Source organism: Podarcis melisellensis (genome assembly GCF_964234715.1).
Source record: "Podarcis melisellensis genome assembly, chromosome: 3".
Lineage (NCBI taxonomy): Eukaryota > Metazoa > Chordata > Lepidosauria > Squamata > Lacertidae > Podarcis > Podarcis melisellensis.
In genome coordinates, this window is record NC_138530.1 from 103,704,135 (window position 1) to 103,776,223 (window position 72,089).

General features: G+C 42.3%; 1 long non-coding RNA gene across 2 annotated transcripts; it reads right to left on the bottom strand.

Annotated features, from left to right (window-relative positions):
* Positions 1-10,753: 10,753 nt before the first annotated feature.
* On the bottom strand, positions 10,754-45,218 carry LOC309367354. Of its 2 annotated transcripts, none has more exons than XR_014167074.1 (5): positions 45,006-45,218; positions 41,399-41,527; positions 38,120-38,336; positions 30,076-30,168; positions 10,754-13,120 (listed from the first exon to the last, which is right to left on the bottom strand). It is a non-coding gene; the product is annotated as an uncharacterized lncRNA (long non-coding RNA). The 2 variants fall into 2 exon arrangements; XR_014167075.1 differs by lacking the exon at positions 10,754-13,120 and adding an exon at positions 23,626-24,216.
* Between the last annotated feature and the right edge of the window lie 26,871 nt (positions 45,219-72,089).

Consider the following 72,089-nt stretch of genomic DNA (forward strand, 5'->3'; position numbering starts at 1 on the left):
CGTTCGACTTCCAAGGCACTACTGTACAACTGAACTCTATCAGAAGCTTGTGTACCTTAAGGGTCTATGTGGTCCTTCAGGTATCCTGCACCCAAATTGTTAAGGGTCTTGAAAATTAATAGAAGGACCTTGAATGGCTGTTAAAACTAATGGGCTCACTTAATTGCAAGATTGGAGGATGAATGGCGGCTAACAGATTGAGGTTGAATCCTGACAAGACAGAAGTACTGTTTTTGGGGAACAGGAGGCAGGTAGGCGTGGAGGACTCCTTGGTCCTGAATGGGGTAACTGTGCCCCTGAAGGACCAGGTGCACAGCCTGGGTGTCATTTTGGACTCACAGCTGTCCATGGAAGCACAGGTCAATTCTGTGTCTAGGGCAGCTGTTTATCAGCTCCGCCTGGTATGCAGACTGAGACCCTACCTGCCCGCGGACTGTCTTGCCAGAGTGGTGCATGCTCTGCTTATCTCCCACTTGGACTACTGCAATGCACTCTATGTGGGGCTACCTTTGAAGGTGACTACAAGTAATCCAGAATGAGGTAGCTAGACGGGTGACTGAGAGTGGCTGCCCAGACCATATAACACCAGTTCTGAAAGACCTACATTGGCTCCCAGTGCATTTCCAAGCACAATTCAAAGTGTTGGTGCTAACCTTTAAAGCCCTAAATGGCCTCGGCCCAGTATACCTGAAGGAGCGTCTCCACCCCCATCGTTCAGCCCAGACACTGATGTCCAGCTCCGAGGGCCTTCTGGCAGCTCCCTCACTGTGAGAAGTGAGGTTACAGGGAACCAGACAGAGGGCCTTCTCGGTAGTGGCACCCGCCCTGTGGAACGCCCTCCCATCAGATGTCAAGGAAAACAACTATCTGACTTTTAGAAGACATCTGAAGGCAGCCCTGTTTAGGGAAGTTTTTAATATTTGATGTTTTATTGTGTTTTTAATATTCTGTTGGGAGCCACCCAGAGTGGCTGGGGAGACCCGGCCAGATGGGCAGGGTAAAAGTAATTATCATTATCATTATCATTATCATTATTATTTTCTAACCCACAGACTATCTAATGTGATGAAAACATATTAGTGTTGAAAACAGGGACATATACATCACTGTAGGAGAAGCTAAATTAATAAACTGAGAACTGAACATATTAATACTGTTTTTTTAAAGTTACCATTGAACTATTAAACATGAATGCAATATGAGGCATAATAATATGCTAGCATGAAATGAGTGTCTATATACACAAAGCAAATTTATATGCATGATTGAAAAAATACTTAATTCTACTAACGTTGAGTGGTGTGTTTTTTTCTAGCAGAAAGAAAAGAAGTATTTAGATAAAGCACTGCTTAGAAATTTCTATCAAGTTATATTATATCTTCACTGTCATCAAAAAGTGGGTTGGGGGGGAGAATGGGAAATATTAGTTTCCAGTGAGTCTCTGTTGAAATTTTTAAATAAAAAACTCTGATATATCTTAATATTTATGATTCTAATAAACTACCACAATATTAAAATGCTAGATAAAAACCTGGATGTCAAAGGCTGCAATTTGTTGTCAAGACAAAACAATTTTGAATAATAACCCATGACTGAAATCTAAGATCACATCTCTTATTTAATAAGTGATCCCCTTGGTGATATATTCCGGATATTAAAGTCAGTTTAACTCACTGGGACCAGCTGTTTCAAATTGACACACAACAACCTGCCAAGTGATAGCAGAAAATAACTGTTTGTGTTCTGATTTTCAGCTTTAGTTGACTGTCTCAAACTGATCCCATTTTGGATAATATGGAATTAATGAATAAGCGAGGCAAATGGCAAAAATGCAGGTTATGGTGCATTTACCATGCTATCTCCGAAAATATGTGGAACGCTATGATTTATACAGGAATTAGGTTGCCTTCGTACAAGCTTCCAAATCTGCACAGCCAGGGGACAGCCAGGGAACTAGAAAAAGAGTGAAACGTGATACACTTTTAAGTTTTGTTGCATAGACTGCGTAGATTACATGTTTCAAACCATAAATGGTGTTGAGTGCATTGCAAGGAGTTATACAGTACCTTTAATAATAATAAGTTTAATAAATTTATTGTGGCATCGGCTTTCTTTTTTTCACTTTTTTGATAAAAAAATTATTCAAAATTATAACAAGACATATTATCCAAAAACGTATAATCCTTGTTCCCCCCCCCCATTTTCCCCCTCCCACACAAACTCCCACCCACCCCACCCCACCCGACTTCCCTCAGTTCCAGTCTTTGGTTTCTCTAAGAATGCTGTTTTCTGCATGTTACAAAGTTGTATAGATCCTCAAACTATGTAGCTGATTATTATCAATAAAAAGTTTGTGAATGTTTATTCAAAACCTGCCAAGGAGTCCAGTTCACTTTGTTGCATCTTCAGATACTTTGTAAAGGGTTCCCCTTCATCCTTAAAGTCACAGTTATCCTTGTCCCATAGCTTATATGTCAGTTTTGCCAGTTCTGCATAGTCCATCAATTTTTCTTGCCATGATTCTTTAGTTGGGGTTTCTTCAGTCTTCCATCCTTGTGCTACCAGAACTCTCGTGGCCGTTGTCGCATACATGAAGATGTTTTTCAACTTTTTTGGCAGGTCTTTCCCTACAATCCCCAACAAAAATGCCTCGGGGGTTTTAACAAATGTTAAATGGAATATTTTCTTCAATTCGTTGTAAATCATTTCCCAAAATTTTTTAATTACCTTATAGTCCCACCACATATGATAAAATGTCCCCTCCTTTTCCTTACACTTCCAACATATATTTGAACTAGTTTTGTACATTTTCCCTAACTGCACTGGTGTTGTGTACCATCTGTACATCATCTTCAGGTAATTCTGCTTCAATAGGGAACAATCTGTAAATTTTAAGGCCGTTTTCCATAATTTAACTCAATCTTCCATCATAATGTTGTGCCCTACATCTTGTGCCCATTTAATCATAACTGATTTTACCTCTTCATCTTTCGTTTCCCATTCTATTTTTTTCCAAAGATTTTTATTGAAGTTTCAGAGATTTATATAGGAAACAAAACAAAACAAAAACACAAACAGACAAATATAACAAAAAACAAGTACAATTTCAATCCCTTATTTTCTTATAACTTACTTCCCCGACTTCCTCATACCTCCCCTTTCTGTATTCCAATTTCTAATTTGTTAATTCAGCAAATCCTTTCCCTTGTTTTTCCTTAATTTTTTAACCTTTCTTTTCATTTTACTTATCCATTACCGCTGGAAACCACGTAATTTCTAAACCAACGTCATTCTAATATTCATTAATTTTACAATGTTTCTTGAGATAGTCCTTAAATTTCTCGTTTCCCATTCTAATAGTATGCTGTATGCGGCCTTCAGTAGTTTCACTTTCCCTTCAATCACTTCCATTTGAAACCTAGATCTAGTATAACTAAATCCTTTCTTGCTGTCTTCTTTATGTGTGGCATTGGCTTTCTTAGGCTGGAATCCACTCCATCGGATGCAAGCACCTGAGCTGAAGACACTAGTTCCTCTTGTGCATGTTCCTTTGGAAATTAAACTGCATGTAAATTAATTAGATCCTTAGAATCATAGAGTTGGAAAAGATCCCAAGGATCATTTAGTCCAACCCCCTGCAATGCAGGAATCTCAATCAATGTGATGATGAAGAAGATTATGGTGACGAGGATGACGACGTTCGTATTTTAAAGAGGAAAACATTCGGCACATAATTCCTTTAGGAAAAGGCAGTCCTGGAAATGTCAATGATCCATTGCAATAGCATTGCTTCGTTCAAAATAGAGAAATATGGACTTTGGGGTGAAGTTACACAGGACCAGTGATCCCCCCCCCCCAAAAAAGGTGAAATTGTTACACTAAGTCTCCAGGGGATGCCAGGAAACAGGGAATTATGTCCACATGTATAAATATGTACAATTTTTCTGGCAAAGGGTGTTTAAGGAAATAACAGAAATCACTGGGTTAAAGCTGGCCAAAAGTCCAGAGGTAGCATTGTTAACAATTTACAATGGGGTGGAAGGTTCGCAAGCTATGAAGGACAAATTTATTGACAGCTGCACAAATTATGATAGCTAGGAAGTGGAAGGGACAGGCAGAATACAAAATGGAAGAATGGTATGAAGAGGTGCAGGATATAGCCATTAATGATAAATTAGCATGTGCCATTAAGGTAAGATGGGGAATATGCATGAGAAATGATTTTGAGGAGATCTATAGGGTGTAGAATTTGTACTGGTTAAACAGAAAGGGGTCAAACCATTGTAAGAAGTGTTGAAATTTTAGGAGGCTGGATAGTTACAATGGAATGGTCTCAGTGGTGTGGTGCACATTTTTATTCTTATTTATGTATGATTATTACTTTGTTAAATAAATAAATAAATAAATAAAGTCTCCAGGTGACTTGGGGCAGATCTGAACAAATGCCCGTTTGACAACAGCCACATTCACCACCAGTGGAGGTGCTAAAAAATACGGCAAGCTGTTTCCTTAGCTAGTTTGGGGGTTGCCCCTGGTTATGGTACAGGTCAAATAAATGAGCCCCCACCTCCCTCGTTCTCACACCAATGCGCACATGTGCAACGGTGGAGGCCTGGCGGGAAAGCTGAAAGCTCACCATTGCTTTATATATTTGATGGCTGCTTTGGAATTTGTTATGATGGCGTGGGGTTTTATGCTTCCTTTATGATCCATGATTTGGGTTAGGAAGATATGCAATGAATTAAGCAGGGTTGTTGTTGTTGTTTAGTCGTGTCCGACTCTTCGTGACCCCATGGACCAGAGCACACCAGGCACTCCTGTCTTCCACTGGCTCCTGCAGTTTGATCAAACACATGCTGGCATGCTGGTAGCTTCAAGAACACTGTCCAACTTCGAGAACACTGTCCAACCATCTCGCCCTCTGTCGTCCCCTTCTCCTTGTGCCCTCCATCTTTCCCAGCATCAGGGTCTTTTCCAGGGAGTCTTCTCTTCTCATGAGGTGGCCAAAGTATTGGAGCTTCAGCTTCACGATCTGTCCTTCCAGTGAGCACTCAGGGCTGATTTCCTTAAGAATGGAGAGATTTTATCTTCTTGCAGTCCATGGGAGTCTCAAGAGTCTCCTCCAGCACCATAATTCAAAAGCATAAATTCTTTGGCGATCAGCCTTCAGGGTAGAAGTGCTAAAAATGAGGCGTTTTAATAACCAAGAACTTACCTTGATTCCCGCTCCTAGATAGAGAGAAGGTGATTAGGGTTATCCAGGTAGAAGATTATAAGTCGGGAAATTTATACCATGGATGGTGAACCTTTGCCCTTCCAGATGTTTTTGGACTAAAACTCACATCTTCCCCAACCATTGGGCATGGTATCAGGGACCAATGGGAATCAAACTACCACAGCATCTTGACAGCTACACATTCCGCGTCCCCCCTTGTTGCCTCTTGCTGTTGTTCTTTGGCAGTACCAAAGATAAGGTAAAGGCTCGTTGAAATTTGCCAGGCACCCTTATTTTTACAGTCATATAAGGTTTTTTTTCTATCCTTTATCCTGTTTGGTCACCGTGAAAGCAAGCTCCATTTTGTATTATTATTCCTTTGCAGCAGTGTGGCCCACTTGCTTTCGAGTACAACGTTTATGTAAATGAAATTGTTTTAAGGCAAACATTCTGGGCTGTCGCTAGCTAATTTCTCTTTTAATATACACATATGAAACACAATGGAAGGCAATGGAACAGTGCCAATTTACACCAGTTAGGTATTTTGGCCGAGAAGTCACGAAAGAAAATGAGATCCCTCGTTTTTATTACACAGTATAACCTTGGTTTATATCTAAGTGACACCTCATTTCCTTTTGGCAGCTTATTTAATTTGGCAATTGTTTACTTGGGGAATAAACACACACACATGCATATATATATATATATATATATATATATATATATATATATATATATATATATATTCAACCCTTCACAAAGTCAAAGAGGACAATGCACAGCCTTCCCCTTAGATTCCTACAGAAGCATTTACACGAGGTCGGAGCCAGCAAACACCTTAGAATATATTTGCTCAACGCTCATCTCAGTTTGGCTGAGATCACTTTAGTTATGTACACTTCCTTTAGCTTTTCTGCAGCCAAAATGCCACATCCAGAGGCACTGAGAAAATCCAGCTATGTTTTAATAACTTTTATGGCCACCGTTCATTCGGCCGGGGGGGGGGGCGGAATCAGCTATGTTTCAATAAGTTTTATGGCACCATGTATTCTTGTCTAAATAGACAATTCTGTTTGTCATCAGAGTGGGTGGTGCGATTGAGTGGACAACAAAAGGAGCCCACCTCAAATTCAATTAGTTTTTCTGTGTTGTTTTCCCATCGCGCTTCAAAGTCCAGCCCTAAGTTTCATTGCAATTCTGGAAACTGTGTGAGAAAATGATATTTCAGCAGTATTTTAGCTGGACACCACTGGATCTAATTTATGTTTCTGGAAGGGTATGAAACAGCCAAAAATCAGCCTTGCAGGAGAATTCCCTACAGTCTTCTCAGAGGTCACTGTCAAACCACCTCCTCTTATGAGTAGTTGGTTTTCCCAGAAATCTTTTCCTGAAAAACAAATTGAAATTTCTCCTTATCTCATTTTGATTAAGACTGCTCCTCAGGGATTAGGTTTGGATAGATTTTTTTGAAATATGACTAGTGCTGCACTGAATGTTCACCTAGAAAAATCGGCGGGGGGAGGGGGGGAAATCACTTCTAAAAAAATCAAGCCTATACATATCTTGCTTGCATGCTACTCCCTGCTTGTTCCCATTGGCTTATTTCCTCTAACTGTAGCTTCATTTTTTAAAATAAAAGACTTCTTGCTGTACAGTGGTACCTCGGGTTAAGTACTTAATTCGTTCCGGAGGTCTGTACTTAACCTGAAACTGTTCTTAACCTGAAGCACCACTTTAGCTAATGGGGCCTCCTGCTGCCGCCGCGCCGCCAGAGCACGATTTCTGTTCTCATCCTGAAGCAAAGTTCTTAAGCTGAGGTACTATTTCTGGGTTAGCGTATGTAACCTGAAACGTATATAACCTGAGGTATCACTGTAATCTCAATCAATCTGGGATCAGGCAGGCAACTGGATGATGTCATTTCATTCTGTAACCAGGTAGAATCAGCAATACCACAAATCGATACAATACGATAATCTTTATTGTCATTGTCCCATGCAGAACAACGAAATTGAAAATCCACATCAGACATTCAGAAACCAACAAGCCTGCTATCCCAGCCTGGTTAGCCCCCTAAAAACTCTGATACCCCATAATTAAATACAATATAGTCCCATAGAGACTACCTTACACTGCATTTAAAACCAAAATCACATTTAAATAGAAACTGTTTCTCAAGGGGCTAGTCCAGAGTGAGGGGAAAAACGAATGCTTCCTAATGAAGAGATCTGCCAACCAAGACCTGGTCTAGGCTGCACCTACAAAAGTATAGTAATAGTACCAGTCTATTCTGCCTTGGTCAGACCACAGCTGGAATACTGTGTCCAATTCTGGGCACCACAATTTAAGAAGAATACTGAAAAGCTGAGACATGCTCAGAGGAGATGGTCAAGGGTCTGGAACCAAGCCTTATGAGAAAAGGTTGAAGGAGCTGGGTATGTTTAGCCTGGAAAAGAAGTGACTGAGAGGAGATATGAAAGCCATCTTCAAATGTCTTAAGGACTGTCACATGGAAGATGGCACAAGCTTGTTTTCTCCTGCTCTGGAGGGTAGGATTCAAACCAATGGTTTCAAGTTACAAGAAAAGAGATTCCAACTAAGCACCAGGGAAAACTTTCAGATACTAAGAGCTGTTTGACAGTGGAATGGTCTCCTTGGGAGGTGTGGTTTCTCTTTCCTCGGAGGTTTTTAAGCAGAGGTTGGAGGGCCACCTGTCATGGATGCTTTAGCCGAGATTCCTGCATTGCAGAGGGTTGGACTAGAAGACTCTGGGAGTTCCTTTCCAATCTACAATTCTATGAGCTCCCCAACTCAAAATGTTTTAAGCCACCACCCATTCGAATCAAATATAACTGAAAGACAGTTTGTTCACTAATACTGATTTTTCCTAAAATAGGCAGCCTCAAAAGAGTACAGTGGTACCTCGGGCTAAGAACTTACCGTATTTTTTGCTCTATGACTCACCTTTTCCCTACTAAAAAGTAAGGGGAAATGTGTGTGCATCTTATGGAGCGAATGCAGGCTGCGCAGCTATCCCAGAAGCCAGAACAGCAAGAGGGATTGCTGCTTTCACTGTGCAGCGATCCCTATTGCTGTTCTGGCTTCTGAGATTCAGGGAAAAAAAATCTTGTTTTCCTCCTCCAAAAACTAGGTGCGTCTTGTGGTCTGGTGCGTCTTATAGAGTGAAAAATACGGTAATTCGTTCTGGAGGTCCGTTCTTAACCTGAAACTGTTCTTAACCTGAGGTACCACTTTAGTTACTGAGGCCTCCCGCTGCTGCCACGCCGCCGGAGCACGATTTCTGTTCTCATCCTGAAGCAAAGTTCTTAACCTGAGGTACGGTTTCTGGGTTAGCGGAGTCTGTAACCTGAAGCGTCTGTAACCCGAGGCACCACTGTATTGCCTGCCTTCGAGAAAGGATCCATTTGTGCTGTAAAATGAAGTCGTGTCCTAGAAGATGTCAGTCACAAGTTCCTTAGCAGACAAATTAATAAGGAAAAGGTTTGTTTATGGTAGGGTGGATTGAAAATCACTGGCTTACACCATAATCTTCACCTTTTCTTTTCACGTCAGCTCACACCTTCTGCCTGGGGTATAGGTAAAGGCAGGTGTCAACATTTGTTGCTGCTTTGATAAAATCAAAACCATTAGCGGTTGACAGATGGCCATTCTACTCTGATTAGGTTCTGATGAAAGGTTTTTATTAACAGTTATCTGTTGAGGTGTCAAGAGTTGTAAAGGCAGTTTTCTGGGATGACAGGTGTGGCCAGCATGTTGCTATTGCACAGTAAAGGCTGAGCAGAATGCACAAAGTATATGACAATTATATAATATTATTATAAATATTTATTGAATTTATATACCGCTCTCAAGGCGGTTCACATAATAAAATCAAGATATAAAACAACAAAATATCTAATAAAAATAAAAGCAACCCAACAGCCCTTCCACATATACACACAGAATTTTTTTTAAAAGGGATGTAAACAGATCAACCAAAGGCTTGGTTAAAAAGGAACATTTTTGCCTGGTGCCTAAAGGTGTATAATGAAGGCGTCAGGCAAACTTCCCTGGGGAGAAAATTCCACAAACGGGGAGCCACTGCAGAGAAGGCCTGTTAAAATGTGAGAAATGGGACTCACAGTCCTCTCCTGATCTACATCCCTAAACTGGTTTGGGCATTCATGACTCAAAGCTCAAGATAAATTCACTTTCCTAGGCATATTATTATGGGTATCCTGTGAAGAGAGTGCTTGAATACTATAGCCAGAATAGCACCCTCTGGATATTATTAGACAATTCTCATCATATCATTGAAAGAGGTGGGTTTGCTTAGTGTGGAAAAGGGATGTTTAAAAGGGAAACATCAAATACCACATACTAATATTACTATAGAAGAAATATCAGCCTGCTGAAGGGTTTTGTACATTGGCTGTCCTTTGAAAGATGGGCCCTGGGAGGCAGGAAGGGGAGGAAGACAATGCAAGATATCACCCTCTCCAGAGGACATGCTTAATGCTCCCATAGCGAGTTATCAAGCGACTCTTGTGTCACTAGCCTAAAAAGAACGCCCTTTTTACAAGGTGTGATATCTTATTAGTTTTCCTTTTCCTAAAGTGTAAGCAGAATCCACAGTCACTTCCCTTCACTGTTACAAAACAGTGGGTGGAGTCATAAAGATGCCCAGAAGGGCTGGCTGAAGCATTTAAATTATTCCTGATCTAAATCTTTTAAATGTTCCCTAGACTGTCATGGAGCATTATCAGCACAGAACACAGAGGCTGATGAGAAAGTCTACTTACATCTCCATCCACTTTCTCTCTCACTCGCTGAATGATCAAACCAAAGCAGATCACTATGCCAGAGGACCAAGGACTCAGCAGAGGGAGGTGTCACAATGAAGGGCGTGTCACAAGGACCTCCGCAACCTAGCAACCACCAGCACTCAACTGACACTAACTGACACTACTAAGTTTCCTTAAATGGCTTTTAATCCATGTTCAGCTTTTTACAAATATGTAAAGTGAAATCTATCCCTTTATATTCAAGCTTCCATTGTTCCTGCACCTACTGAGCATTAGCTATCTAATCTACCTCTCTGCCTCTCTGTTGCAACTGCCACACACCAAAAGGCTATGGAAAGGGTCCTGTGTCTTCAACAATTCACAAAGTGATTCGTTGTAACTCAACAGCAGCCCTCTCCTTCTTTTCAGTGTCATCCTATATTGCTGAACAGTGGAAAACCAGAAATCACCCCTCACGTGTTTATTCAATCTATTCCTCTCCTTCAATAGCAGGTCCCAAGGCAAGTTACAACCATCTAAAATTATTGTTGTTGTTAATTAAATTTGTATACCACCCTATACCCACAGGTTTCAGGGCAATTCACAGGATAAGATCACAATATAAAAATACAAAATACATAATAAAAACAAAAACAGCCCAATAACACCCCCACCAACACAAAAAGGCATTAGATGTCAACAGGGCGAGTCTTGAAAACACAACTCTCTGGTGTCAAAGGCCAGGTACCAGACCCCATAAGTGCCCCCATTTCCCAGGGACAGTCCCAGATTTACAGAAGCTGTCCCAGTTTCTGATGTGATCCTGGAATGTCCTGCTTTTCCTTAGGACCTCCCTATTTTAAATGTTCCCATAGACTGTCATGGACCAATACCAGCACAGAATGCAGATGCCGATGAGAAAGTCTACTTACATCTCCTTCCACTTTCTCTCTCACTCACTGAATGATGAAACCAAAGGAGATGGCTATGCCTCTAGAGCCCTAGTGACCAAGGAGCCAGCAGAGGGAGGTGTCACAATGAAGGGCGTGTCACAAGGACCTCCGCAACCTAGCAACCACCAGCACTCAACTGACCCTACTCTCAACTGACCCTACTAGGTTTCCTTATATGGCTTTTAATCCATGTTCAGCCCCAACACATTTTAAAAGGGCATCGGATGTCAATCAGATCGACCAAAGGCCTGGTTAAAAAGGAACCTTTTTTCCTGGCACCTAAAAGTGTGTAATGAAGGCGCCAGGCAAACTTCCCTGGGGAGAGCTTTTCACAGATGGGGAGTCACTGCAGAGAAGGCCTGTTCTCGCGTTGCCACCCTGCAGGCTCTCGAGGAGGAGGCACATGAAGAAGGGCCTCAGAAGATGATCTCAGGGTCCAGGTAGGTTCATATGGAGAGAGGCAGTCATTGAGGTATTGCCACCCTGAGCTCTTTAAGGCCTTGTAGGTCAAAACCAGCACTTTGAATTGGGCCCAGAAACTAATTGGTAGCCAGTCCAGTCGGACCAGGATCGGTGTAATATGCTCAAACTGTCTTGCTCCAGTGAGCAACCTGGCCGCTGAATTCTGCACCAGCTGACATTTCCGAACCATCTTCAGAGGCAGCCCTATGTATAACGCATTGCAGTGATCTAAGTTTGAGCTTACGAGAGCATAGACAACAGTAGTTAGGCTATCCCTGTTCAGATAGGGGCGTAGCTGATGGGAGGCACTCTGAGCCACTGAGGCCACCCAAACCTTGAGCAACAGCAAAGGATCCAGGAGTACCCCCAAGCTACAAACCTGCTCCTTCAGGGACAGTGTAACCCCATCAAAAGCAGGTGACCTCCCACCCATCCGGTCTAGGGAACCATCCACTAACAGTGCCTCAGTCTTATCTGGATTGAACTTCAGTCTGTTGGCTCTCATCCAGTCCATTACCGAGGCAAGACACTGGTCCAGGACATTATCATCATCATCATACCCATATCCATCTGGCTGGGTTTCTCCAGCCACTCTGGGCAGCTTCCAGCACATATTAAAACATAAATAAAAACTTTCTGATACATTCTCATCACAGGGTTAAAAGAGGGTTAAAAGAGGGATGGGAAGTTGCATTTTTTTTCCCTTGAGGGAAAGCCAAAGCAGAATATAATACATGAGATCAAACAAAAGTGGGCGGGAATAAGTCATGATTAGAGGAGAGCGAAATACAAGCGGGCATAGCCACATGTTGTGCCCATATTTTGTCAAGACATCAAGGAACTCTGCAAGCAGAGAGGGCTTTGTTTGAAGTGACTTGCTCGCTTACAATTGGGTCACGACTGGCAAGAGAAAGAAGCTTCTCTTGGCCTAATATATAATTGTCATTACAAATTCAATCTCTGCGGCCAATAAAAAGGGACAAATGGGAAAAGCATGCGAGTACTTACTACTTCTGCATCTTATTGAGCTTTTAATTTAAAAAAGCCTGGAGGACTCCAAGGCCAGTCTCCTGGAATCTATTCTCTTTTTAGAAAGAAAGAAAGAAAGAAAACACACACACACACACACACACACACACAACAAAAAAAGTGTAAAGCTCTTTTTTTAAAAATGCTGTCTCTTGCTTACTTAGGTCTCACTTTCATATTTTGTCAATCAGCTTAGTTTTCTCCCTGCCCTAGGGAGACCACTTTAAGTCTGTCATAATCACTGTATCCACCTAGCCAAATTAATTACTGTTTTGCCGTGAAGAATAAGGGCTTCGCCACCTTTTGACAAACTTGAGGCAGACATTACAGGGAGGAGTTGAAAACATCTCCAGGCAGGCTGACCTACATATCTATCCTCCCCTTCCCGACATTTTCTCATTTTACAATTTGTATCCAAACATCCAAATCACACAAAATAAGACTTGGATTAAGAAAACAGTGCAACATTTTCAAAGTGATCCCCTACCACCTGCAAATCTTTCAAAAACACGTTGATGCCTCTTCTCCTTTAAGTCCACATTTCTCCAGCAAATATTTTCTTGAAGGAGCAGAGTCTCATCTTCCTCTTCGTCTTCAACTCTTCTTTATTCATTGCCAGTCTACGATTTTCCCCTATATCTCTATAGCTTGTTTGACTAATACAGATTTTAAGCTCTCTGCATAGGAAATAAATAATTTTTGATGCTAAATAAATCATAAGCTACAGTTCCACTACCATTAGGAAATGTTTGTGACCTCTCCTTCACCAGAGCATGAAAAACTATCATCTATCTATCTATCTATCATCTATCTATCTATCTGAATTCACAGGTTTTTCTGAATTGCATGTGTAATTTATTATCTTTTATTTAGCCAGATAGGCAACACGCAGATAGTTGCTCCCGTCTGACTTTTCTTGCCCATTTATCCTGGTTTTAAAGTTGGTAGTTCAAACAACTACAAGTCAATATCTATGAAATGATTCTGTTCAGCCTGGTGTGTATGTCTATCCCTTCTTTCTTTTTTTAGTAAAATGAAAATATAACCACTTTTAAAATACACCTTCCTTAATCTGCATTCTGCAAGGAACTATAACATATACAGTAGTACCTCGGGTTAAGTACCTAATTTGTTCCGGAGGTCCATTCTTAACCTGAAACTGTTCTTAAACTGAAGCACCACTTTAGCTAATGGGGCCTCCTGCTGCCGTTGCGCCGCCGGAGCATGATTTCTGTTCTCATCCAGAAGCAAAATTCTTAACCCGAAGTACTATTTCTGGGTTAGCGGAGTCTGTAACCTGAAGCGTATGTAACCTGAAGCGTATGTAACCCGAGGTACCACTGTATACAAGAGTCAAAACATTTTCAAGCCAAACACACACCAGTTTCTCATGTTTCAGTGTGATTATTCATAAGTAGATGGTTGCATTGCGAGGGCTTGGAATAGACGACCCATTAGATCCCTTCCGGCTCTACAAATTGGTGATTCTACAAATTTGTCCACTTCAGTTTTTTCTTGTTGTTTTTTTTCATTTTTTCCAATCATAATTTCAGTTCTCCACTTTGCCATATCACTTTGTGATTTGGTCCTAATAAAATTCACTAGCATTTCAGAGCAAAATTTTCCTGTTGTGTACATTCTGTATGCAATTTTTGCCTAATAAAACAATTTCCTGAATTTCCGTACGTTATCTTCACAAATATATGGATTCTTGTGCCCACTCTGCATGCATTTTTGTACACATTACTTGACTGGAGAACTGCAAAGCAAAATCTGGGCAAAAGTGCGTTGTTTCAAAAGCTTCAGGCTAAGTAGCTTCACCTTTAAATGCAAACGGAATTGAATTTCTGCTCACAAATCGGTGTGTTTCAGCTCACTGAATGGCATCTAGCCACATTTACTCAAGGTCTTCTATGCATATCAATGGAAATTACAAAGTTGCTAAAGTTTAGTTTTGCAGACTCGCTGCCTGCAGAAAGACCGAGTGTATGGCCTGTAATTATAAGAGATGGAGGCTGTGAAATCCCAGGTCATTTGTAAACTGATCATTCCCCAACCGCTCCTCCTTGTGCTTTTAAGTGTTTTGAGCCTGGTAAATTGAAACCTGAAGAAACACAGAACTATGATCTCCAGGACCTCTACAGCAAACCTGGACTTTGGCTGATTTGTGCTAGGAAGTAACTGCTTACTTACCCCATAATTAACACCACAAAGCTGATTCTCTGAAGATAAAGTGTGGGAGGTCAGACGTGGGCTCGAGAAGAAAAGCATTTCACTCAAACAGCCCCATTTGAGACTCCAAAAGCTCAAATCAGATCTTTAGTCAATGCTGCCTCTCAAACATAAAATATCTGCCTCATTTTGTATTCTTAAATATGTTATTTAATGCTTTTCATGCACGCACACAGCTCTAGCTCACATCACACTTAGCGAACAAGTTCAAAAGAGAGAATCAGAGCTGGGGCCTGAGATCAAGTAAATTTATGTCTTGGCTAAAGCATGCACAACCTCTCCCTGCCCTAAAGCACAGGGAGATTTACAGCAAAATCCTGGGCCTATCTACTCAGAAGTAAATTGTATAGCTCCGTCGGTAGAGCATGAGACTCTTAAACCCAGGGTCATAGGTTTCAGCTCTACATTGGGTGACAGAGTCCTACATTGCAGGGCATTGGATTAGATGATGATTCGTTGATTCTATGAAAACCCAATGACTTCAGTGGGACTTGCTTCCAGATCACTGAGCATAAGATTGCATCCTGAAAGTTGCCTTGAAAGGTCTATGTCCAGTGAAGAACTGGCCACAGTTATATCAATAAAGGTAAAGGGACCCCTGACCATTAGGTCTGGTCGTGGCCGACTCTGGGGTTGCAGCGCTCATCTCGCTTTATTAGCCAAGGAAGTCGGCGTACAGCTTCAGGGTCATGTGGCTAGCATGACTAAGCTGCTTCTGGCGAACCAGAGCAGCGCACGGAAACGCCGTTTACCTTCCCACTGGAGCAGTACCTATTTATCTACTTGCACTTTGACATGCTTTTGAACTGCTATGTTGGCAGGATCTGGGAACAAGCAATGGGAACTCCCCCAACCTTCTGATCGGCAAGCCCTAGTCTCTGTGGTTTAACCCACAGTGCCACCCACGTCCCTATTTATACCAATAGAAATACATAAATTTGTCCTTTTGAAAACTAGTGTTGTCCATGAGAGTACTTTAAAAAAACAACAACCATTCCTCTCTGAGAACTTGGGACTCCAAATCTGATGAAAATTTAGGAAGAATTTAAGCTTTCTCTTTCAATAAAAGGTGACCCTCTGTAATCTAGATGTTGGGTTCCAACTCCCTTCAGCGCTAAGCCAACATGGCCAATGGTCAGGGATGAGGGAAGCTGAAATCCAAAAACATCTGGAAGACCAAAGGTTCCCCAACTCTGATGGTGAAGCAAGATTTGCAATACTGTACTGAATGCCCATTTTTAGTTGAGTTGGCGTAGAAATGCTACAGAAGTATTTGTTACAGTCTTGAGTCACTTCCTGATACTTAAGTGGGGGGGGGGGAGTACCTTAAAGAGGTGAGTAGGGAAAAGTTCAGAACTGCAAAAGAAGGATTCTTAACATACCTTAAGTATCTTGCCAAAAACATTTCTGGATTATTCTCAAAAACCATATATCATCATTCTTTTTGAGGACTATTCAACCAGATGGAACTTGCTTCAGATCAAAGCCGCTGACTTCAATTATATGTCAATGAGATGACCGATTGCTATATTATCTTTACAGCGTGGTTGCCATTTCCATATGGTCATAGCTAAGTTACGCTTCCAATGTTTGAAACAAAGAATCACGGGATGTAGGGAAACATGGTCATTTTGCAGGCCAGAACCACGACTTCCTGGGGCTGGCTGCAGTGGCAATGTAAACTACCACATGATCTGCCTGTTTATGTGTGTGATGTAGTTACCGTATTTTTCACTCTATAGGACTCAGCGGACCATAGGACGCACCTTTAGAGGGGGAGATCAAGGGGGGGAATCTCCCCCTCTCTGCTCAGCACCCCTTCAGCGAAGCGGCAGGAGAAACAGAGCCCCTTCCATCCATTTCTCCTCCCGCTTGGCTGAAGGGGTGCTGCACAGCTCTCCCTCTCTGATGAAGCCAGGAGAGTCTTGCAAAAGGAACCCGAAGCCTTCAGAGCGCAGTGGGAACTCGCGCTGCGCTCTGCAGGCTTCAGGTGGCTATCCCTGAAGCCTGGAGAGAGAGAAGGGTCGGTGCGCACCAACCCCTCTCGCTCTCCTGGCTTCAGTGAAAGCAACGCAAAGCCTCTGTAGCACGGAGGGAGCGCTCCCTCTGCACTTCAGAGGCTTCGCATTGCTATTGCTGAAGCCAAGGAGCCAGCATTCGCTCCATAGGATGCACACACATTTCCCCTTAATTTCCCTCTATAGGGTGCGTCCTATAGAGTGAAAAATACGGTAACAGCCTGGAGTTGCTTTGCCACAAAAGTCGCAGAGTGGCTTTGGACATGTCACTCGTGCTCAGACCTGTCTTGACTTGCAGAGTTGTTATGAGAATAAATTCTTGGGAAAGAGTGAGATACAAATACAATCAGTACGGATTAAATGCTTCCTGTTTACAATGTCACCTTATGTCAGGGAGCTGACGGGGAGAACAGGTCATTCACAGAGCAGAGAAAGACAGTGACCAGCCATCTGACTTACAGTTAGTTTCTTTTTTAAGGAAGCAGATCAGAGGACCTATGGATACTTCTCAGGGTTGCTCCTGTCTCGATGAAGCACTTGCCTGGACTTCCCCCCTTCATTCTCTAACCCTCTGTGTCAGGCCCCTCCCTCTGTCTATGGAGAGCCCCAAGGGACCCTCTCTGTTTCTGCCTGGCTCTCTGCTCGGTGACATGCAGTAGATGCCCTATTTTGGGAGTTGGGGGCGGCTTTTAGGCTGTCAGCAGAGAAGCTGTCCGGGTGGTTCTGTGGTGGAGCTGTCAAGTCTGATTCCTGTGGGCTGGGGCACTTGCCTGTTTCATCTTCTTCATCCTCCTCCAAGCTCCCAGCCTCTTTTTTTTTTTTATAAATATTTATTAAGGTTTTTACAGAAAAGAAAAAAAAATCCAATAACAATAAACAGTATTACTTTGTTTAACAAAATTTCATATCATCTTTGAGCTTCCTCACGCCTCCCACTCCCATTTGCATCATTAATGAATTTTGTCCAGCAAATTATCATCTTATTTCCAAATTTTGTAACCGCTTATTTAGTTACAATAAAATAGTTCTCCTGCAAGTTTGTTTTTCTTAATCTCTCTTGTCATCAATTCCTGATCTATTTTAGTGATGGCCAATTATTTATAACTAAGCATCTTTCTTAACATTCCAATAAATCATAATATTTTTGTAAGTAAGTCTTAAATTTCTTCCAATCTTCTTCCATCCTTTCTTCTCCCAAGTCTCGGATTCTGCCAGTCATCTCCGCCAGTTGCATATAGTCCATCAGTTGCATCTGCCATTCTTCCAGTGTGGGTAGATCTTGAGTTTTCCAATTCTTAGCGAGTAGTATCCTTGCTGCTGTTGTCGCATACATAAAGAATGTTCTATCTTTCTTTAGCACCTTCTGGTCGACAATGCCCAGAAGAAAGGCCTCTGGTTTCTTGGTGAAGGTATACTTAAATACCTTTTTCAACTCATTATATATCATTTCCCAGAAGGCCTTCACCTTAGGGCAAGTCCACCAGAGGTGGTAGAATGTTCCTTCATTTTCCTTACATTTCTAGCATTTGTTATCTGACGAATGGTATATTTTAGCAAGTTTAACTGGGGTCATGTACCATCTGTATATCATTTTCATTACATTTTCTTTCAAAGCATTACATGCAGTAAAGTTCAGCCCAGTGGTCCACAACCTTTCCCAATCCTCAAACATAATATTATGCCCAATATCCTGTGCCCATTTTATCATAGCCGACTTAACCATTTCGTCTTGTGTATTCCATTTCAACAGCAAGTTATACATTCTTGAAAGTACCTTGGTCTTAGGTTCTAGCAGTTCTGTTTCCAACTTCGATTTCTCCACCTGGAATCCTAACTTTTTGTCACTTTTAAAAATTTCCTTAATCTGAGCGTAGTGTAACCAGTCTCGCACTTTGTCCTTCATTTTCTCCATACTCTGCAATTTCCAATTATCTCCGTCTTTTTCTAACAGTTCCCAATATTTTGGCCAGTAGGCTTCCATATTGGTTCCTTTTCGGGCCTTAGCTTCCAAAGGTGAAAGCCACCTTGGTGTTTTATTTTCCAGTAAGTCTTTATATTTTGTCCAGACATTAAACACTACTTTTCTGACAATATGGTTCTTAAAGGCCTTATTGATCTTAACTTTATCATACCACAAATATGCATGCCAACCAAAAGCATTGTTGTAACCTTCGAGATCTAGCACATCAGTGTCCTCAAGAAGTAGCCAATCCTTTAGCCAGCAGAAAGCTGCGGCTTCATAGTACAACCTTAAGTCTGGCAGGGCAAAGCCCCCTCTTTCCTTTGCATCTGTTAATATCTTAAACTTGATTCTGGGCTTTTTGCCCTGCCAGACAAATTTAGAAATATCTCTCTGCCACCTCCGGAAACACTCTGTTTTGTCCACAATTTGCAATGTTTGAAACAAAAACAACATCTTTGGCAGCACATTCATCTTAATTGCAGCGATTCGGCCTAACAAAGAAAGCTTCAGCTTTGCCCAACTTTCCAAGTCTCTCTTAATTTCCGACCAACATTTTTCATAATTATCTTTAAATAGACTCAGATTTTTGGCTGTTATATTAACCCCTAGGTATTTTACCCTTTTCACCAGTGATAATTCTGTTTCTCTCTGAAACCGTTCTGACTCTGTATCTGTCATGTTTTTCCCTAACACCTTCGTTTTTTGTTTATTTAACTTAAATCCTGCCACCTGACCAAAATCATGTATCAATTGTAATACTCTTTTCGTACTAGATTCTGGCTCCTGCAATGTCAAAACTAGGTCATCTGCGAAAGCTTTTAGTTTATATTGTTTCGCTCCGACCTGGATCCCCTGCACCAGACGGTCCCCTCTAATCAAATTCAGGAGCACCTCCAGAACTGAGATAAATAACAGAGGGGAAATCGGGCAGCCTTGTCGTGTTCCTTTTTCAATTTTAAATTCTTCTGTTACCACATTGTTAACTATCAATTTAGCTTTTTGTTCTGAATATATTGCGTCAATCCCATTTTCAAAACCCCGCCCCACTCCCATTTCTTTTAGATTTCCCTTCATAAATTTCCAAGAGATGTTGTCAAAGGCCTTCTCCGCGTCTATAAATATCAGTACTGCTTTAGTGTTTATATCTGTTTGCAAAAGTTCCAAAATGTCAATAATGTTCCTTGTGTTTGCAAACATGTGTCTACCTGGGAGAAAGCCGGCCTGGTCTTTATGAATTACTTCATTTAAAACTCTTTTAAGTCTGCCTGCTAAAACATCAGCAAATATTTTGTAATCCACATTTAGAAGGGAGATGGGGCGGTAGTTCTTAAGTTGTGTTTTTTCAGTTTCTGATTTTGGTATCAACGTGATAAAAGCTTCCTTCCACGATTCCGGCGCCTTCTTTCCCTCCAGAATTTCATTGCTGACCTCCATCAAAGGTTGAATCAAATAGTCACTCATTGTCTTATAATACTTGGAGGTCAGACCATCTGGTCCTGGAGATTTGCCCAGCTTCATGTTCTGAATGGCATGTTCAATTTCTTGTCGTGTTATTTGACTGTTCAGGAGTGATCTATTTTCTTGTGTGAGTTTTTTAAGACTGTTTTTCTTCAAAAATTGTTCAATCTCAACCTCGTTTTGCGGCCCTTGAGTATATAGTTTCTTAAAATATTTCTGGAAAGATTTCCTGATTTCCACAGGGTTCTGAATATTGCTTCCTTCAATTTCTAAATTTGTTACTGTATTCAACTTTTGTCTCTTCTTCAACTGCCAGGCCAGCAGTTTCCCACATTTATTTGCCGATTCAAACGTTTTTTGTTTCATTGACTTAATCTTCCATTCTATTTCCTGATTTATCAGTTTAGAATATTGCGCCTGATGGAGTTTAATTTCTCTCAGAATCGGCTGCGACTTCGGGTTTCCTCTTAGCTTCTTTTCTAATTCTTTTATTTTTTCCAAAATCTTGTCTTTCTTTTCATTTTGTTTCCTTTTCTTGATAACATTCTGTTGTATTAAGAACCCTCTCATCACAGCTTTACTTGCGTCCCAAATTGTTCTTTTTTCCACCGTTGTGTTCAAATTTATTTCAAAATAGTCTTTCAAAACTTTTTGGGCCTTTTTAACAATCTCCTGATCTCTGAATAAGTTGTCATTCATCTTCCATCGAAAGGAGCCGGTTGGTAATAATGTCAAATCCATTTTCAAAGCGTTATGGTCGGAGCAGGTCTTTGGGCAGATTTCCACTTTTCTGACCTTAGGTGCCAGACATCTAGTAATCCATATATGGTCGATTCTTGTCCAAGTCAGATGGGCTTCAGAGAAGAATGTTCCTTCCTTTTCCAAGGGGTTTCTCGTTCTCCAAATGTCAATCCAATCCATGTTGTCTGTCATTTCAAAAAAGGTCTTTGGTAGTCTGCCATCTTTGGTAACTTTTTGGCTTTGCGACTTATCCGTGTTAGTTGATACAATCCCGTTCATATCTCCCATCATGATGATGTTGTCAAAGTCCAGATATTCCAGCATGCTCTCATGCAACTTCTTATAAAATTCCGATTTCCCTTCATTTGGTGCATAAATTCCTAATAGTAAATTTTTTTCTCCTTGATGCTGTATTTCAACTGCCAAAATTCTGCCTTGTTCATCTTTAAATAATAATTTGGGTGAAAGGCTCTCCTTTGCATATATCACCACCCCTCTCTTCTTTACTCTGTCTGAAGATATAAATTCCTGGCCAAGTCTTTTATTTACCAAAATTTTTCTGTGGAGCCTAGTCACATGTGTTTCTTGCAAGCAAATAATGTCCAATTGTTCCTTTTTTAATATATGGAAAATTTTCTTCCTTTTCTCGGGAATGTTGCAGCCATTTATGTTCCAGCTCAGAAGTTGCAGAGACATCCTGTAAAAATCTGGTTATTTTTCAGGGGGTGGAACTTTGTCAACCAAGGGTGCCGGTTCCTTTGGTGCTCCAGGCTCCGGCAATGATCCAAGTCCTTTATGAAGGTCTTCTCCGTACTGGTTCAGAAACTTATCTCTGTCTTCCAATGTTCTGATTTTGATCTTCCTTCCTCTAAAAGTAAACGATAGTCCTTGAGGGAAGTCCCACCTAAAGATGATTGAGTTACTCCTCAGTAGTTTTGCTAGTTCCGAGTATTCAGATCTCAAGTCCAGCAGCTGTCTAGGAATATCCTTATAAATTTCAATTCTTTTACCCAGAATGTCCAGTGGGTTTTTGTAATGTAGGCCCAGAATCTTATCCCTTTCCTCCTTTGATCTCAGTGTTATCAAGCAGTCTCTGGGTTTGTCTTTTCTTATCAATCTTCCCAGCCTGAAAGCTGATATAATTTTAAAGTCTTTTTCCTCAAGTTTCCACTGCACAGAAATTATTTTAGTCAGGAACTCAGCCAGTTTGTCTTCTTCTACTTCAGATACAGATCTTATCCTTAAATTGGTCTCCCTGTTCTTCAATTCAATCATCGAAAGATAGGTCTGGTGTTCACCCACTTGTTTGTTGAGTGGTCTTACCTCTTTTTCCAACTGTCCAAGTCTTTGGCTCGTGTCTTCAACCAATTTCCTGTTTTCCCCTGAAGCCTCCTCCAATTTTGCAATCGATTGAGTGTTCTGTGCCACTTGCCCAGTTATTCTATTTAGGCATTCTGTGTTCTGATCTATTTTCGCAGTTTGCTCATCGGCCTTTTTGTCCAAAGATTCCACTCTCTTGTCCAAAGATTCCAATTTTTCATAGATTTTTTCTAAAATGGAGGAAGCTGATCCTGAGGCCATATCCTCCAGTTGTAAATCCTCTGTCTCTCCTCCCCCTGCCTGTGGCAAGGAGGCAACTTCTTCCTCAGAATGTAAAATAGGCACAGACGATCTACGTTGCTGTAAAGTTGAGGCTAAAGTTGTTTGTCTCGTTCTTGGTCTTTGTTCTTTTTCCTTAGTCTCCTTTTTCTTTGCGCCACTCATTCCAAACTTATCTAGTAGTCAAGGTCAAACTGACTGTTCCCATGAGAAAGAGACAGCCCAGGTGCAGCACTCAGCCAGCAGGCCAAGAAATGGAAAGTAAAATAAAATCACTGCCGTTAAGTCCAAAAACCTCTAGGGGGAGCCTAAAATGTCTTCTCAGGAAGGATTACTCAAGAATAAAAGTTAAAGTCCAAAAACCTTCCAATATTAAGTTTTTAGCAGAGTTGGTAATATATAATCACAATGTCTCAAAACAGTGCTTGCTGGTACTTCAATTGATGTTATAACGTAACAAAGTTCATACCTCTCAGATTTTCCCAGTTTATGTATCAAACTGCTTGGGTCTGCAAACTGATTGCTACTGTTGTCAGGCAGTTCCAGCCCTGGTTTCTCTCTTTAAAATTGTAACTTCAGCAGAAAGAGATTTCAAAGTCCATGCTAACATATAAGTCCAGTGCATAAACTCCTTTTCTATCTTTAAATACAGCTCAGTAAATGCTCAGATCCAGTCAATAGAAAACAAGGTTACTCACAGCCTCCACTCCTCCAGCTCTTTGCGTTCAAGTTCAATGGCGGCAGAAGACGGACTTCCTTTTTCTTTTTCGTCCTCCGCTTTCAGCCAAATTCGACTACTTTAGTCTCAAATTGGTCTCCAATTGATTGAAAGTCTCTATTACTCACGGGTTGCTGAGTTTTGAAAGCCAAATCCAGGAAGAAAGGTCGGCGCTCACCGGCAACGGCTTCGCGGCTTCTCTCCGCCGATCGCGGAACGACCCTCAGCGCCGCTGCCTCCTTCACGATCCGGAGCCCCTTACGGGGTTCCTTCAACGTTTCGGGGGCAGCTTCTGGCGCCCGCCGGGTCCCAAGGCTGCAGGCTTCTGCCGCCTGCAGTTTTCCGGTATGGGTCTCCGCTTCGCCGTAGCGGACGACCCGATCTCGAACGGAGTTCCCTTCCCGGTTAGGAAAGGGCAGCCATTACCCTTCGCGCCGCCTCCGGAAGTCAAGCTCCCAGCCTCCAGCACTTCCCAGCTCTCCCCCTCCTCTGGGTTGTGACCAGGTTCCCACCAGCAGGATCCAGGATCCAAATCATCTCTCTCTGTGCTTTCCCTGGGGGGCTCTTGGTCAGGTGACTGTTAGTTTCTGTTTGCCACTGTGCAGTGCTTTGGAGTCACAAGACTCTGTTTACATTCCAGGGATTCCAGATTGTTGGAAGTCTCACGGAAGACAAGAGACAGATGTGATGTTACTGGTTTCCTGTTCCTTTGTTTTTTCAGTTGCTCTCTGCTCTCACAGAAAGAGGATGCGTATTTCTTTTCTGTCTGTGTAGTAAGAAATAAAGCATAGCGATGTAGCCATAAATCTCATCACTTCCGCGTGCTGCTTTGATTCTATGCTGAATGGGAATGTGCCTGAGCCTCATCAAAGGCTCAGGTCATTAATCATGTTGGTGGGCGATTCTGGAAGATGAGCTTTATTAGCTTGGTCGAACGGAGATTCCGACAGTGACTTCTACCGCTCCTTTCAATCCAGCCAGTATCTGATACCCTAGATGAGAACCATTTGGTGTTGCCCACACTGCAAAGTCTATTCCATCAGGCTGTGAATGCATAAAGACAGGATGATTGTTGTATTGGAGGAAATATGAATTAAAATTGTTTATTAAATGGATTGATAAAGGAAGATCAACTCTATTTGATTAACTGGGGAACTAGATAAAAGTCTAAGCAGGAACTGAACATGCACAGTAGGTAGAAATAGGAATTGATAGAAAAATATTAAAAAATAAGAAAAAGTACAGTGGTACCTTGGGTTGCATACGCTTTAGGTTACATATGCTTCAGGTTACAGACTCCGCCAACCCAGAAATAGTACCTTGGATTAAGAACTTTGCTTCAGGATGAGAATAGAAATCGCGTGGTGGCAGCGGGAGGCCCCATTAGCTAAAGTGGTGCTTCAGGCTAAGAACAGTTTCAGGTTAAGAACGGACCTCCAGAATGAATTAAGTACTTAACCCGAGGTACCTCTGTATTTTACTGTGAACAGCAAAGAAGCAAGAGAAAAGAAGCATCTTGTAAGGGGGCAGAGGGTCAACTTTTAAATTTGTGTTAAATTTGAATAAATTTGTTGTTAATTTGTTTTTAAGAATTGAAAATTAATTTAAAATAATTGGCAAAAAATATACATTTTTCCCGCAATAGATGTCTGATGTCTGATTTCTTATTTTAACTTTTTTGAGTGGCTTTATGTACAACTCTTGTGAACCGCTTTGATATTTTCTTGATGTACAGATATTTTTACAAATAATTTTTAAAAGGTTACGTAAGGATCAGATCTGCTTGGTTTGTGGAGCGAAGTGCCCGTTTCCTGGCTCAAGCAGCATTCTGAAGCTAAAAGAAATCTATCCCCATTAAAAGACCAACTGCAGAAAGAGAGTCAGAGGGGAGGGTGTGTGGTTAAAAAATGTTTTTATAAATGTTTGAAGTGTTAATACCAAGAATGGCGAGACCTTACTAGTTCAGCCTGTTGGGATATTAAAAGAGTAAAGAGAGGAAATTAAAAAATGGAAAACTTAATCTGAGTATTGCCATGCAGGCTGTTTGTTCAGTCAAAACCAATTTGGACAAAGCTCTGGCACCCTACCATGCCTTCAGCCATAAATCCTGTACTGGGAGGATAAACAATTAAGGGTTTTGCACCCCAAGCTGCATGATTCCATGGCAGAATCCAGGACAGAGGAGGGGAATGGATTTGAAGGGGGTTTTTCAATGGTGGTTTTGCACCTGCATCTCCAGCTTTCGCCTGAAATAAGCCATACAAAAGCAGCTACACCCTTGTGCAAATTAATTGAAACAAAGTATGTTTTCTATCCTACTTGTAATCCATTACTCAAAACAAACACAAAAAGTCAGTTGATCATTATGCTGTCGGAGGCCTGCAGCCAACAGAAGGAACGATGCGCTCGCCACAATATACTGAGGTTCTACGAAAGAGAGTGATTCCAGAGCTGGAAAAGAGGTATCCTGACTGTACTGGGATATTGCAGCAGGACCTAGCCCCCTGTCACACATCGAAAGTGGTAAAGAAATTCATGACAGAGCAGCAAACACAGGTACTTGATTGGCCAGGGAATTCCCCAAAAGTAAATCCCATTGAGAATTTGTAGGCTATATGCAAAAGTCGCCTCCGTGCTGTAGACTGTACGACTATGGAGAAGCTCATTCAGGCACTGATTCGTGGGGTACAGGGATCCGAAAATCAACAGTGACTGTTCGAAACTAGTAGACTCCATGCCATACCATGTTCAAATGCTGCTTAAAAATAGTGGAGGTCATATCCGTTACTAATGTTTGTAACATGAGTTTTGTACATTTCTTCTTCTTTGGGGATCACTCATAGCTGAGTAAGATTGTCTTCCATAAACACAGTTTTAACAATGAGTCCGTAAGTGACTGTGGAAGCCAATTCTGGATCCACACATCCTTCCATAGTGGGGACATTAGTTTCTGGGCGGGAGTTGATCACGGTGTGGATTTGCCAAGCGTGCCTTCCTCTTAGCACGTTTCTCCCTTGCATCCTGAGTTCGAGTGTCTTCAGGGCCCATGACACCTTTGGTAAAGGTTGTTCTCCAACTGGAGCACTCGCAGGCCAGTGTTTCCCAGTTGTCAGTGTTTATACTACATTTTTTTAGATTTGCCTTGAGACAGTCTTTAAACCTCTTTTGCTGACTACCAGCATTACGCTTTCCATTTTTAAGTTTGGAATAGAGTAGTTGCTTTGGAAGACGATCATCAGGCATCTGCACAACATGACCAGTCCAACAAAGTTGACGTTGAAGAAACACTGCTGATCTTTGCTTCTTCTAATACACTGATATTAGTTTGCCTATCTTCCAAATGATTTGTAAGATTTTTCGGAGACACCGTTGATGGAATATTTCAAGGAGTTGGAGATGGCGTTTATAAGTGGTCCATGTTTCACAAGCATATGGTAAGGTTGGTAGTACAATAGCTTGGTAAACAAGCATTTTGCTTTCCCTGTGAATGTCCCAGTCCTCAAACACTCTGCACTTCAATCGGGAGAAAGCCGCACTCACAGAGCTCATGCGATGCTGGATTTCGGCATCAATGTTGGCCCTTATGGAAAGATAACTGCCTAGGTAGGAGAAGTTATTGACAGTTTCCAACGTTAAACCATATGAGTTTGGTTTGTGGCACTGCAGAGGGGTTATTTTGTACTTGTTGGTGCAGCACTTTGGTTTTTTTGGATGTTGAGTGATAGGCCAAGCTTTTTGTAAGCTTCTGCAAAGATATTTAGGATGGTTAGGAGTTCACTATGTTGTCATCAGCATACTGAAGCTCTATGACGGAAGTTACGGTAACCTTACTCTTTGCTTTCAGCCTGCTTAGATTGAAGAGCTTTCCATCTGTTCGATATATGATTTCTACTCCAGTGGGGGGTTTCCCTTCAACAAAGTGTAGGATCATGGCGACGAAAATAATGAATAGAGTTAGGGCAAGAACAGAACCCTGTTTAACACATGATCCCACTGTGAATGGTTCACTTTGAGAACCATTCTTATCTGCGATTGTTGCTGTCATATTATCATGGAGGAGCCAAATGATGTTTACAAATTTATCTGGGCAGCCAATTTTCAGAAGGACAGTCCACAGGGCATTATGATTTACAGTATCGAAAGCCTTAGTCAGGTCAATAAACGCAATATACAGGGGTTGGTTTTGCTCTCTGCATTTTTCTTGAAGCTGTCAAGCAGTGAAAATCATGTCCACTGTCCCCCTAGAAGGCCAAAAACCATTTTGGGATTCAGGAACAGTCACCTCAGATGGTGTTACAAGACAGTTTGCTAAGATCCTTGCAAGAATTTTGCCGGCCGCAGCTAATAGAGAGATGCCTCGATAGTTTCCACAATCAGTTTTGTCACCTTTTTTAAAGAGATTGATAATTTTGGCATCCCTAAAGTCTGCTGGGATTTCTTCTCTTTCCCAGATTTTTTCAATGAGCTTGTGAAGTTGTTGTGTAAGTTTAATTCTGCCCACTTTGAAGATTTCGACAGGTATCCCATCAGGTCCACTGGCTTTGTTGTTTTTCATTTGGTTAATAGCTGTACACAACTCTCCCAGATTTGGAGATACTGCAAGCTCATCTCTAACTTGTTTTTGCGGAATTTGTGAGAGGACCTCAGCAGCTATAGGGGAGTTGCGATTAAGGAGGTGTTGGTAATGTTCTTTCCAGCTCAGTGCAATAGCTTCTTTATCTTTTAGAACTGTGGTACCATCTGCTGAGCATTGGGGGCATATGCGATTATTTATTGGCCCATATATGGTCTTTGTGGCTTTAAAGAAACTCTGTGCATCAAGATTGTTGGCTAAGTGCTGGATCTCTTGAGCTTTTTTTATCCACCAGGTGTTTTTTAGTTCTCTGGTTCTTCTTTGAACCTCAGCCTTAGCATTGGCATAGGTTATTTTCTTAGTGGCCCAGTTTCTATCTCTTTGAAAGGCCTTCCTTTTCTTGTCAATCATGCATTCAATCTCACTGTCATTCTCATCAAACCAGCCCTGGTGTTTCTTGGTTTGGTATCCAATAGTTTGTTCACACGCTGCAATAATGGATGTTTTTAGCTTGGTCCAGTGTTCCTCGATGTTATCAGGGAATTCTGGAAGCAGATGGTCCTTAAGAATCCTTAAGCCAGTGTTTCCCAACCGGTGTTCCGCGGCACAGTAGTGTGCCGCGAGATGTTGCCTGGTGTGCCGCTCCGGCGGCTCCTCTGCGGCGGCTACAGCGGCAACCTCGGGCGGCTCCTGAGGCGGCGAAGGCGGCCCAGCGGCCGGAGGCGAAGACGGTTGCGGCTGCTCCCGACGCTCACCAGCGGCCTCCTCTTCCTCGCCGCTGCTGCTTCGCGGCTTCTCCTCCTCCGCCTCCTCCTTCTCCTCGCCGCCGCCTTTTTCGGGCTCCGGCTCCTTCTTCCCCTCAGGCTCCTCCGCCGGAAGGCCCGTCCGGCAGCTCGGCCTCCGAGTCGCCGCTGCTGCTGCCGCCGCCGCCTCTTTCTCCTCCGCTACCGCCGCCGGGCTCTCCTCCTCCTCCTCCGGGCCCCTCGTCCTGGGCGGGCAGAGCGGCGGGGGTCTCGGCGGCCGCCGGGCTCTCCTGGGTCTCCTGCATGGGGGGCTACGCGGCCTTCCCGCTCGCCTCACGCGCGGCGCACGAACAGGCAAGGCGGCGCGCTGGGCCGAAAAGGGGGAGGGAGGGGGCACAGAGCGCGCAGGCGCGCGCGCAGGGGAGGCGCCCTCTTGCCGGGCTATGTGCGCGAGAGCGGACCCGGTGGCGAGTCTCGCGAGAGGGGCAGGGACCAACTCGGCAGACGAGAGGGGGAAGGAACGGATTCCAAAACCGGTGTCTTGCCGCGTTGTATATGTTAATTTCCTATGTTAATGGGCTAGGACAGGGTTTGCGATCGGTTAACGCCCAGTTATGCTTTCCCCCTAGGAATTAGGCGTTTCGGTCTTGAGGTACGCTCGCTTCACACCCCACTTGGAGGTTCCCCGGCAAGGGGGAGGGGAAAAAATTGAAAGTTACACTTTCGTGCGTCCCTCCCGGCGTGACGCTGCGCGCTGACGTCACGGGGCTGTAATGGTGGTGTGCCTCGAGATTTTTTTCATCAAACAAGTGTGCCTTTGCCAAAAAAAGGTTGGGAAACACTGCCTTAAGCAATCCCACTTAATGGGATCTTGAAGGGCTTGAGTGTTCATTTTGTGCCTTGGTTTCCTTCCTTGAAGCCTGCATTGAGGTATAATCTTGATAGCCATTGTGGAGCGTATTAGTCAGTGATCTGTCCAGCAGTTGTCAGCGCTCATCGTAGCTCTGGTAAGGAGCACATCACGGCAATCTTTAGCACGGACAATAACATAGTCTATGAGGTGCCAGTGGTTTGACCGAGGATGCCTCCATGAAGTTTCAAATTAATTTAACCCTCGAAAGAGGGTGTTGGTAATAACAAGGTTGTGTGCTGTACATATTGTCAAAAGTAAGATTCCATTTTGGTTGCTGTTGCCAACTCCTTCTTTCCCAATAGTCCCAGGTCACAGATCGAAATGTTGCCCAACTCTTGCATTAAAATCACCCAGGATGATAATTTTATCTTCCTTAGGCATCTCTGATAGGACAGTATCCAGCTGTATATGTACATGTATATATGAGTATTGTACAATAAATTACATGGTTTGTTTCAATTAATTGGCACAAGGGTGTATGCCTTTGCTTTCTTCTCTTGTTTTGGGAATCCAAAGGATGTGTTTGTTTTCTTAAGGTGACCTGTACTAAAAGGAATAAATGAAAAGCAAATGCCCAACATAGTCCTGCATGCGGTATGTTCTGAATGTCGGGCAAAGATGTTACAATCAGATTTACACAGACAATAAAATGCAGAGAATGAAAGAAGAGATACCTTAATGAATCTTCTTGTCAACACTTCATTGAGGACTGACCGTCAACTGGGCTTCCAGCTCTCAAGGTGAACACTGATGGCTAAATCATGGCTCTAGAGCTAGAAAATGAATTCTATTCAGTTCGCATTGAAAGTTGAACCAACCAGCTTTGCACTTTCTGAAACAATCTATGAACTGAAGTTTGCACTTGCTCGAATATTGTAATGCAGTTCCCCAGACAAGTAATATATATATAAACACATAAGCTATCACAAAGTGTTCACAGATATGTACATATTAGTGAAAATACATATTTATAAATGCTTTATATGAAAGGAAATTGCTTTCCAAAAAAAGGTGTCTATTAGCAGAAATTAACGCTGGTGAATTTTCACAAGGGCCTTTAAGAAAACAAACTGGTATAGAAATGTGGAGGTCAAAACTTAAGATTGAAAAAAACGAGAAACTGAAGGAAAGCAAAATGGTTGGTTTCATTCATCCATCAGTAATGGGCTCAAAAAGAAAACTGTATCAAGAAGCTCATAGGTGACTTGCAAGAAAATGTGATGGAACGCAGATCCTCTTTTCCTTCTCATCGTCCGCTGAATTCTTGTGGTAACACAAGCAATAACTTTTCTACTGCATCCCTCCTGGAAGCAGCAAAAAACAAACAAAACAGAAGTATACAATATGATTTGATGAATACTATCTCCGCAGATAACAGTTCCCTGTATTTCACCAAGACGACAGTCTTTGAGATGGGGGGTGGAGATATCGCAATGCAATCAGTGGATCAGAACTGTTTTTTTGTTTTTTACTTGTAGGAGTTTTACCCCACTCTTTAGCTGGAAAGGCTGCCAGAGCAGTTTACAAAGACCGCTGATAGGGCAGTTCCTGCTCTTAGGTTTACAACAGGGAACTGCCCATGCCTCTTCCTGTATTGCTGCAATTTCCTGTTGCATGCTGAGAAAGGGGCTCAGCAAGAATGAGATTGGTGAGCAAGCCGTCAGTGTCTTCGCTTGCCAGCCAGTTCCCAATTCTGAAATTCTGTGGAGCCCTAGCACCTTCTCTGCCTCTTCCCTACACTCTCAGCATGGTGGCAGTCCTGTGCGGACCCCACTGCATGTGGGGAATCAGCATGACAAGAGCAAGGAGACTGTGGCTCCTACTCTGCTTCAGATCTTGTGGAGGGTGTTGTGGTAGGAGTGTAGGGTGAGGTGGGGTTGTATTTGGGAGCAATTTGGCTGAAGAGTGTGTGGACTAGAGAAAGCTGTAGCCAAAGGAGAGTGTTTTGCAGTGATTTAAGGGGCATGGCAAGTCGCATTAGAACCCTGGATCAGATGTTCTCCATCCCTGATATAATGAATGGCTAGAGGTTCCCTATTAACCCAACACGTTAGGTTAAAGCTGAGTATACACTTCTCTGCACCAGGAGCAATAGGAACACATTATAGCCTGATGCCGTGCATATATTTACTCAAAAAGTAAGTCCCATCCCATGGATTTGAACAGGAATTCCAGGTAAGGGTGAAACTGGGAGCTAATCACACTGAACTCAGACACCATCATCATCATCATATATTATTTATACCCCACCCATCTGGTTTCCCCAGCCAATCTGGGCGGCTCCCAACAGAATATTAAAAACACAATCAAACATCAAATATTAAAAACTTCCCTAAACAGGGCTACCTTCAGATGTCTTCTAAAAGTCAGATAGTTGTTTATCTCCTTGACATCTGATGGGAGGGCATTCCACAGGGATCATATTCCTCTGTCACTACCAAGAAGGCCCTCTGTCTGATTCCCTGTAACCAGTGGCGTAGCGTGGGTTGTCAGCGCCCGGGGCAAGGCAAGTAATTTGCGCCCCCTAACCCGTGGATTTGCGCCCCCTAACCCTAACCCCCAGATGTTGTGCCCGGTGCGGCTGGCCCCCCCTGCACCCCCCACGCTACGCCACTGATTTAAATATACCTTTGTTAAGAAACCGGAGGCCTTCCTCTTGGGCATTGTCGGCAAGAAAGTGTTAAAAAAGGACAGAAGTTTCTTTATGTATGCGACAACAGCAGCAAGAATACTTATTGCAAAGTATTGGAAGACACAAGACTTGCCCACACTGGAAGAGTGGCAGACGCAATTGATGGACTATATGGAATTGGCTGAAATGACTGGCAGAATCTGAGACTTGGGAGAAGAAACAATGGAAGAGGACTGGAAGAAGTTTAAGGACTATTTACAAAAACATTATAAGTTGTATGAATGTTAAGTATTTGCACGATTTAGAAAATATCAGTTCCAGCAAATAGACTTTGTAAAATAGAAAATTAAGTTATAAGTAAGAAAAGGTCGAAATTTAAGGCAACACTACGTTTAATTTTAAGGTATGAGCAATTGATAAAAATTGTTTTAAATTTAGAAGTATAATATTTGGAAAGTACAAAATAAGGTATGAAACAAGGTAATAATTTGGTGACATTCTTATTATAAATAATGCAGGGTAAGGAGATGTGAGGAAGTCCAATCAGTTATATAAGAAAAGTTGTACTGAATGGTTGGTTATATTTTTCTCTTTTTTCTTTTTTATTTCTTTCTTTCTATATGGCTCTTTGGTATTTTGGTTCTGGCTTTTTGGTGTAGGGATCTTGTATTATGTATTTGAAAATTTAATAAAATATTTATAAAAAAATAAATGAATATTTTTATGGGTGTGGACAATGAGGAGCGTTTCTTATGCTTAATATCTGCAACACATTGAGTGCTCGTCCAGAAAAGTTGAGACTCACCCTCCAGTGCTATGCTCATGAGGCGCTTTCCTTCTCGTTGCTTAGGACTTCGTAGCAGCGGGGGAACCGCCAAAAAAGCCCCTTCGGGCGCACGGTAGGAGCGAGCCGCCCGCTTTCCCGCCCTCGCCGGCCTCCTGGGGCGCACGCAGCGCTCGCGCCCTCCGCAGCCTGCCCAAACGCGCGCCAATGCCGGGCGATGCGCCCCCTCCGGGAAGCGCGACGTAGGCGCCGCTCCTGCACCCGACGGCCTTTTCTGCAGGGCTTCTAGCTGCAAGCGAGTGTGCGCGCAGAAGGCGGCGCCTGGGCTGGGGAGCGCGCAGCCTCGTCCTTTCCTTCGCAGCCAGCACTGTGAGAGAGAGAGTGAGCCACCAGGACCAGGTAGGGGCAGAGAGCTCCGAGTGCGCCCCCAAAAATGTTGCGCCCGGTGCGGCTGGCACCCCTTGCACCCCCCACGCTACGCCACTGCCTGTAACCTCACTTTTTGCAGCAAGGGAACTGCCAGAAGGCCCTCAGAGCTGGACCTCAGTGTCAGAGCTGGACATGCACAGGATTGCTCAGTAAATGTATCATATCATCAGAGGAATGTGATCCATTTCTTCTTTCAGCATCATAGAGGTCTTGCTAATAAATTAACACCGACTGATGGCTTGTTGAATTTCAAGTGTCATACACATATCGCAAGCTCCAAAACTATTGCTGAGCCAATAGCAGACACCTCTGGTTATCAGAAAGCTCCCTGTTTTAGTAACTATGTTAACTTGAACTGGAGTTGACCTCGTCTAAAAAATAAGCCTGACATTACTTGGGTGTAATCTCGCAGGTGGCATTGGAACAACAGTACAGTGAGTCCTTTGAGTATGTGAAGGTTCGTTCTGCTTAACAACCTCTCATTATGCATACACAATGTGCCTTAAAATAGACATAAAACCAGCAAAAGAATATATTTAGACAGGCAGGAAACATTTTCCAAAAGTAGGAAATATAATAATAATAATAATAATAATAATAATAATAATAATAATAATAATATCAATCATATCAACCACGGAGGAAAAGGCACATGGTGTGAGTCTTTTTAGAAACAGACAGGCTCCAAACCAAGGAAAGATGAAAAGTAAATCTGTTTTTGGAAATGCACCGAGTTAGATAACCTGTCAGATCAAATCAGCCTTTAAACTCCACATCTCTGTGATTACGAGAGAATACAGAGGGCAGCATCTTTTTAAGGACAGCTAAAATAAGAGTGCAGATTGGATCTGTTACTCGATTTGAACCTTTCTGTTAACAAAACTCTCCACTGTCAAAAAGCTGTCAAGGGAGTTCCTGTATTCAAACAGACAGCAATTTAAACATATCAGTAACCAGGGAACTTAGAAATATTAAAACAAGGAATATGTTTTAAGTCTATTTAGCTACTTGGGGGTGGTAAGTGTCTGCTCTTATTAAAATCTTACCACTGTTTCTCCAAACTGTCAAAATTGGAAATCTGTTGACTGATGCCGCCAAGATAACTATGGCCAGCAAAATGCCTGGTGCTGGAGGTGATAGGTTTGTTACAGTTGACACCCTTGGTGGCCTTTTTAGTGCTTTAAAGAAAATGTTCTAAATTAGAATATCCTTGACATGAAGCCCACATTGCCATGTGAAACTATTTGAAATGTGTGCAAAGCACCTCTCCGGCACTGCTGTTCTGATCCTTGGATGGTTTACATGCACATTTTAGGCTGTTGCAAATCGTTACAAATGGTTGCTGAGGGCATGAGGCCCATGGTTTCTATTTAAATGGCTGCGTGTGTGGTGTTTTAAAAGTAATGTGCAACAGAAGCGTAACTTTAAAAAAAATGGGGGATTTGGAGTTGAAAGAAACTGCAAGCCGAGAGCGACATGCAGAAATGAATATCTGTGCATGCATAGTAGTTATTCTGTTATATAATAAACATTTTCATGATGTGGTTGAAGAGCAAGGGGTTAAAAAGTCCTTCAGTGCAACCCTAAGCATTGGGTTCAGTGGGGTTTATTCTTAGGAAAACATGCATAGGATTGCAGCGTTAGCCATGCTCTTCCACCAGCCTTTGTGGAATTTGAAATAACAGACCTAGGCGGAATCCAGACACAGACACACAGACACACACACACACTCACACACCACTGTGAAAATGCCTTTAAAAAAAAAACATTTTGAAAAATACATGGAATTTGCCATAAGCTCATCATCGCCATCTGGTGACACATTTGTATCATGCATTTAAAACGCACTTAAAATATTATGTTTGCCCCTGTAGAGCTGAGTCCCTAGCCTGTCTAGTAGCGAGGAAGCTGACTTCAAAACTTTTCCTGGTGTTTCTAAACCTTTTCAGTTGCTTCCCCCAACACTACAGAGCAATCTAGGGAGGTGGGAGTCATGGAGTCCCATTGTGACTCCAGCCATCAGGTCCAAAAAGAGTTGTAGTCCAACAACATCTGAATAGCACCAGGTTGGCTACTTCTGCTATAGAATCACCCACAGGACTTGCCAGCTCTTGCTTCACAAAGAAAACCAGCTCCCAAGTATGTATTATACCTGGATATTAGGGCAGCCAGAAGCAAAAGAGGAAACAGTTCCTGCACCTTTAATAGTCATGCAAAAGAAGAAATTTCAGCAAGTGGAATTGTCATGCAAGCTGAAATTCTTTATTCTATGCACTTATTAAAGGAGCAGGAGCCTTGTGCTATTTTCCACCTTGTTATCCTCCTGGATAAGGGACGCTGGTGGCGCTGTGGGTTTAACCACAGAGCCTAGGACTTGCCGATCAGAAGGTCGGCGGTTCGAATCCCCACGATGGGGTGAGCTCCTGTTGCTCGGTCCCTGCTCCTGCCAACCTAGCAGTTCAAAAGCACATCAAAGTGGAAGTAGATAAATAGGTACCGCTCCGGCGGCATTTCCGTGCGCTGCTCTGGTTTGCCAGAAGCGGCTTAGTCATGCTGGCCACATGACCCAGAAGCTGTATGCCGGCTCCCTCGGCCAATAAAGCGAGATGAGCACCGCAACCCCAGAGTCAGTCACGACTGGACCTAATGGTCAGAGGTCCCTTTACCTTTTATCCTACTGGATATTGGAGTGCATACATTTCTCCAATGAAAATAGGGATGTCCTGTTCTGTTGTTGTTGTTGTTGTTATCATTTATACCGTGCTAATCTGACTAGGTTGCCCCAGCCACTCTGGGCAGCTTCCAACATATATAAAAACCTAATAAAACATTAAACTTTTTTTAAAAAAAAATACCTTCCCTATACTGAGCTGCCTTCAGACTGTTTGGGGGTCAAATAACTCCATACTCTCCAACATTTCTCTGATGAAAAATAGGGACGTCCTAAGGAAAATCAGGGCATTTTGGGATCAAATCAGAAATCATTATAGCTTCTGTATATCTGGGACTGTCCCTGGAAAATAGGGACATTTGGAGACATTGAGAATGGTCTGAGGAGCAGGATCACAGCCTTATTTCAGCTGCAGGAGTGGCTAGCTTTGCTCAGATTCCTTCCAGCCGAAGGAGTCGTGCTTGTCTTTTGAATTTCAATTGGACACTCTTACACGAAGTCCAGTTTTTGTTGTTGCCCAAGCTGATTTTCATCAGATTTATGCAAGGCCCCTGGGGATTTTATTGGCAAAGCACCATTAACTGCTGCACATTTCGTTTAAGTAGGCAACTCTTTGTTACCTCAGTGTCCCAGGATACTAGACACACAAAGGCAAGAGGACCCTGGAGGCCCATTAAGCTGATTCCATTTACCTCACGGCTGTCTTTCGGCACATTTGTTCCATCAGGAAGTGCTTCTGCGTCGGAGCTCTGGTCCAGCTTTGTTTGTTTGTGTTTACAGTACACAGGGCGGCACATAAACAAAGGGAAGTCGGGCTCACTTTCTGTCTCTGCAAAACCTTAGTTAAACATCAGGGAACAGAAGTGTGGTCCGTCCTTTTATTTATTTGTGGTTCTTTTAAGTGATGTCCAGAGACCTACATTTCATGGTTGTTTGAAAGTTTATATAACAGTGGGAAGCTGTTAAACAGCAGTTTACCTTCACTTTTTCTTTAACGTGTAAAAGGTTTAGGGTTAGCACTCGTTTTGCCGTATTTTTTCAGGCACTGCTTAACGCTTCACAGTTTAGTTTGTCCCCACCCCCATCTTTTGGATATTGTGTTTCATATAAGTAAGTACAGAGAACTAACATTTAGTCAAGTCGAATGGCGTTCTTAGCCATTCCGCTTCAAAGCTCTGGTGAAAATAAAAGAAAGAGTCAAATTTTCAGGCTGCTTTTGGAAACACACTTACTGCAGAGTAAATCCCACTGAAGTCAGTGGGACTTTCATCCAAGTAAACATTCTTGGGACTGGGCTGTTAAGCCTTCTCAAACAATTCCTAAAAGAACACACATTTCTACCCCAACATTTGCAAAATATTCTGCCATCATTTTAATATGTTACGCCTCACATGAATAATTCATGTTTGCTTTGTTTTAGAAAATGTTTTCAATTATAGACCAAAACAAGTTTAGAATATTTGCTATTTAATTGCTCCCACACAAAAAGGTCGACCCAGATCTTTAAAAAGTGTTGCATTTTCCAAAACACCTCCAGGTACTCTCCAATGACAGTAGGCTTTGAATATTGTTTCCCCCCCCCTCTCCTATCTGTATCTAAAAATGGGAACATTAAATATTCTAAATGACTAGTTGGCCCAATAAAATGTTTAATTTCACCTCTCCTTTGGTTACTGAACTGCAATCTCACATTTTATAAGATTTCCTTTTAGGCTTTCTGTATTATTTTAACAGTAACATTTTTTCCCTCTCTGTAACATTCTGTGTATTCTTCTCAGAACAGAAAGTTATCTCTAAGAATAAAATGTTAAAAGTCAAGTATTTATTCCATCCAGGCGTTTGAAGTTCCAGCTCATCAGGTCATTTTTAAGGCTTTGCCAAGGAGATTTTGCTCAGCATTTCTTATAGGCTTCTAGCTAATAAAAAACATATTAATGATGATTAAGCAGTGGTCAAAAATGTAATATCTTCTTTCAGTACGTAAACTAGTCCCCCAACCCTACCCACAGATTATGAAACATGTTTTGTCCTTGTCCATCCAGCATGAAACAAATTACTAGGAAGGGCTTTTTCCCCCAAGTGGGATATCAGAAACAGTAAGTAAAATAAAATCCAGCAATTTTGTTGCATAAGAAATAAGGGATATTATACTAAGGCAATTAAGACTTCAAAGTGATAGTTTTCTTTGCATTCTATACTTACCTATACACATTTATCATTCCACTTAGTTGGACTTCTTTCCGAGTTAAATTGACTTCAGTGTTAAGTGTGTATATGGAAGGGATACATAGCAGGTATAGGTGTTGTAATACATAGATTAACCATAGATAGGGAGACAAAACAGCAAACAAACTCCGGTGGTTCATGTTGTCTCATGACTTGATACATCAATTCACAGGAACCAGAAGTGGAGAACTCTCTGAAAATGAGATTTATTTCAAGTTTTAGAATTTCTCTACAAATGGGTTAGTACAGGATATAACTGTAATAATACCAAGCACACATCCTTTAATCTGTCTAAAAATTGACCTGAACATTAGTGAAAGCTGTTACTCTTCATAGCACAATGTTTTACTTGAGACAGCTTTTGAAAACAGTGTTGCGATACCCTGAAGTGACACTTACCTTTGTACTAAAGCCATGGTTTGGCTCAGCATGACATGCAAACCAAGTTATATTATGAGCTGAAATCCTGTTTTCCAGACCATGGGTGAGTCATGCAAAATTAATTTGACATTTCCAATCTGGTTATTTCCTACGGAGTATATATGAAGTGTGAATCTTGAAGTTAAACGTTCACAGAATTGCTCTGTTAAGGAGGGAAGACGTCCGCTATCTTTGCTACCTATCATTTATTTCAAGAAATGTCTTCTCAGTTAAAAATAAAAACTCTGACAATTCAATTTACCATTTCTGTCTATGTTTGACTATTAAATTATGAGATATATTGAAATATTGCAATGGCTTGGAGCTCCCCCTTTAGTTCATTTCCATTTTTTTTGGGGGGGGGGGATATTGTATTTAACAATATCTTAAAATTCTGAAGTCTGAAACTAATGCTATGGGCACTAAACCTCACAAAACCTTCTGCATCAATTATAGAAAACCAACGAAAGTGCATTGAATATATACATATGCAGCAATTTCCCCTAAATGTTATATGTTATTTTCCTCATCATAGCACTAAATATACCAGGCATGTGACAGCTAAAACAAGTTTGCAAACTAAAAGAAGATTACCATGTTGTGAAATTCCAGGTCGAGCTTCTGTAAGATTTAGCAGTTCTCTAAACTGCAGAAATCAAATCAGATGCCAGTCACAACCGATAAAAAAAAAATGGCACTTGTGGATCATCTGTATCATACAATCTTAATCTTAACCAACAGCTTTCCCCATTTACAAATTCCTATAACTACCTTTTTCTTCTTTAAAGAACTGGAGGACTGGTGTGTGTTTTTTCCAGTTGTTGAATTGGTTATCGGTTGTTCCTAAGAAAATCCCAAAAACATTGGGAATATTAGAATGTATTCTCTGGATCACAAAACCTTAATTAACATATTCCCTTAATGCAGTGAACCCTGAAGCAGTTGCCAAGGCACCATTTAAATAAAAGTCCCACCTCTCTTGCTCAGGCAAAGCTTGTTTGGAAGTTTCTCAAACCAGCTCCTTTCCCCCCATTTTGCCATCCTATTTCCCTGCTTCCTAGCCCAAGTCTTTTGGCCAGATGGCAGGTGTGCGTGTGCATGTTGTTTTAAAGTGTGCCTTGGATGTGAGACAGTTGGTAAGCACTACCTTAATGTTTTGCTTATTGATGAATAGAACAATCCTATGCTGGTTTGTTGGAAAACAAGTTCCAGTAAGTTCAATGGGTCTTACTCTAGGACAGGGGTCCTCAAACTAAGCTCAATGTCTTCTTTCTGTTGACTGATAATCTTCTGGGCTGAGGGTAACAGGACCTGAAGTCTATAGTGCAGGATACCAACAGCCTAGAAAGTCACCCCAGGGGTCCCAGAGCATTGGACGGTCATCTCCAAGCCATGCCAAGGGACAAGTGCTTTGGGTATATAATAATATTATAATAATAATTTATTATTTATACCCCACCCATCTGGCTGAGTTTCCCTAGCCACTCTGGGCAGCTTCCAATCGAGTGTTAAAAACAATAAAGCATTAAATATTAAAAACTTCCCTAAACAGGGCTGCCTTCTCATGTCTTTTAAAGATAAGATAGCTGCTTATTTCCTTCACATCTGAAGGGAGGGTGTTCCACATGGCGGGTGCCACTACCGAGAAGGCCCTCTGTCTGGTTCCCTGTAACCTCACTTCTCACAATGAGGGAACTGCCAGAAGGCCCTCAGAGCTGGATCTCAGTGTCCGGGCTGAACGATGGGGGTGGAGATGCTCTTTCAGGTATACAGGACTGAGGCCATTTAGGGCTTTAAAGGTCAGCACCAACACTTTGAATTGTGCTCAGAAACTTACTGGGAGCCAATGCAGACCTCTCAGGACCGGTGTTATGTGGTCCCGGCAGTCACTCGCAGTCACCAGTCTAGCTGCCGCATTCTGGATTAATTGCAGTTTCTGGGTCACCTTCAAAGGTAGCCCCACATAGAGCGCATTGCAGTAGTCCAAGCGGGAGATAACTAGAGCTTGCACCACTCTGGTAAGGCAGTCCGCAGGCAGGTAGGGTCTTAAGGGGGAGCTGGAGTTAGTGGTTTGGCATGGAGGGCAGCTATTCAAAGCAGGGGAATTAAACCTCCCCCTGGGCTCCCCTTCTGGGGGTCCTTTGGGTGCTTCCCAGCACAACTTGCAGGCCCCACCAACAGTCTGGCCCCCAACAGTGTCTGAGGAACAGTGAACCGGCCCCCTGTTTAAAAAGTTTGAGGGGCCCTGCTCTAGGAAGTACGCTTAGGTTTGCAGCCTTAGCTCTAATGTTAAAATATTTAACTGTCTGCTTCCGTAAATATGAAGTAGCACATCAGGGAAGTTCAGGGAAGTTTTGAATGGATGATGTTGTATTGTGTTTTTAATATTTTGTTGGGAGCCGTCTGGAGTGGCTGGGACATCCCAGTCAGATGGGCGGCATGTTGTTGTTGTTGTTGTTGTTGTTGTTGTCGTCGTCGTCATCTTGGAATGTGGTGGTTGTTTAATATTGTGAGTGATCTCAGGGGGCAGAGAAGTGATCTGTTAATATTACAAATAACCAAAGACAGAAATAATGACAGGAATATCGCTTTTTCTATTAAAAAATAATAATTAACATGTTGGTTAGAAGAAAAGTCCAGCAGAAACATGCAATTCAGCAACATCTTTACATTTCTGTCACTGGTATATGGATAGCTTGCAGCTGAGCTCTCATATGTTTAGCATTGCTGCCTGCGTGCCTTTAAAAATTCAGCAGATAGACTGCTGAAACACAGAAACACATTCTGCCTGACCATTTTTTATTTTGTAGCTTAGGGATCTAGATTTTAACTCACCAATGCTGCAGAATTTGGTAGCTAAACAAGTTGGTTGGGGGGGTTGAGAGAGGGGTGTCGCTCACCAATTCTTCTCCCAAGTGTGCTCTTGTTTACTTCACGTGTGGTCAAATGGCGCCTCCTACCTGCCTTTCAAAACAAAGTTTGAAATTATCCAGAATTTCTCCTGCAATCCCTAAGAAAGATTCCTGACATCCAAGCTACCCTTACTACCGTTTGTTTTTGCTTCATGAGTCCTCAGTTTCTTCCTTTCCCCTCCCCCTTAAGCATTATATTCATAGGTTGGACACAACATCCCCTAATACAAAAGAAAGGGGGGAAACCCAACCATTTTACAACACAAAATCAGAACACGAAGTGTCTGAAGCAGTCCTCGCCAAAAGTTATTTCCTTCTTTTGTTGTATGAGATACCCATCTCTACCCATAGTCAGGATTTGATGCTCATCGCCTCCTACATTCTGAACAAAGGAGAGATGGACAGAGCTTCTCTCTGCAAGCAAACATGGTGGTGGATAATGTAGTTGCCTCCCCGCACCCCCATTGATGATATGGTTGGTGTTAGTCAGCGATGCCTGCACTATTTTGTGGTTCTGTTGTTTTTCACCTGCTCTTTTCAATGCAGTGGCCATTTTATATATAAATATTTAAAAACAAAAACATTTAGGTACTGCTAACTTTAGGCGCTGTGGTCTAAACCACTGAGACTAGGGCTTGCTGATCAGAAGGTCTGAAGTTTGAATCCCCACGACGGGGTGAACGCCCGTTGTTCAGTCCCTGCTCCTGCCCACCTAGCAGTTCAAAAGCATATCACATGCAAGTAGATAAATAGGTACCACTCTGGCAGGAAGGTAAAAGGCATTTCCTTGTGCTGCTCTGGTTCGCCAGAAGCGGCTTAGTCATGCTGGCCACATGACCCGGAAAAACTGTCTGCGGACAAATGTCAATTCCCTTGGCCTATAGAGTGAGATGAGCGCGCAACCCCAGAGTCGTCCGCAACTGGACCTAACGGTCAGGGGTACCTTTAGCTTTACCTTTAACTCATAAAAATTAGAGTGGTTCACAGCAATATGTGTGCACAATACAACATAAAGCACCATTTTTAAAAAGTAGAAAATAATAATTAAAATGACTCACTAATCAAAGTTTTAAACATCTGCATAGGTACTGATTACCTCGAAAAGGTGCAGAACACTGTAAACAATTAAAAACATTGGCAGGATTTTAACAACACTTGTGATGTAACAAGAACTATGGTATAAAGTGAATATTAAAGATAAATAGAGAACTTTATAGGATGCAGGTGGGAAAAGATTAATAATGGAACAAATGGAAGGGTGGAGGGAAGTCTAAAGATTCAGAAAATCCTATATTTTTATGATTATGTTTGATGTTTGAATGTAAATGTTAAATGTAAATACGAATAAAAGATTTTTACAAAAATAGAGAGAGAGAATATCTCAGAAAGGTACTCAAGAGCCACTTGAAAGTCAGAATTGAGGGTGACTCCAAATCTCTGCCAGAAGAGTGTTCCACACTATGGAGCTGGTGACACTAAATGTCTGACTTCTAATTGAGGCCAGTTGGGACCCTGCAAGATAGGGAACAACTGTAACACTATGCACATTCCCACAAGTTAGTTTGCATTATGCCACATTCCCATGGCAGCCATCCATGGCAGCCATTTTTTTATGGCATGCTCCCCTCATGGCAGCCATTTTGTGACTGGAACCCACGGCACTTCCTCAAAATTCCAAATGTGCCCACTGGTCCACAAAAGGCTGGCGACCCCTGACCTAGCCAATTAGAAGACCTCTAGCCATCCTGGATGAATTCTTAGCCAGAAACGAAAGTAAATTATTTTAGCCAGAAACAAAAGTAAGACGATGGCTTCCGGGTATATCCAGGAAGAAGGAAATCCATTACTTTTCCCAATTTAAGAGTACAATCTTATGCACTGTTAAGTACTGTTCAGATATGTGGAGCTATGGGTTTCAAATACATAAAGTGACCAATGCAGGCAGTGAAGGATTTCACCTCAAGCAGTAAAATGTGATGTGCACCCTCTGGACCTATAAGAACATATGGAACTATCCCTGCCCCCCTTGATGCTTGGTATGGGCAACAGCCATTTTCATTCCATGGGCACCTTTATAAAAACAGAAAGAGCATCTCATTGTCCTCCTGTATCTCATTTTTAGTGTTGTTTCTTTGGCTGCACCACAAACATGCTACTTATTACCCACCAAATCGCACACCCTGCCTGCAATTCCCAATTTAAAAAGGACCTTGGAACTTATCAACCTGTAACATGTGCCCATTTATCTAGGAGTAAGCACTACTGAACACAATGAGACTTACATCTAAGAGGACAGATTTGTTGTTGTTTAGTCGTTTAGTCGTGTCCGACTCTTCGTGACCCCATGGACCAGAGCACGTCAGGCACTCCTGTCTTCCACTGCCTCCCGCAGTTTGGTCAGACTCATGCTGGTAGCTTCGAGAACACTATCCAACCATCTTGTCCTCTGTCGTTCCCTTCTCCTTGTGCCCTTCATCTTTCCCAACATCAGGGTCTTTTCCAGGGAGTCTTCTCTTCTCATGAGGTGGCCAAAGTATTGGAGCCTCAGCTTCAGGATCTGTCCTTCCAGTGAGCACTCAGGGCTGATTTCTTTAAGAGTGGAGAGGTTTGATCTTCTTGCAGTCCATGGGACTCTCAAGAGTTTCCTCCAGCACCATAATTCAAAAGCACCAATTCTTCGGCGATCAGCCTTCTTTATGGTCCAGCTCTCACTTCCATACATCACTACTGGGAAAACCATAGCTTTAACTATACAGACCTTTGTTGGCATGGTGATGTCTCTGCTTTTTAAGATGCTATCTAGGTTTGTCATTGCTTTTCTTCAAAGAAGCATGTGCCTTTTAATTTTGTGACTGGTGTCACCATCTGCAGTGATCATGGAGCCCAAGAAAGTAAAATCTCTCACTGCCTCCATTTCTTCCCCTTCTATTTGCCAGGAGAGGACAGATTTAGGTTTGCTCTTTTAATTTGGAAGCTGCTTTAGGGGCCCTTTTTAGAACCCAAAGGGAAGGCATACATTCTCTCTCCTCTGTTTTCTGGTTTAATTTTTGAATATTCTGATTTCTTTGTATCCATTGTCCCCTTAAAAAACCCCCAAAACCTCTTTACCTTAGGTATGGCTGTGTCTCTTTTAGCTATCCTACAGCATATGAGAAAGGTTGTTATTAACAATAATCACTTTGGTATTTTCTTTTTATATTGGAAACCGGATAAATAACTTAACCAGTGCTTTTATCTTTAAGGTGTTGAGGTAATATTTTATAGTCTGGCTGGCTGGAGCTTTAGATCCCTTTTCTACACACACACACACACACACACACACACACACACACACACACTTTGGTCATGATGGAAGTGAAAGAGAACAGAATCGACGCCCATCACTGTTTCGTTCTCAGCTGCACCAGCCACATGTTCCCTTTTACTCATTTCTGGTCCAGCTCTCATGTCACCTGTTGGAAGAAAACAATCAGGCTGCCTTTGTAATGACAGGTCACGTCTTTGAAGCCATTTGAATTGCAGCTTCTTACCTTAGGCCTGTGCCAGAAGCCCCCATTCAGACCAGTCGGCAGGCATCAGTAGCTGGCTTTCCTATACTCCAAAGCTTCAAATTAAATTGCTGTTGAGGCTCCGTGACATAAATTAAGAACAGAAAAACCAGTTTCAGGCTCCCAGCTCTGAAGGAATCAGCAAACGGTTTCTGGTTTTTGGCAGCCTGCTGTTTGCAACTTAGGGGGAGGGGGAGAGGGGGAAGTGGTAGCAAAGCGAACCACACATCCACCTTGTGTTTTATAACCCCCGTACAGACTAAGACATCTTGTAGGCACATGCCTGAATATTATTATTGGTGGCTCAGCTCCCGCAACTATGGCACAGCCCTCGAGCGCCAGCTGCCCCAAGGGGCTGCTTGAAAAGTAGCAAGAGATGTCAGCTAATGGAATTTTGACTGCAGCTAATAATACCTGGATTTCGAGTTTGGCTGCAGACCTGCCAAGGTGCCAGTGAAGTCAGCTCTGGCAAACATGATGGCCCTGCAATTACCGTCTTTTTGAGGGGCTCGGAAAGCAGCGCGCATTTTCATCTCTGCTCCCGTGGCGTTATCTACAAAGCAGAACAGCTGTTGACTGGCGTGACAGAGTTTTGCAACGTGTCCATCTGCGGAGACAAAATTTTCTTGTCTTGTTCCAAGCAGGCACTGGGACGCATCCAGAGAACCTATAACTGACATGCCCCATTAGTCAAAGAACATCCCACTAAAATTAGCAACAGCTTTTCATCCCCCAAGGCCTTGTGGCTTGGTCCATATGTACAACACACACACACACACACAATCCCCCCTCCCTCTCTCTCTTCTTGGCATCCAACCTCCTTTTTCCGGTACTTTGGTTCAGGCCATCATGAGCCCAGCAGCAGGTGGCTTTTGTTGCTCTACAGCTCATATCCTTGACAGTTACTGCATTTACACTAGATTCCTAGATTCAAACATTCACCAAAACACTGCCAGCATCGGCCAATAAACAGAGTAGCATTTAATAACAATCTGGCTTCTTGAAGGAACACTGTGTTGCTGAGTTTGAACTATATCAGCGGGACATATTAAAAAGCCAGCTACTAGGTTGTTTGCGTATCTTTCCTCCCTTCTGGTTTTGAACTTAATTAGAATTAGCTTATCGGGGTGCAACCTCTTCAGGAAGAGGCTGTCAAAAGTGAAGAGCATGCTGGGAGGAACAAGCAAGCGTTACTGGAACAGCTGCTTACAGAAGCAGGCATTGCCCAGGAAACAAAGTCCAGCATTCCCACACTCCAGGGGCCAGAAAGAGAGGCAGGAGGTTTTCTATATGTGTATACCTTAAGCCTCATCCCTGACAATACATATTTCAAAGCAAGTTTCCTGTCTAGTTATGTAGAATGTGCAAATGCTAATAGAAACCTTCGGTGTAGAGAACTAAGGTGAAAAGCATTCAAAGCAAGAGTTCATTCCACGACTCTTTTAACCTTTCTGTTAAAATTGTAACACCTATCTCATGATTAAGGCCACAGTCCTATAGACACTTACGTGAGTGTGAAACAACATGCATTACTTCTGAGTAGACCTGCCTAGGGTTGCAGTGTAAGCAAGTTAGTTTCAAAAAGCGCAAAGACACTTCAAGGAAGTCTGCGACTAAACATGGTGCTGAAGTGAGGCCGTCCATATTGCATGTTGTATTGAGTCCATTTCTTGAGGCAACGTCTCTCATGCATAGTTTAGAAGTGAAGAAATTGCTTGCGATGCCACGTTATCTTCCACTTTTGTCTTGGGACACCATTATCTGTTGGACACACATGAAGTCTACCCAACATTTGAAGTTATTCAGCCATTCAAAAGGGAAAACGTCAACTGTTAATCACGGGCATTCCTCGTAGAAACCGTTGCCATATAAATTTGTTACAATCTTGGCTTTGGGAGGCTATAATTTACAGTTGGGTGTCTGGCAAGAACAAAGTGCATGTTCATACACACAGTAGGGAGGACCAGTGAGGGGGGGGGAAGGAAGACATGTGAAGAGCAGTCCCCAGAATAAACACATTCCAGGTTTCAAGTCCGGCTCTGTCAGCTTGGCCATCCAATGTGGAGTACACAGAGACAGAGCACTCTCTGTCCACGCTACAGCTGTCTGGTGTCTGAAGTTAAGTCCCATGAATAACATACGCTCCCACGGTATTGGCTCAGGAAGAAATAAGTGGATTTTTTCCCCACGCGCAGCCTTAGAAGATAGTCGCGAGGCATGATATACTCTGGTGACTCTGCAATGACCCTTTCTCTGGTCATCGTAAGCCATTTTATGACTTAGAATCACAGAATCACAAACATTGGAGAGAGGCTTATAACTTGATTGTTGTGGTCTTTGCATGGAGATTCCTCACGTTCTGTGGAAGGGAGAGTGCAGCATGAGTTGTGAGCTCAGAAGGCCCCTGATTTAAACCAAAAGTTGAGTGGCTCGAGAAAGAATATTCTCCCTTTCCCACAATACTAGAATTTGGTGTCACCCAGTGAAGTTGATTGGCAGTAGGTTCAGGACAGCAGAAAGGAAGTCCTTCAAGTAGAACACAATTAAATTATGATCTTTTATTACCTCAGGAAGTGAAGATAGCCACTAGCATTGATGGTTTAATTTTGTTGTTGCTGCTGCTGATCTTCACGAGAGATTAGGTCTATTAAAAAAGAGAAAGCTCCCATGTTCAGAAAATGTATATCCACTCGGACCTTGAGGTTGTCTTCAGAAGTCCTTCTTTCAGTGCCTCTGACAAGCAAGTTGAGGAATCTCTCAAGAATAGCATTCTGATAATGGAATGCCCATACCAAAGAGGCTCTCCTGATATCTGTATTCTAATTGGCATCAGCTGAAGACTTTATTCCTAGGTTGCTGGGGAATGCCTCCAAGTATCAAAATCTTCAATCAGTTAATCATGCCTTCTCCATCTGTTGGAAATAAAAAAGTGGGCTAAATAGTTCTTTGGACTTACTCCATAAGGCAGCCCTTATATTATTAATATTGCTTCAACCACAGAGCTACTAGGTGCTTTGAGGGGACATACTTTCTCTCAGCCACTCTCCGGAATATGTAAAATTAGAGATATTATTCTAAACTCACTGTTATTACTCTACCATTCCCAGAAGCAGGAATCCATTTCAGGGCATCAGAATGATCGGAGTTAACATTTGGCCAAACAGACATTTAGGAAAATACACACCTCCGAGCAATCTCAGAGAAGAAATGGCCTCGATGTTGTATTTCTGTCCAAGTTAGACTGAAAAGCAGAACCATTTAGTTTGCTGTATGAGAAGGAATAACTGCATTAACTGCAACTGAATGTGTCCAGCATTTCAGTCTGAGACAGTCTCCATTACTGACAGGCCTCACCTGGCACATCCCCCCCCCTTCACTCTCAAGTGATTAGGTACTTAGTTCAGCCACCTCATCCAAATTAATCTCATTCAGTCTGATATCTCATTGGTATTTGACTCCATTTTCAGCTCTAAAATAATCCAGGACATTTTTGTTTTGTTTTTGCTGGACACGAACCATTTTCTCACTTGATTCATTATCGTCCTGCCGCTCTAATTAATGTTCCTCTCAGAGATATGAAGTTGTCCTTCTGAGGAATTTCTCTCAGTTTCTGAATTATCTTTATTACCTCACATTGGTGGGTGGGTGTCTTTCTCTTCCCCGCCACCATTACAGCTCCCTGGAGAATCAGGGCTGTTACAAACATTTATAGCCTCTTCTTCTCAGAATCGAAAGAATTTGATTTAAGTAGACTTTGAATCAGAGACTCTCTGCAATCGCACTTCTTATAAACATAGTCCATACTGCAATATTTCAGTCACGGGATTACTCATGCTCAGACATTTCAGTCTTCATCCAGAAACTCCCAGACAGCTCCCACTAGTTCATGATCCAAGCCAATGCTTTGAGTGTAAGTGTTGGCATTTAAAAACAAGACACATGATTTTAAGGAAGCACAAAGGCTGCACACTATTAGTTTGTTAGAATAACTTGCTTGCCACGTCCCATTCCATGTCAGATGAAATGCCTTTCAGATTTACAGCAATAAGTAACCAATTGCTACTTGTTCAGCACTGTTAATTGACAACTTTGATGATCATGATGACTAATAATAATAATAATAATAAATTTTTATTTATATCCCACCCTCCCCAGCCAAAGCCAGACTCAGAGCGGCTAACAACACTAAAAATATCACAGTTTACATAAAATATCAGCCAATTAATTCTAAAATCAATTCAGAATCAAATTAATGGCAACCATTGGGCTAGAGTTCTATGAGGATTACAGAAGGACAGAGGGGGTCAGACTGTGCCTTGGCCAAAGGCCTGGTGGAACAGCTCTGTCTTGCAGGCCCTGGAGAAAGATGTCAAGTCCCGCAGGGCCCTAGTCTCTTATGACAGAGCATTCCACCAGATCGGGGCCACGGCCAAAAAAGCCCTGGCTCTGGTTGTGGCCAGCCTAACCTCCCTGTGGCCTGGGATCTCCAAGATGTTTTTATTTGAAGACCATAAGGTCCTCCATGGGACATACCAGGAGAGGCGGTCCCGTAGGTATGAGGGTCCTAGGGTTGCCAGACCTCCGGGACTAACCTGGAGTTTCTAGGACCCTCGTACCTACGGGACCACCTCTCCTGGTATGCCCCACGGAGGACCTTAAGGTCCATAAAAAGCAACACCCTAGAAGTCCCAGGCCCTAAGGAAGTTAGATTAGCCTCAACCAGAGCCAGGGCCTTTTCAACACTGGCCTGGTGGAACGCTCTGTCTCATGAGACCAGGGCCCTGCGGGATCTGATTTCTTTCCGCAGGGCCTGTAAGACAGAGTTGTTCCACCTGGCCTTTGGCTTAGAATCAGTTTGATTCCTCCCCCCTCTTTCTTTTTTCCTTTCTCCTCCTGTGAAGAAGCTGCATCTTAATGTTTTAATGTTGTATTTTAATCTTGTTTTTAAGTTGTATTTTAATAAACTTGTTTTTATTATTGGTTGTTAGCCACCCTGAGCCCGGTCTTGGCTGGGGAGGGCAGGGTATAAATAATAATAATAAATTATTATTATTATTATTATTATTATTATTATTATTATTATTATTAGGTTTGCCTGGCCCCCTCCAGGTAGCAGGGAGAGGGCTCGCGAGGTGGGCAAAAGTTAAAATTATTAAGAAGACCATGTAGGCAGCTTGGCAGCTTCAGTCTGGCAGGAAGTGGCTGCAAATTACTGTATAGTTTATTGACATGGGGTGCCCTAATCTGCTCCCACTTCCTCTCTTCCAGTTAACCTCCATTTCCAGGACACAGTGGTGGAAGGGAGCTCAGAAGACTCACCAGGGTCTTCCATATCACCAGGGCATTACATCACCCCAACTTCTCAGATTTGGACCCTTAAATCTAAGGGTCTGAGATGTTTCTGACTTGGCAACCCTACTTTGATAAGGGCTACCTGCAGAACGCTTCTGATGTTATCACTTTTGAAAGTCTAGTGGGTGTTCTAATGTTACAACTTCAATTTGTAGAAAGCAACTACAGGCAGAATCAATGCACAGGGTCCTTAGCACGAAAGCCACCCTGAGTGAGTTTATCCCTGCAGTGTTTGCATGATACGCTTACCTTGTCTAACGGCACCCTAAAAATAGCAGGAAGCCAGTGTTTGCCGGGCAGGGTAGCTTGTGATCTTTCCACATGAGGATGCTTTTCCCTTTGCCAAAGATGGTCAAAGTAGTGATGCTTCAAGAATGTGATCCTTTCTGAATTTATGCGATCAGAAGCTTTTGGGCTAATATGCAGGTGTGAATTCGCCATCCATCTGATCCTGCACTTCTCCAAATGTTGCAACACAGTTGTCAGAAGTTTAAACATACAGTGGAACCTCGGTTTTCGAACTTAATTCATTCCGGAAGACCATTCGGCTTCCAAAAAGTTCAAAAATCGCAGGTCAATAGGCTGGCTGCAAAGTCAATTGGGGGGGGGATGAAAAACGCACCTAGGAAACCATTCAGCTTCCAAAAATCATTCAAAAACGGAAGAATTCACTTCCAGGTTGTCGGCGTTTGGGTTCCGAATTGTTCGGCTTCCAAAGCGTTCAACAACCAAGGTTCCACTGTAACAAAATGCACATTTGAATGCATTTGAGAGAACGCACATATAAAATATTCATTAAAGTTCACATTTACATATGTAACTTGTGGGGATTTTGAAAATTGCAGATTCATGCAGAAACAGATTTAAATGGAGTTTTGGGTACAAAGCATGCAATTGTTGCATGAACCAATGATAGACTTGCTCATCTGGATGTAAAAGTCACCATGCGAGGAGCTGTTTCTTCTACTTTTGACTCATATCTCACAAGAAAGTGAATACGTAGGTTACACCTTAAGGAAGGGGTATTCCAAATGTCAAGGAATCACTTCCATGGCAGCTTGAAGTATGCTCTGAAACGCAACAAATAGGATAGATTTCGATCTATTGCAACCCATACCTGCACCACCGAGCCAAACGTAACAATCAGAGGCAAGAATTATATCAGGCCATCAGGAGTGAGTGCTTGACAGTGCATGCACTCTCACAAACATTTTGCAGTCCCAGGCAGGTAGCAAAAATAGGGGGTGGTATCCAACATTTTTTCTCTGTTAACAGAAGGAGCCTCTATTTGTGTCATGAGAGCTGCATCTATAATGAGTCCCTTCATAAGCTCAACTCTTCTTCCGTGAATGGAAGCTCCCTCATGGAGCAAAAATGCTGGATAACACCCAGAGTTTTTATCAAGCCCTCCATCTATGGCTGATGAGTTGTGATAGGTTTGAGGAATTACAAGTCCTTCAGACTGTGTTTTGGGCATACAGAGGCCTACTGCCCATTGAAGCATTTGCAGGGGAGTACAATTTTTCGAAGTTTATAAAATAAAATAATGGCTTTCATGGATAGGGAGAGACATTTGCTCAAAATGGGGGGGGGGGGTCCAGAAAGTTTGTTAAAATGAAACCTTTGAATGGATTCCTGAATAGCAATAGACAGCACTGACCTCTCCAGATTTCTTTCTGTGGGGTCTTCCCTGGCATATTTGTATCTTCCCAAGGGAGTCTCCCTTGAAAGCATTGCCCAGAAAGTATTTGGCTTTGAACTTTCCTTTTGATCTCTTGCAGATTACTTTTCTTATGCATTCAGCCAAAGGTAAAAACCAACACAAGTCCCTTATGACGGATATATGCAAAGAATGTGGACGGCTGCGGAAGCAGTGCTAATTACAGATGCATACTGACAGGATGGAGCGGGCTGGCTGCCACCCAACCCTCCCCAAAATGAAAGCTGGTTGAAAACCTGAGTCTTCTTTTGCATGGGCTACCTATGTGCTTTCAGTCCTTTTTTTCCAGAAAACGCAGCGCCATATTCTCACCTCGGACTCAGCATCAGCACTGCGCAGTACTGGAATGCCAAGCAGAAATGTGATAACAGACAGGTGTCCTCTGTTGGATACTGAGGACGTTGCAAGTAGGAAATCTGGATGCTGTGATTTATGTGAGAAGCTTGGATTCTGGGATTTCAAAGTGTTCTCCGTACTGCAAATAGCTTGGTATAATGCCAGTTTCTGGAAAACACGGCTGGGCAGGGGGCGGCAGAGGAAGTGCTGTTGTGCTCACATCATACTTGTGGGTTTCCCACAGACATCTGGTTGGCCACTGTGAAAGCAGGATGATAGCCTAGGTGGGCCATTGGGCTGATACAACAGGTTCATAGCTGTCAACATTTTCCCTTTTTTAAGGGAAATTTCCTTATACCGAATAGGATTCCTCTCAAGAAAAGGGGAAAGTTGACAGCTATAAGCAGGCTCTTCTTATTTTCTTATAGTATTACACGCATAGTATAACTTATTGTATTTGGGGGGAGGAATTGAAGTCTGCCCAGCAGAATTTTCTGTTTTGCCGTTTCATTTTGCAATTTTGAATTTAAATGTTGCACTAAGCTAAACCGTCAGAGGGTCAGAACTAGGCTTGCCATATGTCAGGAAAATTCCTGACATATCCTGTTTTCCGGGTGTAAAAATGACGCCACAAGGGAATTTTGCCAAAGCAGGAAAACGTCAGGAAAAAGCAGGGAAAAGCTCAGCAATTTTGGTGGGCTTCTAAATAAGCTCAACAATTTTGTGGCTATCAGGAATTCTTCTTTTTGAAATATGGCTAGTTCCCATATTCCAAAAAGTAAAATTATAACACCATCTCCTCATATAAAATATCAGGGTGGTATACAACAAAAGTACAATAGAAAATATAATACCATCACCACTATGTTTTATTGATGTTTTTATGGTTACTTTTGTTGCTGTTATTCTTATGTGTTGTGTCCACCCTGCTATATCTATATCAAACTGCAATTTTTAAATATATTTTTTCCATTTTTTCTTTGAATCACTTTATTTCATTATAATTGAAACCTTTTCAACAAAATATTAATACCAAAGAAGTTACCATGTTTCTAAAGCAGTTTTCTAGAAAATCCAAAGATCAAAGGCCAGAATATAAAAATTTAAAAAGTGTGAATTATAAATTTGTAAATAAATAAAGTCAGTACAAAGATCACAACAGCTGAAGATCCCAGATACAGTGGCTGGTTATATCTGTTTGTGTATGATACAGAAATAGATGATACGGATATGTACCTTCCTTCCGAGGTGTTCTGTGTCATATGATATGAAATGGATGTGGGTCCTGAAATCACTTTTTTTGGTAGGACCCATAGTTTGGTGGTAACATGCACAATTCATGTGCAGAAGAGCCCAAGTTCCCTGATAGTTTTCAGATTCAGGACACTGTCTGGCAGAAGGAAATAGAGCACTGACTTTCTAGTTGTGACATAGAGAAGACTTTACTATATCTATCTATCTATCATCTATCTATCTATCTATCATCTATCTATCTATCTATCTATCTATCATCTATCTATCATCTATCTATCTATCTATCTATCCATCTATCTGTCCATCTATCTATCCATCTATCCGTCCATCTATCTATCCATCTATCTATCTATCTATCTATCTATCCATCTATCTATCTATCCATCTATCTATCTATCTATCTATCATCTATCTATCTATCTATCTATCTATATCTATCCAGCTATCTGTCCATCTATCTATCCATCTTTCTGTCCATCTATCTATCCATCCATCCATCCAAATAGGTCGTTCCCAACATCCCTAACACTTTGTCCCAATGTTGCAATATTCCACGAAAGCTCTCCCCATTCTCTGCCGTCACTCCTGTACTAATTCCTCTACTGGCATGCCTGGCACTGCTGAAAAGTTCCTGGAAAGCATATTCAAATCATAGTAGATTAGGGGTGGGGAAAGCTGTGACCCTCCAGCTACTGGTGCATACCAACTCCCATCAGCCCCAGCTAGAATGGCCCCTGGCATCCAGCAACTTTTGGAGGACACCAGGTGCCCCATTCCTGGAGAAGAGAATACAGTGGTACCTCAGGTTAAGTACTTAATTCGTTCCGGAGGTCCGTTCTTAACCTGAAACTGTTCTTAACCTGAAGCACCACTTTAGCTAATGGGGCCTCCCGCTGCCACCACACAATTTCTGTTCTCATCCTGAAGCAAAGTTCTTAATCTGAAGCATTATTTCTGGGTTAGCAGAGTCTGTAACCTGAAGCGTATGTAATCTGAGGTACCACTGTACTAGAACAAAGACTGGGCTCACTATAAGGCAGTTTAATGTATACCTTTGTGGGCTTCACCCTTTATATCTCCATGCTTTGCACTGTGATGCAGCTTCTTGGCCCCTTTCCCTGTCCAACTTCATGGAATGTGCACAACTATCCTTGAATCAATGTTCCCACAGCATCGTGCAAGGCAGCTGTGTTTGTTGATACAAAAAAAGAAAAAGAAAAAAAAGATGAAGCGTTGCTACCAGTCATGTCTCTTCTACAACCTAAACACTTGAGCTTGGCAGGTCATAAAAATATGGAAACCAACACTCAATATTCCCCCCTCGCACTTGATTTGCTGCTCAGGGACAGGCCTTTCGAATCCAGCACAAACTTACAGATTGTGGCAAGTTATCAAAAAACCAGAATGAAATCTCATCTACGTGGTGTAATAAGAGAGGGCTATTTGTCAAGGACATGTACCGAAAAACTAGAGTCCCACTGTGGGAACAGGAGTCCTTGGCCCAACTAAAAATGCATTAAATTGAATTCAGGCTCTGAAAAATATTTTTAAAAACTTTAATCAAGCTTCCTAATATGAGAACCTAACCATTAATGCTGAAGAGAAAACTGTTTGCTCAAGAACAAGGATCTGTGATGTGTTGTTCCAATAGGCTTTGTTAAGCATGTCAGTGAAATTTTCAGGTCACAGCAAGCTTTGTGTTTCTCCTGTCACTGATTTCAGACTGACTTTGCTCTTGCAAGATGGGAACCTTTGCTTTAAAAAGCATTGTGAGAAATTAAGTATATGCAGGCCACACAACAGTCAGGGAACACCCACCATAATTTAAGTTCTTCCTTCAGACAGGCTGTTCAGTAGAATTCAGTTCAGGGTTGGGTTGGGTTGAAGGGGAATTGATGACCAATGACCCTCTTACCTCGGTTGTTGTCATTTTAGATATAATGCACATATGCTGTCAAGGGCACTCCACAGCCAAAGGAATGCACACAGCAGATGGTTAACTCTTCATTGTCAAAGCTAACACTTACTGTCTTTTCTACAGCTCCCAAGGCACACCAGTCTAGCTTCTAGGCAGCTATTTCCAGGTCTGTGCTCTATGGAGCACTTGCAGCAACAAAGGGCTATTCCCCCTCCACAAATTTATGTACGTTCTCCCAATGGGCTGCATGCATGCAACCAAAGACTAGACTACACCTGCATGGAAGTTTTATCTGCTCATCCCGTTTCTTGTATAATTTTTATTTTACATTTTAGAATATTCATTTAAACAGCCTTAAAATATCAATGACTTCCCTTCTTCTCTTTCCATGGTTCAGTTAGCATGCCATAGATCCCTGCAAATTTTACATAAACTAAACCATTCAGTATTCCATTTTTACATCCATTACACGGTTGAATTTATCTTAAAGCTGCCAATGTTTTCAAATATACACAATTTTCATCCATAAATTAAGTAAACAGTTTTCAATCTTCTTTAAATATACATTCTTCTTGTTCTCTTATTCTATAAGTTAAGTCTGCAAGCTGTGCATATTCCATCAGTTTAAGTTGCCATTCTTCTTTAGTTGGGACCTCGCTTGTTTTCTATTTGGGGGCTAACAAAACACGGGCCACAGTAATGGCATACATAAATAGCCTATTTTGACACCTGGGAATTTCCATCTGAATTATCCCCAACAGAAAGGAAAAGTACAGTGGTACGTCGGATTAAGTACTTAATTCGTTCCGGAGGTCCGTTCTTAACCTGAAATTGTTTTTAACCTGAAGCACCACTTTAGCTAATGGGGCACAATTTCTGTTCTCATCCTGAAGCAAAGTTCTTAACCTGAAGCACTATTTCTGGGTTAGCGGAGTCTGTAACCTGAAGTGTATGTAACCTGAAGCGTATGTAACCTGAGGTACCACTGTACTTTTAAACATGTTTTACAATTCATTATAAATTATTTCCCAATCCTCTTTTACCCTTTTACAAGTCCACCACATGTGATAGAACGTACCCTCAGCCTCTTTGTATCTCCAGCACTTAGCTGATTCAGTCTTACAAATTTTTGCAAATCTACTCAGAGCTACTCATCCCATTTCAATCCCCTCCTGGTCCTGGGAGACAGTTGTGCAGAAGAGGGTGAGGAAGAACCTGGCCTACTTCTTCCTCTTCTTCCAATCCGCTCTGTGCTCCCCCCCACCCAGCTCTGAAGTTTCTCCTGCTTCTGATTCTTGCCTCCTGGATGGTACTGTTGTTGTTGTTGTTTAGTCATTTAGTCATGTCCGACTCTTCGTGATCCCATGGACCAGAGCACTCCAGGCACTCCTGTCTTCCACTGCCTCCCGCAGTTTGGTCAAACTCATGTTTGTAGCTTCGAGAACATTGTCCAACCATCTTGTCCTCTGTTGTCCCCTTCTCCTTGTGCCCTCCATCTTTCCCAACATCAGGGTCTTTTCCAGGGAGTCTTCTCTTCTCATGAGGTGGCCAAAGTATTGGAGCCTCAGCTTCAGGATCTGTCCTTCCAGTGAGCACTCAGGGCTGATTTCCTTAAGAATGGATAGGTTTGATCTTCTTGCAGTCCATGGGACTCTCAAGAGTCTCCTCCGGCACCATAATTCAAAAGCATCAATTCTTTGGCGATCAGCCTTCTTTATGGTCCAGCTCTCACTTCCATACATCACTACTGGGGAAACCATAGCTTTAACTATACGGACCTTTGTTGGCAAGCTGATGCCTCTGCTTTTTGAGATGCTGTCTAGGTTTGTCATTGACTGGGTGGTACAGTTCTCCACAAATCACTGGCTCCCTCTCCTGAGTCAGACTCCAGCTCCGCTTCCCCAATACACACTTGTCAGTGTCCTGCCAGGCCCTGACTTGTACATGACATATTGTTATGTGTTTGTTGGTGCCAGACCCCTCTAACTAATCCCTGGATCCAGCAAGTGTTAAAATCTAATCAAGCCAAGCTAGCTTCCCTGAGTACCGCTGGCATGCAGACACATACAAGCTACAGTGACAGCAGCTGCAGCCTCTTCTGAGCATTAATCATCAATATGTTTTATTGGTTTAATTTTATTTAAATAATAGTTTGGCTACTTCATTGTTTGCTCTGTCCTGGGGTCCCAGGGCAAAAGCAAGAACGGTCCATTCTCTTCAATATTGAACATTACATGATTTATATATGTAGAACTTTCTTAGATATAAGTAATTCATTGCAATAGTTCATTGTTTCATATAAAAAAACAATCTCCCTCTTTGTTAAAGTTGTAATAAATTAATGCTTTATACTGTTTATTTTAATTCTGCTATTTCCGTTATTTCCGTTTTGTTTTAATTCCATTAATTCCAGCCATGTGGCTCTCAAGACAACTTAAAATAAAACATTAAAAACTGCAATAAAACAAGAGCAAAGTTGAACGAAGCCACAAGGAAACATCCCAGCTATTAATAACAAAATCACAATCCAAAAAACTTAAACGGAAGATGATCAGCAACACAACAGCACATCATTTTCAAGTCTGTTCATCAGCTCTAAAGGCCTTATTCACTAGCAGAGGGGCTACTCAGAAGAAGGGAAAAGCCACAGAAGGATTGGGGAAGGATGCATGGAGAAGATCCCAGGTACGGCTGGGAGAGACTCCTGTCTCAAACCCTGGAGAACTACTGCCAACCAGTGTGGACAGTACTGTGCTAGATGGACCATTGGTGTTCCTATTACTTGGTGTGCAGGTAAGGTAAAAGGTAAAGGACCTCTGGACAGTTAAGTCCAGTCAAAGGTGACTATGGGGTTGCGGCGCTCATCTCACTTTCAGGCCAAGAGAGTCAGCGTTTGTCCACAGACAGCTTTCCGGGTCATGTGGCCAGCATGACTAAACTTCTGGTGCAACAGGACACTGTGATGGAAACCAGAGTGCACGGAAACGCCGTCTACCTTCCCGCTGCAGCAGTACCTATTTATCTACTTGCACTGGTGAGCTTTCGAACTGCTAGGTTGCCAAGAGCTAAGACAGAGCAATGGGAGATCACCCTGTTGTGGGGATTCGAACCGCCATCCTTCTGATCGGCAAGCCCAAGAAGCTCAGTAGTTTAGACCACAGTGCCAGGCAGGTGACCATGTAGAGGGAGTCGCAGTTCCGGTGAGTCAAAGGTTCCCCATACCTAACTTTCTTTTCCCCTTTTTGTTTTCTCATTTCTATTGAGAGCTCACAAAAAAACAGGCATTCTTGAAAGAATGAAACAGCAGCGCAGTCTCTGCAGGTATAGATCAACTTAGTGCTATCGTTATGCTTTTCATGAAATGCAGTTGTTTTGACACAGGCAGCAACTATTTGGACGGTTGCCTCCTATCATCACATCTCTCAACTTGGACACCATGCTATTTTCCATAAGTACCCATTTAGCGGCAGATTTCTTCATTTATTTTTTAAATTGTTGTTAAAATGCTTTTTCACTAACTTTTTTTTAAAAAAAATGCTGTAATGCTGCAACAAAAAAGGAAGAAAGGAAAAAGCATTTGAGTGCATATTGAACATTGATTTTTTTTAAAAAAAAAACATGTTCCTAAAATTGTATGATTAGGTGCACTGTTCCTCTGCACTCACACAGAAGTGTTATGTTCATTAATGCAAATAGGAAACAGAAAGATGTGCACGCACAAAATCTACCAAAGTGTGGGGAATCCGTTGTAATTCTGCATGTAGCTCGCAGAATAATAATAATTATTATTATTATGGAATAGGACACCCCTATTATTATTATTATTATTATGGAATAGGACATCCCTATTTTCATCAGACAAATGTTGGAGGGTATGAATACCTGATCTCTGAGTGACACAGAACAGCTGTGTTCTGGACGTCAATTTCCAAACAGTTTTCAAAGGCAGATTAACCTACAATGCATTGCTAGTACAGTGGTACCTCGGGTTAAGAACTTCATTCGTTCTGGAGGTCCGTTCTTAACCTGAAACAGTTCTTAATCTGAGGCACTACTTTAGCTAATGGGGCCTCCCGCTACTGCCATGCGATTTCTGTTCTCATCCTGAAGCAAAGTTCTTAACCTGAGGTACTATTTCTGGGTTAGCGGAGTGTCTGTAACCTGAAGTGTCTGTAACCTGAAGCATCTGTAACCCAAGGTACCACTGTAGTCTAATCTGGAGATTCCCTGGATATGGATAGCAGTGGCCAGTCTATCTTGGTCCAGTAGGAATCACAACTAGAGAGGCTATCTGAGCTGCAGGGGAGAACTGGATTTAGGAGCAAACCTCAAACAACAAACTTATCTGAGCGCAACCCCATTCAGAACAGGCTGAATCCCAGTTCTCTGCATAAACTATGTTTTTTTTAGAATTCTCCAGAATAAAATTTAATGGATCCAACATTTGATCAAGACATCCAGGTTCTAACTACAGAGAATTTAATTGTCATGCAAGTTCCCGTGTGCCTCTTATCATCCGGTGCATCTTGATCCAAAAAGTACATTGATTTAAAAAATGTATCGCAACCCAAAGTCACTCTGAAAAAGATACAAATTTCTCTCTGCAAATAATTGAATTATCTCCCCCATGAGTGTCGTGTTCTGCATAATATGACACATCAATCTGGAATTATTATTTCCTTTAATAATTCCCTCTCTTAGTGTTTCATTGATCTCTTTCTTGTGCCTGCATCACTCTCAAACATCTGTGTTTTCCTTCAACTCGCCATCAAGTCTTGTTTGAAAAGTCTGTAAATTTTGTGCTTCTCCAAAATATATAGATAATTGATTCCAGGAGTAAGAGCCCACAACAAATCATAGTGCTGTAGTTTCACTTGATTTAATGATGTACAGTGCTTTCTTAGGCAGAGATCAAAGACTATTGTATTATTAACATTTATATGCCAGATTCGACGGGGGGAGGGATAGGTTGATTTGAACAGGGAAGGGATGTTTCTTAGGGAATGTAAAATAAAAAAGGGATGAAAATGAAAATCTTCAGGTGGATAAATATATACTGAAATGCTTCCTGATCAGTGAGCTCACTCAATGATATATTATTCAGAAACTTCCCCATTCAAAACAGAAAAGGGGGAAAAAATATTTGAGAGATATGGGGTTGCAACTGAATGCTTCTTCATCTGATGATGATTTTGTGCATCTGACTGGGTTGCCACTCTGGGCAGCTCCCAACAAATTAAAAAAAACCATAGTAAACCATCGAACATTAAAAACTTCCCTATACAGGGCTGCCTTCAGATGTCTTCAAAAAGTCAGGTAGTTGTTTATTTCCTTGACATCCAATAGGAGGGCGTTCCACAGGGCGGGTGCCACTACCGAGAAGGCCCTCTGCCTGGTTCCCTGTAACCTCACTTCTCACAGTGAGGGAAGCGCCAGAAGGCCCTCGGAGCTGGACCTCAATGTCCCAGCTGAATGATGGAGGTAGAGACGCTCCTTCAGGTATACAGGGCCAAAGCTGTTTTGGTAGTCTAAGCCAGGCTGTAGAAACTAGCTGACTGATTCCTTTGCAAAAATAGTGAAGGCTAGAGCATTCACCCTTGAAAAGTGGCAGAATAATTACAATGGGACTGGAACTGCAATTGTAATCACATTAAAAACTTTTGCGTGTCTAGAAGGTTCTGTTGATTTTAATGGGGCTTACTCTCAGGTAAGCAGGTAGAGGACTGGAGCCCAACACACAAGTAAGGGGGCTTCCAGGCTGCTGCTGCTGGTGGAATTCAGGGATATACAGTGGTACCTCGGTCTAAGAACAGTCCTGTTAATGAACGATTCGGGCAACGCACTCTGCAAAACCGGAAGTATGTGTTCCGGCTAGTGAACTTTGTCCCAGAATATGAACTGAAGCTGAACGGTGGAAGGGCACCAGCAGCGGGAGGCCTCATTAGCGAAAGCGCACTTCGGTTTAAGAACCCTTTCAGTGTAAGAACGAACTTCCAGAACAAATTAAGTTCCTAAATGGAGGTACCACTGTACCAGCAACAGTCGATTTGATGTTCTTGGGCATCATCATCTAAACTTTGTGCAAACAAATCAGATGGATACTCAATGAGCCGGTCATCTGGAAGAGATCTTAGATAGCTGCCTGATTTAATCCATGCAAGTTTCAGACCTAGCTCTAAAAAAGTCAAGTCATCATCTGACAACATTAATTTCCCCCAGCATTTATGTTTGTTGATTTAATTAACTTAAATTATTTACAACTCACTCTCCTTTGTTCGCACAATTCCAGAGTGTGCATCAGCAATAAAATATAATAACATTATGCTTTACCGACTGGAATAACCCATGTAAGTAACATCACAGGGCTAGAGTTCATTTTATTTTACATTTCCTGCATGTCTGTCGTTTGGGCTAAACAGAAAAAAAGACACTTGAACACTCTGCAGACAACATGAAGTTTCAAAATTGTGAGTAAACATCAGAAAAGGTATTTCTCCACCCCACTCTAAAAGCACTATCTATTATACATGGAAACATGTAATATTGTCCACAGAATGACTCTGGCAACAGGGTACTCTTGATTCTTGGAGTTATGCCTAGAATAAATATTTCTAACTCTACTTCACATAGGCATTTTTGGCTTAGATATAAAGGCTCTCAGAGAGCAATATATCCAGCTTCAATTTTGCTTATACATCCTGCAGACATCAATCTTTTATTTGAACTCTGTATCTGAAAGCGTCATGTAGCAATTTGATGTTTTGTGAATGTGCACTCCCCTCCCCCATTTTCTTTTACTCTGTAGGTGTAAGAATTTTGTGTGTGTGGAACTATCATAAAATATGCTGTCCTATGAAGCAGTTGTTAAGTGTGTACATAATATAGAATGCGCATGAGAGCACAGAGCATTTAGCATCAGACATTTCAATATATTTACCATTCAAAGCCTTTCCGTACTCTGTCAAAATCTCACAGATTGTCGTAGCACCCTTACATTATTAGGCCCATAACATGAAATAAGAAACATGAGGCGGATCTGCACTCATGAAGGAAGGGTTAAAGAATGCTTTTGATAACATAGATGGACACAAGATGTTCTACTTTTTACCTTCATAATGTGTTATTACCTTGTCTTTTTTAATGCTTAGTTTCTAATCATTTTATACTGCTATATTGGTGAAACACTGCTCATATATCCCTGTGTAGCATTTAACTTTTTTTACTGCATTCAAATTCTGACACACACCCCTCCATTGGTACCCCGCCTATTGCTTCTTCCGTCCTAGAAGTTTGGGAGGAAGGAAGAATTAAAACGTGGCACCAGAAAGCAACCAATGACCTACAGCAAGGAAAGAAACAGCATTTTGGAAAATGGGGTGGCCGGGTATTACTTACGTTTGATGGAGTAAAAAGCTTTTTAATTAACAAGTATGCCCGGTGCTATTTTAGACCAGCATATCTGTGTTTAGTCATTTAGTCGTGTCCGACTCTTCATGACCCCATGGACCAGAGCACGCCAGGCACTCCTGTCTTCCACTGCCTCCCACAGTTTGGTCAAACTCATGCTGGTAGCTTCGAGAACACTGTCCAACCATCTTGTCCTCTGTCTTTTTTTTTTTATAATGATTTTTTTATAATTTTTACTAAACAGAAAAAACAGGGAACAAGGGTAAAGGAAAAAGGAAAAACAAACACATCACAAACGAATACATAAAACATGACTTCCCCATACCTCCCCTTCTCTGCATTGTTCTTTTATAATGTGTCAGCAACCCTTCAGTCCATTTCTTTATATATTCTCATTAAGTTTTCCCCTTTAATTTACGATTTACAGCTATAATTCTTTATTTCTAGCCTCTCAACATCTTAACCGTCCAATATTTTACAGTAGTTCTTAAGATATACTTTAAATTTTCTCCAATCTTCCTCCACCGCCTCCTTCCTCTGGTCTCGGATTCTGCCGGTCATCTCTGCCAGTCCCATATATTCGATCACCTTCGTCTGCCATTCCTCCAGAGTGGGTAGTTCTTGCATCTTCCAATACTTTGCTAAAAGAATTCTTGCTGCCGTAGTTGCATACATAAAGAATGTCTTATCTTTCTTCGGTACCAGTTGGCCAGTTGTCCTCTATCGTCCCCTTCTCCTTGTGCCCTCCATCTTTCCCAACATCAGGGTCTTTTCCAGGGAGTCTTCTCTTCTCATGAGGTGGCCAAAGTATTGGATCTTTGATTTGGTTTGATCTTCTAATAGGGGGAAATAATGTTAAACTGGTCAGTGTAAATTCAGCCGTGGTCACTGGGCCCCCAAGCAGCTACAAACAAGCTGTGTTTCAAGACCGTTTCCACTCCGTTCTTACTCCCATGCTTCCAACAAGGAGAGAGCCACCACTGACCCACCTTCAATGCAGCATTGTACCCCACTGTTCTCTTGCAAGAAGGAACAAGGAAACTAGGTCAAGGCTAATGCTTTGGCCACTATAGTAGGTGAGAAGTTGTTGCCCCCTCAGTGAGATGCCTTGTTAAGAGGTAAATATATTTAAAAAGAGTCAAACTTGGAACAACCAGCTACCCTATAGCAATCCTTTCCAGAATGGAGCATGATGTATCAATGAAGAGAGCAGACCTGCTGAGCCTATTTCGATTTTCTTCCCAATCCTTTCTTTTCTGGAATTTGCCTATGGCTTCGTTGTTTGTTTGTTTTCCGCTCAGTTGCATCAGAAGCGTTCCAGATGGTTTACCTCGACCACATTTGGGATCCCTCCCAACCATTTTGACTAAATTAGGCTTCACAGGGTTTGGGGGAGGGGGAGGGTGTCCCAGGGCTCTTCCCAGCCCAACACTTCCCCTCTTATCTTTTACAGACTATTGGAAGCGAGCCAGAGAATGGACAAGCAACTTGGCCAAAGCCATGTGGGAAGTCTGTGGTAGAGAACAAAATTGAACCCAGGTTTCTGGCAAACTCGCCGGCAAACTTGTGGTTTCCCTCCTTTCCTGATTTGCTGCAGTTAGACAGAAGTGACGGGTCTTGCTGCTGTGCCAAATAAACTGTTAAAACTATGGGTGCTCCCCCTACAAACAAAACAAAACAAAATCCCAAGTGAAGTGATAGAGTAGCATCTTTAGCAACCTGTGTCCTAAGCACACATTTACCTCAAAAGTCCTTGATGTGGCCAAAACAAGGAGGGATTTTCCACTCTCTGCACTTAGTTGGCAGTTCAATCACATGCCAAGGTGGTCAATACTTCCCTGTTGGTCTGTTCAGCTGTTCAGCACAGAAGTGGTGCATTGGCCATGTTCTTTCAGTTGAGAGAGAAGTATCCTTCTTTGGCTACCTGTACAAAGAGAAGTCTTTGAGATAGATCAATGTACTTTATAGACATGTGAGGACAGGGCCGAGCCCCTCCAATCTTGAGGGAGCCCACCAAACCTACCTGCTGTAGGGCAGAGTGGCCTAAGTGGGGCTCCCCACAGAGGCAGCAGGCCTCCACCCGATGAGTGTGACATCACACATGTGTACGCAACTACTCTATTCTGAGGTGCATTGCTGACTACAGATATGAGGAGGAAAAGGACTTGCCTGTGTGTGTGATGTCACATGCCTGCATTGCGGTGGCGGGTACCCACAATCCTGAGGACATGATAGCTCCCCGAATGTCCAATGCAACCATGTCCCGCTGTCATTTTCCTTACCTTAGCAGAGGCTCATAGACTAAGGTCGTGGTTCCCATTGTGGGACACGCGCCCCACAGGGGGGCAATTTGATTTGGGGGGGCAATTCAAGAATGTGTTATTAACAGTGAATGGCCTTTTAGGCTTCCTCCACATGAATAGGAGTTTACTTTTTGAATAATAAGAATTATATGTCACATGGGGCATCAGGGTTTTAGAGATGCTTAGGTGGGGCACGGCTAAAAAAAAAAGTTGCGAACCACTGCTCTAAGGATTTGGATACCTTGGGACGTAAAGCTGTTTATCTTAAACATTTAAGCTCATCACCTATCTTAGCTAACTTCTTGGAATGGCTTACAACATTTATGGAACCAAAGAAATTAAACGGAGACCAACACACACACACACACACACACACACAATGTGTCAATCCAAGGGCTCTTCCAAACTCAACTTTTCTCTTCTTATCTTTTACTGGCTTTGAATGTGAGTCACAGAAAGAGTCAGTAACTTGGCTCAGAAGCCGTGTGGGGAATTGGTGGTAGAGAACGAAATTCAATCCAGGTTTCTGGCAAACTAACAACCAGATATGTGCTCTCCCTCCTGGTTGCTGCAATTAACCAGAAGCATGCATACTTTACTAGTCCTTTTTTTTTCTTCCTTCAAAAGCCCTTGAATGTTTTCCCCAAGAAAGAATCCTCATATTCACTTCAGCTTTTACTGGAGATTTTGGTGGCAACCCTACTGGAAAACCAATTCATGTTGGCTTTTGCTAATCTCAACAGCTTTGTCTGAAAAACTAAAAGATTTTTTAATAGAACTAACAGGAGGCTACTCCCCCTATAGGACTTACATATAAACACATTTGAGATAAAATAAATAAATGTCCTACATAACTAATCCATCATAGTTCATTATTACTGCTTCATCATGTCACTTGAACTGTGGAGTTTATCATCATCATCATCATTAGCAATAGTATTGTTTTGTTTTGAATGTGGGGTTGGTAAGGTGAATTTATTCGTATTAATTTATGTTGAGATATGTTGAAATACAAAGAAAGATGCAAGTAAAATAAATAAATAACATTTATCTAGGCTAAATGAAATCCATTTAAAATACCAACAGCTAGGACACTAGCAAATGCTATTTGAGCTAAAGAGAGACTACAAAAATGCAGATATTACCACAGTCCAAACTAGAGAAATGAGAGAGAAATGTTCCATAGCAGAAAATGCATCTAATGCAAAAACATGAAAGTTAGCAAAATGGAAGCTTATAACAAAGCAATCAATTCTGCCTTTTGTTCCATTTGTTAAAAAACTCTGGAGATCAGCTGCATGTACTACCCCACTGGTTGAACAATGCCAAAACAATGTTCCTTACATATCACACCTGCACATCACACACAGTCACAAACACAGACTCTCACGTATATTAATCTAAATACAGGAGGTGATTTTTTAAAATAATAATAAAAATCCCATACTAGTTTTTAGTGCTTACTTTTTTAAAGGAAGGAACATAGTCCATTTTGTCCACTTTTAATATCATCCCAATAAAACAACTGGGAAATTGCAATGCCAGAAGAAAAGACATTCAAAATCCACCATTTCCCCAATCATAATAACAGTCAGCTTGACACGCGTAAGATAGCCGAGTAGATTTGCATCGCTTGGGTTTTTAAAAAAATATATATATTTAATATTGTTAAATTCTCCTTTGGAAAGCAATTAAAAAACAACGCTCCGTTCGAGATTGTAAAACTACCCACTTCTGATTTTGGCCTGACGTTTTTATTGGGAACCTGAGTTATAACATGTTCAGGTTCATTCCTCAGTGATTGGCTGCTGAGCTTTCTTGCCAGAGCTTTATGGCTTTATGGGAAAGTACAGTGTTTAAAATGCCTTTAAATCTACAGGCTACTCTGGCTTCTGAATTAAGAAAAAAAAAAGTTTCTCTTGACTTCTCAAAAATGCATAACAAGAGCCCATGTTTACTTAAAAACATCTGCTCCAACCTTTTTGGTCTGACATAAAAAAGAGGACTGATGTTTTCCATACTCTCCCTCTGCTCTTGTGTCAAACAATAAGAGAGTATAATTACTTTGGGCGAAACTCTGGCCCTCATCCAAGAACCACCAGTGCAGTCCCCACAGCTGGGAGGGAGGGGGAGGTCTGGAGAGGGCCCAGTCTGCAAGGACCTGGGCCGACATGTCAAATTCTTTCTAAAGCTTCCAGCAACAAACTGTCTGTAGGAAGGAAAGGAGCACATTTGCAAGGCCTGTTGTTGTGCTCTTTTGCATACTTATTAGCGAAGTGGGAAAGGGAGTATGGAAATTATCTTAGCGGTCTGCGGTGGAAGAAAATGTCAGGGCTCACTTGGAAAAGTACTTATTAAAACACCAGAGCTCAACCCTAGCATATTACTATCCATATCTATAATTACAGTATATGCACACCCTTTGGCTTAATCCATCATGAGTATGTTCATCCAGAGGGGCCGGCCCTATCATGAGACAGAGAGCAGAATCATCCATATACCCTGTTTACTGAGCATTCATCCTGATTTGCTTGCACAAAGGTTACATGGTGCCTCCCAACACTGTCGTTTTCCCACACTTTCAGCTGAATTTTCCCAACACTTTCCTTAGCACAAAAATTCCACCTTTGAGGGGGAGCCAGTTTTTGGAACAACAGCACCAAACCCACTTTAATTGTGCGACTTAAATATGCTGGCAACTGAATCATGCTCACAAAATAGTGATAGAGTGCGAGTGGCCACCTCAGGCGGCTAGTTTCGGATGTCATGAAAGGGCAGCAAATTGCTATTTAATGGATTGTGGCTGTATTTTTATTGTCAGGGAGGGGAAGAATCACTTTGGGGGTTTTCTTTCTCAGGAGCCAAAGGAACTCGCCTTGCCATGGGTACTAAGTACAGTCGTACCTCCATTTAAGTAGCCCTCTGGTTACGTAAACTTCAGGATGCGTGCACGGCAAACCTGGAAATATTTTACCGGGTTTTGCCTCACACACATGCACAGAAGTGGTTCTTAGGTTACGGAAACCTTGGGATTCGACTGGACTTCCGGAACGGATCCCAACCACAACCAGAGGTACCACTGTACTTTGACATGGGAGGATGAGGTTGCCATTTCCTACTCTGCCTCACTTCAATAATTCTCTGGGATACGGGTGGCGCTGTGGTCTAAACCACTGAGCTTCTTGGGGTTGCCGATCGGAAGGTCGGTGGTTCAAATCCCTATCACAGGGTGAGCTCCCATTGCTCAGTCCCTGCTCCTGCCAACCTAGCAGTTTGAAAGCACACCAGTGCAAGTAGATAAATAGGTACCACTCCAGCAGGAAGGTAAACGGCGTTTCTGTGCGCTGCTCTGGTTTTGCCAGAAGCGGCTTAGTCATGCTGACCACATGACCTGGAAAAACTGTCTGCGGACAAACGTCGGCACCCTCGACCAGTAAAGGGAGATGAGCTGCGCAACCCCAGAGTCGTTCACGACTGGACTTAACTGTCAGGGGTCTTTTACCTTTACTTTTTACTCTGCCTCACTTAAATAATTCTCTGGGAACTTCTGCCATATGAAGTGAAGTTATGAGAGAACAAGATTTGGAAGCTCCCTGAGTGATAACGGGCCAGTCATTATCTCTCAGCCTAGCCTTCCTATTAGTTCAGGGGTCAGCAATTTTTTTTAGCAGGGTGCCGGTCCACTGTCCCTCAGACCTTGTGGGGGACCAGACTATATTTGGGAGGGGGATGAACGAATTCCTATGCCCCACAAATAACCCAGAGATGCATTTTAAATAAAAGGACACATTCTACTCTATACACTGGTTCCTGGACTGTGCGCGGGCCAGATTTAGAAGGTGATTGGGCTGGATCCGGCTCCCGGGCCTTAGATCGCCTACCCATTTATTAGTTGTTGAGAGGATAACCTAGGATGGGGGTAGCTCATTGGAGGGAAGTTGAGATATGAATTCAGGAACAGCAGCAGGACCCCAACATGGGAATGTCCACAAAGAGAGAAAATTGTCAATGGGGGGGTGTCGAGAGAAACACACCAGCCATGCTGTGATGTGTGATTCTTCTTGAGAAATGTCTGAACAGCAGCTATTTATTCTGGCATTACTAGAGATATTCAGCCCAAAAATATGTGAAGAGTTTCATCACGAAATCGACTCATCACGAGATCAACTGTCGGATTGCCCTTCTAGCTTCTGTTTACTATGGCAGACAGAATTCTAGCAAGAGGATGGGATGGCGTTGGTCTCCTTTGCCACCACTGAAAAAGTGGGAAAACCTAATTTGCTGTGCCTAGGGAATGAGATACATCACTTGATGGCAGGCTAAGCTTTTTTAAAAAATAAAATAAAAATCTTTATATGCAGTACTGAGTAATTTTTGCAGTACTCTGCTTAGATATAAATCCTTTAAGCAGCTTCTATATGAGACAAGCTTCTATTCATGCGCCCACATCAATATTAAACCTAACCTCTAAAGCCGTTCCTCTGCCACATAAATATGAGTTTGGTTTTATGGCACTTGCTAAGAAAGCAAAGAGTTTTTCACATTCAATCAACCTTTCCCAAACTTCACACTACACTTACTGCAGGATCAATGCAAACCTATATGAAAGTACAACAGTATGAAGCTGTTTATACCCTTTAATATTATAAGTCAGCTTTTGTCGTAAATCTTGCGTCTGGATTGCGCATAGCTCTGGCATGAGCTCATGCCCTTTCTGATTTCCCTCTTTCTTATTACCCTTCGCCAACTGAGTGATATGTGACTTCCTGTCATGGTGCTGACTCTATTACAAAGTGCAAAGGTAATTTACGTCCCTGCATTGGCTAAGCAGTTTATTTGGTACCAACGTTGGTAAGAGGGGCAGCGCTCTGTTTAGCTGAAAGAGAAGAAAGATGAAAATCTAAACTGCAAATTTCATTAATACTGCCATTGGCACATTCTTAAGGGAGGCGTGAGAATTTGCCTCCCCTTTTGCCACTAGATTCATAGTAAGCCAGCACCGCCTCCAGAACAAACAAACAAAATCAGGGGTCAAAGAAAAAAGATTTCATCCCTGTTTGGTCTGACTCATATGACACCGGTCCTGGAAGACCTACATTGACTCCCAGTACGTTTCCAAGCAGAATTCAAAGTGTTGGTGCTGACCTTGAAAGCCTTAAATGGCCTCGACCCAGTATACCTGAAGGAGCATCTCCACCACCATAGTTCAGCCAGGACACTGAGGTGCTGAAAGGTATGTCATGAAGGTACCAGGCAAGCCTCCCTGGGGACAGCATCATATAAGCGGGAAGCCACCACAATCCTCATGTTTCCACCCTCAGGTCCTCTCACGGAGGAGACACATGAAGACTATATTAGTACACTAATGGCCAAAATTGTGGAAACCTTTCGGGAAAAGTGTATTTCCAAGGTATGAAGGCTCATATGGTCTGAAGCTCAACAACAACAAAAACAAAGATCATGGCCACTGGTCCCATCACCTCCTGGCAAATAGAAGGGGAAGAAATGGAGGCAGTGAGAGATTTTACTTTCTTGGACTCCATGATCACTGCAGATGGTGACAGCAGTCACGAAATTAAAAGACGCCTGCTTCTTGGGAGGAAAGCAATGACAAACCTAGACAGCATCTTAAAAAGCAGAGACATCACCTTGCCAACAAAGGTCCGTATAGTTAAAGCTATGGTTTTCCCAGTAGTGATGTACGGAAGTGAGAGCTGGACCATAAAGAAGGCTGACCGCCAAAGAATTGATGCTTTTGAATTATGGTGCTGGAGGAGACTCTTGAGAGTCCCATGGACTGCAAGAAGATAAAACCTATCCATTCTGAAGGAAATCAGCCCTGAGTGCTCACTGGAAGGACAGATCCTGAAGCTGAGGCTCCAATACTTTGACCACCTCATGAGAAGAGAAGACTCCCTGGAAAAGACCCTGATGTTGGGAAAGATTGAGGGCACAAGGAGAAGGGGACGGCAGAGGACAAGATGGTTGGATAGTGTTCTCGAAGCTACCAGCATGAGTTTGACCAAACTGCGGGAGGCAGTGGAAGACAGGAGTGCCTGGCGTGCTCTTGTCCATGGGGTCACGAAGAGTCGGACACGACTAAACGACTAAACAACAACAACAAGATTTGCAAATCCAGGGACTGGCCCCAGGAACCGGGGATGTCTGGTAACCCTATATTAAGTTTTCCAAAGTTGCTGCCTGTTTCAGTTTAGCAGAGAAAGCAGGCAGGATCAGTCAGGCCAAATGACAGTCTGGATGAGCAGAATTTGTATAATCATTTCTCTCCTTTTTCTGCACAACAGAGCAGCTCCCAGCAGCAAGTTGTTGTAGTGCAGTGGCTGTCAGCTTTTCTAACACCTACTGTATAAAAGAAGAAGAGGACCTTTCTACCCTGTTCATATACATACGCATACATGTGTTCCTATAAACTAGATAGTCGAGTGATTTATTTATTCTGGTTGCATGCCAGACAGAAATATTTAAATCCTACTTTTGGAAGCAAGAATTATCTAATCACTCACTAGCTTTTATAATAAAGCATTTATCATGGACCATTAATCCATTAGTGCTTATTTTCCATCCCTTCCTTTCACTAGCACCTTGCTTTGAACACAGTTGAGCTTGGCTGCAATTTCTCCCTTTTTATCATGTATCGTAGCTACATGATAGGTCACACCGACTCAGAATCCAAAAGGGGGAATAATAATAATAATAACAATAACAATAGCGCTGCACTTTGCTTGAACTTGGCACCCAGATATATCGCTTGTGCT